Source organism: Rana temporaria, chromosome 10, assembly GCF_905171775.1.
Source record: "Rana temporaria chromosome 10, aRanTem1.1, whole genome shotgun sequence".
In the NCBI taxonomy this organism is placed as follows: domain Eukaryota; kingdom Metazoa; phylum Chordata; class Amphibia; order Anura; family Ranidae; genus Rana; species Rana temporaria.
The window spans coordinates 20,929,331-21,001,419 of NC_053498.1; the positions used below are offsets into that span (position 1 = coordinate 20,929,331).

At 45.7% G+C, this 72,089-nt stretch overlaps 1 protein-coding gene and 1 non-coding gene across 2 annotated transcripts; both read left to right on the forward strand.

Moving 5' to 3' along the window:
* The first annotated feature begins 6,353 nt into the window (after positions 1–6,353).
* XRCC1 (X-ray repair cross complementing 1) lies at positions 6,354–60,274 on the forward strand. The gene is made up of 18 exons (XM_040327358.1): positions 6,354–6,429; positions 19,306–19,470; positions 21,542–21,634; positions 23,720–23,827; positions 26,710–26,868; positions 28,500–28,574; positions 31,194–31,305; positions 33,753–33,865; positions 34,986–35,109; positions 35,232–35,463; positions 37,455–37,571; positions 41,926–42,013; positions 44,926–45,100; positions 46,090–46,147; positions 47,586–47,722; positions 49,676–49,766; positions 49,892–49,967; positions 59,885–60,274. The coding sequence occupies exons 2-18, from the start codon at positions 19,420–19,422 to the stop codon at positions 59,996–59,998; spliced, it is 1,923 nt and encodes a 640-aa protein (XP_040183292.1). The 5' UTR covers positions 6,354–6,429; positions 19,306–19,419; the 3' UTR covers positions 59,999–60,274.
* LOC120916646 lies at positions 24,971–25,109 on the forward strand. The gene has a single exon (XR_005744056.1). It is a non-coding gene; the product is annotated as a small nucleolar RNA SNORA16B/SNORA16A family (small nucleolar RNA).
* Positions 60,275–72,089: the final 11,815 nt, after the last annotated feature.

Consider the following 72,089-nt stretch of genomic DNA (forward strand, 5'->3'; position numbering starts at 1 on the left):
AAAAAATATCCCAAGCTTTGAACATTTCACAGAGCTCTGTTCAATCCATCATCCGAAAATGGAAAGAGTATGGCACAACTGCAAACCTACCAAGACTAGGGTGACCACGTGTCCCGGATTGCCCGGGACAGTCCCCCATTTTGCATGTCTGTCCCGGGCACATTCATTCCAGGACTATACAGTGTCCCGGAATGAAACTGACACAGCCACCCCCCCCCCCCCCAGGGCAATCTGATGCCCCCAAAAAAGGCCGCCACATCACCGCTTTACTCACTAACAGTACTTGTCCTGGCCGGGAATGCCTGAAGTAGCACAATCCCGGCCCCCTGCTTGTGATTGGAGAAATCATAAATCCCGCCTCTAGTGTCCAATCTAGGGTTGTCCCGATACCACTTTTTTAGGACCGAGTACAAGTACCGATACTTTTTTCAAGTACTCGCCGATACCGAATACCGATACTTTTTTTTAAATGTGTCCCCAAATGCAACCATGTCCACCCACAAATGCAGCCATGCCCCCCCATATATGCAGCCATGTCCCCCCCATATCCAGCCATGTCCCCCCCATATGCAGCCATGTCCCCCCCATATGCAGCCATGCCCCCCCCATATGCAGCCATGTCCCCCCCATATCCAGCCATGTCCCCCCATATGCACCCATGTCCCCCCCATATCCAGTCATGTCCCCCCCATATCCAGCCATGTCCCCCCCCATATGCAGCCATGTCCCCCCCCATATCCAGCCATGTCCCCCCCATATGCAGCCATGTCCCCCCCATATGCAGCCATGCCCCCCCCATATGCAGCCATGTCCCCCCCATATCCAGCCATGTCCCCCCATATGCACCCATGTCCCCCCCCATATCCAGTCATGTCCCCCCCATATCCAGCCATGCCCCCCCATATATGCAGCCATGTCCCCCCCATATCCAGCCATGTCCCCCCCATATGCAGCCATGTCCCCCCCATATGCAGCCATGCCCCCCCCATATGCAGCCATGTCCCCCCCATATCCAGCCATGTCCCCCCCATATGCAGCCATGTCTCCCCCATATCCAGCCATGTCCCCCCCCATATGCAGCCATGTCCCCCCCCATATCCAGCCATGTCCCCCCCCATATGCAGCCATGTCCCCCCCCCATATGCAGCCATGTCCCCCCCATATCCAGCCATGTCTCCCCCATATGCAGCCATGTCCCCCCCATATCCAGCCATGTCTCCCCCATTTGCAGCCATGTCCCCCCTATATGCAGCCATGTCCTCCCCATATCCAGCCATGTCCCCCCATATGAAGCCATGTCCCCCCCCATATGCAGCTATGTCCCCCCCCCCATATCCAGCCATGCCCCCCCCCCATATCCAGCCATGCCCCCCCCCCCCATATATGCAGCCATGTCCCCCTTACCGTACATGCTGCCGCATCCCCGCTTGGTTAATACGGGCGGGGAACATTACAGCTTTGAATAGCTGTAGTCTTTCGCGCCGCGCTGCGTATAGACACTCCCCCTTGCTCGGGATTGGACAGTTCACCCGAGCCAAGGGGAGTGTCTATACGTGGCGGGAAAGACTACAGCTATTCAAATGAATGCTGTAATGTTCCCCGCCCGCATTAACCAAGTGGCGGCGGCAGCGGGGATGCGGCGGGATGCGTCGGCGGCGGGGGGGGAGTATTCTATTTCGGTATCGTGGGTATTTGCGGGAGTACGAGTACGAGTGGTGGCTGCAGCATGTTGTGGGGATGCTTTTCTTCAGCAGGGACAGGGAAGCTGGTCAGAGTTGATGGTAAGATGGATGGAGCCAAATACAGGGCAATCTTACAAGAAAACCTGTTAGAGCCCTTTTACACTGAGGCGCTTCTAAACTGCCCATAAAACACTGAGCGCTTTTGCGGTGCTTTTCAGGCATTTGCGTTGTGCTTTTTAAAGGACACGTGACTCAAAAACGTCTCCAAAAAACATTTTGAGGCGCGTTTGAAACGATTTTCAGTCACTTTTCAGTTGCTTTACAGGCGCTTCCCATTCATTTTATTGAAAAGGGATGTTTTTGAGGTGCTTTTTTTAGCTCTGAAAACATGCTGCATGCCAGATTTTTTTTTCACTGCACTGCCAGCGCACCCCCCCAGTGTGAAAGCATTTATTGATTTTAGTGGGAAGCATTTTTTTATAGAGCTTTTCAGACGCTTATTTTTTAACACCAAATCGCTTGACAAACTGCTCAGTGTGAAAGGGCTCTTAGAGTCTGCAAAAGACTTGAGACTGGGGCAGTGACATCCATAGTGAGCGCAGGAGCGCCGCCCCCTCTCTCCCCTGCGCCGTCACTCAACTTAGTGTACAATACATAGAGATTCAGGGGCAGAGCCTCAAAGAAATTACGCCGGCGTATCTCTTGATACGCCGCCTAATTTAAAATTTTGCGCGTCGTATCTTTGTTTTGGTATCCACAAAACAAGCTACGACGGCATCTGGGTTAGATCCGACAGGCGTACGCCTTAGTACGCCGTCGGATCTTAGATGCAATTGTCCGGCGTCCGCTAGGTGGTGTTTCCGTCGTATTCCGCGTCGAGTATGCAAATTAGCTATTTCCGACGATCCACGAACGTACGAGCGGCCGTCGCATTTTTTTTACGTCGTTTCTGTTCGGCTTTTTCCGGCATATAGTTAAAGCTGCTTATGGTGGCGTACTCAATTATGGCCGTTGTTCCCGCGTATAATTTTGAAAATTTTACGTCGTTTGCGTAAGTCATCCGTGAATGGGGCTGGACGCCATTTACATTCACGTTGAAAACAATGACGTCCTTGCGACGTCATTTGGAGCAATGCACCCTGGGAGTTTTTACGGACAGTGCATGCGCAGTTCGTTTGGCGTGGGGACGCGCTTCATTTAAATGAAACACGCCCCCTACCCGCCGAATTTGAATTACGCGGCCTTACGCGGCGAGAGATACGCTACGCTGCCGTAACTTATGGCGCGGATTCGTTGAGGATTCAAACCAACTCAAAGTAAGTTACTGCGGCGTAGCGTATCTTACATACGCTGCGCCCAGCGCAGATGTATGTGGATCTGCCCCTCAGAGTTAACCAGGGGACGCAGGGGGTGTGTGTTCCCTGGTTAACACTGACACTCGTCTCAGCCAATCAGGTTCACCGGGTCAGGTTACTGGTAACCTGATTGGCTGAAGCAACATCGAGGGAGAGACTCGGGAGAAGACATCGAGGGAGGATGGCTGACCCGAGAAAGGTAAGTGCTGGGGGACGGGGGGAAGCAATGTGGCGGTTTTTGAGGGGGCAAACTGACGGCAATTGATGGGCACAGTGGTGACAATTGACGGGCACAGTAGTGACAATTGATGGCACGGTGACTGCGTTTGATGACATGGCACAGTGGCTGCGTTTGATGGCAAAGTGACGACAATTGATGGCACAGTGGCGACAATTGATGGCATGGCAAAGTGGCGACAATTGATGGCATGGCACAGTGGTGACAATTGCTGGGCACAGTGGCTGCGTTTGATAGCACAATGGTGACAATTGATGGGCACAGTGGCGACAATTGATGGGCACAGTGGCGACAATTTATGGGCACAGTGGCTGCATTTGATGGGCAAAGTGGCTGCGTTTGATGGGCACTGTGGTGGCAATTGATGGGCACAGTGGCTGCGTTTGATGGGCACAGTGAGGCTGCAATTGATGATTTTTTTTTTCGTTTGTTTGCGCCCCCCCCAAAAAATTTGAGCACCAGCCGCCACTGGACTGGGGCGGGGGTTCACCATCCAGCAGGACAAGGACCCTAAACATACAGCCAGATCCACAATGGAATGGTTTAGATCAAAGCATGTGTAGCGTATACAAGTCACTCATTCTATCATTCAAAGCATATTTATGTGTTAGAATGTAAAAGAAAAAGATATGAACGATGCGCTTATTCACTAATGTGCCATAAAGTAATATACTCAAAGAATGAATATGATAAGTATCAAAACATACAAATAAATACATGTGAATAAAAGTCCAACTAAAGCCCAATGGTAGGTATCAGTTTATATAAAGGTAAAAATCATCAACAAAACATCAATCCAAACATTGACTGTTACATTTATGAATTGGCCGCTCACCTCCAACAATGACCCATGGGTCAAACAAGGCTCATCACCTCCCAACCCGCCCGGATTCTGCGGGAACTTCGCGCACAGACTGCATCCTCCCGCAGTCCCGCGAAGGGGTTAACTTTCCCGCACAGGAAGGAGAAGAAAAAGTTCTGACGGGAGACATGCGAGGAGAACTGACAGGCTGTGCACTAGGGTTGCCACCTTTTCTTCAAGCCAAACCCGAACACTTTAGCGGCACAGGGCACGTTTTTTTTCGTAGTATACGCAATCGGATAATAAAAGACCTGGGGCACCTCTGGGTGCCTCAAGGACAGTGGTAATGCAGCGCGCTGCGGCAAACAGTGGGTGTGGCCAAACTGCTCTTGCTGACATCATGGCTCCCCCTCAGTGATGCCAAACCTGCCCCCAGACAGCGGCCCGCATCTCCCGAATGGCAACAGATTTTTGTGTGACTACCTCAGTTACTTGGGGAGCCACAACCCAGTCTAAATAATGTGTCTGGGTTTAAGGCAGACTGAAACCCGGACACAAGAGATCCCAAACCCGAACTGTACGGGTGAATCCTGGACAGGTGGCAACCCTACCCCCCCCCCCCCCCCGCTAAACAACTCGGAACGTTCCCCCCCCCCCCGCTCAACAAAAATGTCCCGCAGTGGATTTTTAAAATGTTGGGAGGTATGGGGGTGTCCCTGAATGGTAGGTTTGGAAATGTGGTCACCCTAGTACAGTGTCATACCTCCCAACATTTAATAAATCCAATGCAGGACATCTTGTTGAGCGGGGGGGATCAAAGTTGTTAGCCGGGGGGGGGGCGGGGATCAGAGTTGTTGAGCAGGGGGGGGGGGCGGGGATCAGAGTTTTTGAGCAGGGGGGGGGGGGCCGGGGATCAGAGTTGTTGAGCGGGGGGGGGGGGTTTCTCCTACCTGTGCAAATACCTCTGTTCCGAATCCCCGCCAGCGCCATCCACCTGCAGCGCCCACTTCCACCTGCACCACCATCATTTTTATTATTATAATACAGGATTTATATAGCGCCAACAGTTTGCGCAGCGCTTTACGTCAGGGAAGACAGTACAATTACAATACAAATCAATACAGGAGGGATCAGAGGGCCCTGCTCGTTAGAGCTTACAATCTAGAATCATCCAGCATGGTCCGTATATTCCCGCACTGTGATTGGGCGTATAGCGGTCATGTGCGGAGGGCGGGACTTCTAGACGTTCGCAGACAGGCCAGCCCCACGACGCACATGACGCCAATACGCCCAATCACAGACCAGGCACCGGACACCAAACATGGCGGGGGTAATCAAACATGTTTTCCGGGAATCTAGTCTAGTCCGCGGGACCCCGGGACACACTTAGGCCTGGTACACACGATAGGATTTATCCGCGGATACAGATAAATCCTTTGAGGATTTTAATCCGATGGAGTGTACACACCATCGGATTGAAATCCGCGCCGAATTCCCATCGCGGTGACGTGTCGCGCCGTCGCCGCGTCATCATTGCGACGCTGTCATATAAGGATTTCCACGCATGCGTCGAATCATTACGACGCATGCGAGGGATGGGTTCGGACGGATCGATCCGGTGAGTCTGTACAGATCACCGGATCGATCCGCTGGTTCCGATTCCAGCGGATAGATTTGTAGACATGTCTACAAATTTTTATCTGCTGGAATTCGGAAATATCCGCGGATAAATATCCGCTGGAACGTACACACCAGGGGATCTATCCGCTGAAACCGATCCGCTGAGATTTTTCATCGGATGGATCCTCTCGTGTGTACGGGGCCTTAGAATTCCGGGAGGATCCCGCGGAATCCAGGATGGTTGGGGGGTATGCAGTGTAGCATGACTGCGCAATTGTCACTCAAAGTGTGACAGCGCTGAGAGCTGAAAACTTGTCCTGGGCAGGAAGGGGGGAAAGTGTCCAGTATTGAAATGGTTAACATAATTATAATACTAATAATAATATATTAATGTGAATATAATGATCAAAAAATTATTTAAAAATACAATAAAAAAAATGCATCAAACATAATGTAATCTATTTTTATCGTTTTACTTTTTGTGTCTTACACTGTGCAATGCACACACACACATTCTTCCTCTCACCTGTTTTATGAAGGGAGTACAAACATGGCGCCCGCTGACACAGGGTGGACAAAAATGGCTGCAGAGGGGGAAAAAAAAAGACACCTTTCCTTAGTAACTTCCGGGTGCCTTAACATGGCGGTGCCGCAGCTTCCTGTGCGCACTAGGGATCACTTCCGGGGCGGGAGGTTTGTTCGCGGCATCTTCCCGGGAAACGTGTACGGATGGTATGTTCCGGTGTGTGTGAGGAGAGGGTGTAATAAAGAGGACCTGTCTAGGGGGGTTAGAGGGAGCGGAGTATGACTGAAGTGTGACCTTCCCTCACACAGTGTGTAGAGGAGGGTTATCCTCCGGCTCCTATGGACATTCCCTGTGTTGTGTGCTGCTTCTATACATACTTAAGGGGGGGAATCCCATAGGGGGGAGGGGAGGGAGTACTGACACCCCAGACATGATCAGAACGTCTTTATTGGATTTTATGGCGATGTTCACGCCGTGTCGCCGACGTGTGTTTTTGCACAACATGCACAGGGCAGCCCGTTCGCTTGTCAAACGCGCCAAAGTAGCTCATGTACCTTTTTTGGGTGTTGAGATTTGTGCGTTCTGCACCCGCGTGTACGTTGTGCTTTTTGTGTTTGTTCTGCCTTACCAATGAACGGCAGCGCAAGGCACATTTATCGCGCGTTTTGTAAACGCAGGCGAAAAAAATGTGCGTGCTTTTACAGAGATTCACAAAATCCACATCCTGGGGTATTGCATACACACACACACACGGGGCGTCTCCTCCTGGCGCTTGGAAACGCGTTGGGGGCGTGTTAATCGCCTGGGCGCTAATTCATTTCATTGGCCAGAATAGTCATTTATTATGGCGGGTGAAATGAATTGATGGATGTGTCCGGTGTTTAGATGCATCAAGAATTTGGTTACCCCAAAACGCTGTCGCTCCTGGACGTGGGGGGGATGGGATATTTTACCATTTTGGACTATTTTAGGCTCGGTGCGCACTTATGTTACTTGGGACGCATAAAGCTGCAGGACAAGTCGCTCCGCATTGATTTCGATGGAAGCCGTTCACCTCTATGCAACTTCAATTATAGTTCCCTGCACTACTTTAGTGCGACTTGAGCGCCATAGACTGCAATGTAAACTCCCGAAAAGTCGCGTCTTATCCTGTTCCCTCCCGCGCTATAGCTGAACGACGGCCACAGCACGGGCTTACTTTGCTGGGAGGGCATCTATTGGCATCGTCCTGTGATCGCGTCTCCCGGGCGGCGAGCTCTGTGATCACCGAGCCTGAAGGACTCAGCTGATCGGGGTCAAGGGCCAATCACAGTGCCCCTCTACCACGTGATCAGCTGTGTCCAATGACAGCTGATCACAGATGTCAACACAAGCCGATTATCATTTTTTTTGTCAGCGTGAGGAGAGAAGAAAGTCAGTGCCTCCAATCGATGCCTCCCAATCAGCGCCACCTATTAGTGCTGCCAATCAGTGCCTCCCCACCAGTGCTGCCAATCAGTGCCTCTTCATCTACGCCACCTATCAGTGCCTCCCCATCAGTTCCACCTATCAGTGCCTCCCCACCAGTGCTGCCAATCAGTGCCACCTATCAGTGCAGCCCCATCAGCGCCATCTATCAGTGCCTCTTCATCTGCGCCACCTATCAGTGCCTCCCCACCAATGCTGCCAATCAGTGCCACCTATCAGTGCATCCCCATCAGCTCCATCTATAAGTGCCTCTTCATCTGCGCCACCTATCAGTGCCTCCCCACCAGTTCCACCTATCAGTGCCTCCCCACCAGTGCTGCCAATCAGTGCCACCTATCAGTGCATCCCCATCAGCTCCATCTATAAGTGCCTCTTAATCTGCGCCACCTATCAGTGCCTCCCCACCAGTGCCGCCAATCGGTTCCACCTATCGGCGCATCCCCACCAGTGCTGCCAATCGGTGCCTCTTCATCAGTGCCTCCCCGCCAGTGCTGACCATCAGCGCCACCTATCAGACCTGCCAATCTGTGCCTCTTCGTGAGAGCCCATCAGCGCCACCTATCAGTGCAGCCTCATCAGCGTACATCAGTGAAGGAGAAAAATTACCTGTTTGCAAACTATGACATTTTTATTTTTTTTCAACATTTTTGTCTTTTTATTTGTGTAGCAAAAAATTAAAAACCCAGAGGTGATTGAATACCACTAAAAGAAATCCCTATTTGTGGTAGATTTCATATGGGTACAGTGTAGCATTACTGCGCAATTGTCATTCAAAGTGTGACAGAGCTGAAAGCTGAGAATTGGCCTGGGCAGGAAGGGGGTGAAAATTCCCAGTAGGCAAGTGGTTAAGGTTATCCACTTGACCTCCGTGAGGTTTACCCCCCCTTCATGACCAGGTGATACGGCACTATGCTACTTTAAGTGACAATTGTGCGACGCTGTACCCAAATAATTGTACGCCGTCCCCCCCGCAAATAGAGCTTTCTTTTGGTGGTATTTGATCACCTCTGCGTTTTTTTTATATTTTGCGCTATGTTCATTGCCCGGCACCCGCTGATTGGCTTCTGCTGCGACTAATCACAGCAGAAGCAGTGCGCCCCCTACCCAGCGGTGCAGAATCACGTGTGTCTATATATATATATATATATATATATATATATATATATATATTAGAGGTCGACCGATATGGGTTTTTCTCTGGCCGATACCGATGCCGATATTTCAAAATCGGGGCGGCCGATGGCCGATATTTTAGGCCGATTTTTGCGGCCGATATTTTAGGCCGATTTTTTTTTTCTTTCCCATTATTTTAGAAAACCTAGGTTGGGGAGGAGGTTATTGTTTAGGGTGGAAAGGTGGAGTGCAGCCTATCAGTGTCCATCAGTGCCCACCAATGCAGCTCACCAGTGTAGCCTATCAGTGTCCATCAGTGCCACCTCATTAGTGTCCACCAGTTCAGCCTGTCAGTGCAACCTCATCAGTGCCTACCAGTTCAGCCCATTAGTGTCCATCAGTACCACCTCATTAGTGCCCACCAGTGCAGCCCATCAGTGCCACCTCATAATTATTAAAAAAGAAAAAAAATACAATCTTAGTCATTTTAAGGAGGGGGGTACAGAGAGGTGGTTGTGGAGGAGGGAGGTACAGAGAGGTGGTTGTGGAGGAGGGAGGTACAGAGAGGTGGTTGTGGCGGAGGGAGGTACAGAGGTGGCTGTAAAGCTACCTCTCTGTACCCCCTCCTCTACAGCCACCTCTCTGTACCCGCCTCCTCCACAGCCACCTCTCTCTGTACCCGCCTCCTCCACAGCCATGTGTTGTGGAGAGGGATGGGTGGGGATGCATTGTGCCCCTTAACTTAAAATAAGGGTCACGCTGATGGGCACATTTTATGTTAAGGGGCACTCTGATGGGCACAACAAAACGTGCTCCTTAACATAAAATTTGCCCATCAGAGTGCCCCTTAACATGCAATATGCCCATCAGCGAACACATTAAAAATATACCCATCAGCGTGCCCCTTAACATAAAAGTTTTGTTGTGCCCATCAGAGTGCCCCTTGACATAAAATTTGCCCATCACAGTGTCCCTTAATAACATAAAATGTGCCCATGAGCACATTTATTGTTATTAAGGGACACTCTGATGGGCAAATTTTATGTTAAGGGGCACTCTGATGGGTATATTTTTAATGTGTATGCTGATGGGCATATTTTATGTTAAGGGGCAATCTGATGGGCACAACAAAATGTGTCCATCAGTGTGCCTCTTAAAACAATATGCTCATCAGTGCGCACATTAAAAATATACCCATCAGAGTGCCCCTTAACATAAAAAAGTGCCCATCAGCGTGACCTTGCCCAGCAGTGTTAGTGTTGACAAAAAATAAATGCCCATAGTGATCTACATCAATGAACGAATATGCCACATACCTAGCTCGAATGCAGGGGATGCTGCAAAATAAGAAGCCGGGAAGGAGTAGCAGGGGGCGGGGCGCGCACTGGGCGTCACGCCTCTACTCGCAACGGAGAGCCAGTAGAAGACCCGGGAACCAGGAGCAGCAGGGGGTGGGACACGCAAGGGTGACGTGAGAGACAGGCGTGGCCCCCTACTCGCAATGTGAGCACGGAGTGGACCGCGAGCTGCAGGGGAAGGACCGTGACGTCACGCCCCTACTCGCCGCCGTACGTAGACTTCCAGGACCTGCGGTGAGTAGCAGAGGCCAATGCGGATGGAGGATTCATGGCGGGGGCGGGGGCACTGGTGACTGGTCAGTACATGACTGGAAGGCAAGGGACCTCAAGGCCTGGATATTGTAGCGGCGAATCGGCCGATTTTTTCACGATAATCGGCCGATGCCGATTTCACAAAAACGGCCAAATATCGGCCGATATATCGGCCGACCGATATATCGGTCGACCTCTAATATATATATATAGCCGCCCTGTAGCAGTCATCAAGTGGTTATCAATGCGTCGCTTCTGCAACAGTCAAATCCAAAGTTGCATCAAAGTCGCAATGTAATTTGCACCACATTTGAGTTGCACAAGTGTGAATGGAGCCTTACTACTATAACTGGAAAGTGCAAAATCTGGTGCAGCTGTGCATGGGAGCCAATCAGCTTCTAACTTCAGCTTGTTCAATCAAGTTTTGATAAGGAAATCTGGAAGCTGATTGGCTTCTATACACAGCTGCACCAGATTTTGCACTCATCAGTTTTAGTAAATCAACCCCCTAGTGAGATACTCCCAAAGGAAAACCACATCTAAAGGGATGGAGACCCTGACACTTTCCTCTTCAGGGCCCTGCAAGTGCAGCAGCTAATATAAAATCATTACCATACAGGTTCACTGAGAAACAGCTATTTCTTCAGAATAACAAAAGGAAGCAATCTTTAATAAAAGAAGGTCCAGAGCTAGAATTATTGCTCTCACTATAACATTTGTGGCGATATCTCACGTGTGGTGTGAACATTGTTTACATATGTGTGCGCAACCTACGTATGCGCTCGCTTTTGCGCACCAAGGGATGGGGGTGCTTTAAAAAAAAAAATTGTATTTATTTTATTTTTCCACCATCCCTTTAGTTTTTATTTTTTTTTATTTATTTTTTATCACTTTTATTCATATCACAAGAAAATGTAAACATCCCTTGTAATAGAAATAAGGATGGCAGGTCCTCACTATAGAGAGATCTGAGGTCAAATCTCTTCTCTACTTTTAAGAGCAAAAGATAAAAAATAAAAAAACATTTATTTTTTATTTTTTTTTCAAATATGTTTATTGGGTTTTTAAAACATGTAAGAGTATACAAAGCGATCTTGTTACAATGTATGCAATAAGTCGAATAAGTGACATTACATTTAAGAACATAAAACAAGGATCAATATTTAAAGTTAGTGATCCATCGTAGTCACAACAAAGCAGTCAAGATAAAATTCGAGTATTTAGGGGGGAAAGGAAGGGGTAGGGGAAGGCAAGGTAGAGGGAGGGTTGAGGAAACCATCCTATTATAAGCGGTGTGATTCAAATTGACAAAGTTATAGAAAATAGGAACAACAGAGGAGATTAATCAGATTCCGGGACTCATCAGGAATCCAACAAAGTACGGTATTCAGAAGAATCCGCAAAGTGGTGCCAGCATGCCCATTTATCTCGGAAATTCCTAGAAGAATCTCTAGAATGGGATATCAATTCCTCCATATATGCAATGTGATCCACTTTGCGTATCCACTCTGAAATTTTTGGAGGGGTTGCTTGCGACCATTTAACTGGAATACACAGCTTTGCCGCGTTGATAAGAAACACAATAATAGATTTCTTGTAGACTGAATTGGGTAGAGAGGAGAGGTGTAATAGGTACTGTCCAGCTGTAAAGTCTGGGGTGTAGGTGGTAATGGACACAATGAGATCATGGACTGATTTCCAAAAAGTCGTGATAGCTGAACATTCCCACCATATATGGAGGAGAGTGCCAGCCTCTAGTCCGCATCGCCAGCACAAGGGAGAGACGTTTGGGCTAAATTTATTAATAATGTAAGGGGTTTTATACCACCTTGAGTATATTTTGTAACTGTTTTCCTGTATCAGGACGTTTAGTGAGCCCTTGTGTAGGCGATGGAAGACCGAAGTCCACTGGTCATTAGAGATTGTTATACGTAGATCCCTTTCCCATTTCTTGTTGGTGTTGTCTGATTGTGGGTCTGATGTTGAGCTCAATACACAATACATGAGGGAAATTAAATGGCCTTGGGGAGCCTTTCCTATGCAGACGGATTCAAAGGTTGTCTTAGGCCTGTGCCAAATGTTAGTGAAACCGAATTTTTTCAAAAAAAGAGTGATTAGTTCAAAGTTATGAGGAGAGACAGTAAGATTCGGGAATTTAGCGGAGAAATGAACCAGAGAAATGAGATTCCCTTTTTCAAAGAAGGCTTCAGCCCTGCAAGTCGTGTCTGAATCCAAGTCGGGGGAGGTAATGATATGGTGTTTCCGGGATATTTCAGGGTTAAAGGATATTGGGGTAATAGGTCCATATATTGAAGAGATTTTAAATTTTTTACAGAGAGACCTGAAAATTTTCAATGAAGTTCCCGTAATGGGATGTGTGTTTGCAAGGTGCGGAACCTTCCTAGGATCAATCCATGGAAGGTTTTTCAGAGGGATTGGTGGAGAGATTAAAGATTCCTCCAGTTGGATCCAGTCCTTGGAGCCACTGTGTAGGTGCCAATTAATAATTCTGGACATATGACAGGCCCAATAATAAGTTTTAAAATCTGGTAGACCAATTCCACCCAAAGATTTCGGGATAGTAAGCTTGTCCCATTTGATACGGGGTTGCTCGCGCACAAGTGTGTCATTAGAGGCAGTTTGATCTCGCTCGGTGCGGGAAGGAAGAAACTACATCAGGCTCATATAAACGATTTAACTAATAAAATCAATAGCCTGGAACTTATACATAAACATTCTTTGGCACTACAAACGCTTGAGGAGCTTTCGAGACTCAGGCTAGAACTGTCTAATGTCCTAGACAAAAGGGTCAAACGCAGTTTTGATATGTCTCGAAAATTTTTCTATGAGCATGGAAATAAGACGGGGAAATTACTAGCTGACACCTTGCACTCAAAATCCAAAAAATTTGAGAACATATTTGCCATTACTGACCCTAAAGGTAAAAAATATTCCTCTTCTGAAGATATCGCAGACCAATTCCGAATCTTCTACTCCAAACTCTATAACTTGACTCCTGAATTTGGCCCTAAAAATACGCCTTCAAGAAAAGATCTAATTTCTGAGTTCTTGAAAAATTACTGCCCTAATACCTTATCCTCGGACACAGCGAAAAGTATAGATAAGCCTCTGGAAGCAGGAGAAGCTTTAACTGCACTCGGTCAATTAAAGACTGGAAAAAGTCCTGGCCCAGACGGTTTTTCGGTTAATTACTACGGATCTTTCAAAGATGTCTTGATCCCACAATTTCTTAACGCGTTTAATTCTAGCCCTTTCCCGTCCCCACTTCCTAATGATCTCTTAGAAGCCCACATTGTCATGATTCCTAAGCCTAACAAGGATAAAACCCTTGTTTCCAATTACAGACCCATTTCCCTCTTAAATAACGACATCAAATTATATGCTAAAATCATAGCTAATCGCTTACTTCCCTTATTACCTCGAATAATATCCCTCGACCAAACGGGCTTTACGCCGGGAAGAGAGGCTAAGGACAACACCATAAAGGCTATACATGTTCAACACTGGCTCATCAAATCAAAATCTCCGGGTTTTTTCTTATCCCTCGATGCGGAGAAGGCCTTCGACAGGATAGCCTGGGACTATATGTTAGATGTCCTTAAATCCCTGGGCATACAAGATCGAATGTTGGGATTCATTAACCTCTTATATTCATACCCTACGGCTAGAATCAAAGTTAATGGTGTCCTGTCGGAGGCCTTCTCCCTGTCGAATGGCACTCGTCAGGGTTGCCCTCTGTCACCCATAATTTTTATACTTATCCTGGAGCCTTTCTTATGTAGACTACGAGAGAATGTGGATATTAGTGGAGTTAAGATTAATAACACAACTTATAAATTAGCGGCTTTCGCAGACGACATTCTACTATTTCTTACCAACCCAATAATTGCAATTCCGAACCTACTTAAAGATTTCTCCATGTTTAGAACCATCTCAAATTTCAAAATAAACTTCTCCAAATCTAAGGCCTTAAATATTTCCCTTTCCACTGACACGGTAAACCAATGCAAACTTAATTTTCCATTTACCTGGGAGAATGAATCTATACCTTATTTGGGAATCCACTTACCGTCCAACATGGATAATTTGTACACTATCAACTTTGTTCCCCTGCTGAACACCATAAAAAAAGATTTGCTTGAATGGAACAAAGGCATTTTCTCGTGGTTTGGGAGGGCTAACGTCATAAAAATGTGTATCTTGCCTAAAGTCTTGTATCTCTTCCAGACCATTCCTATTACGATCCCTGCCACATTCTTCAAATCTCTAAACCGTGTCTGCTTGAAATTTATCTGGAATGAAAAAAACATTTTGATCTTTTACGTTAAACAACATCCTCCGCTTCTGAAAGTGATCCGGTGGCTAATGAGCCGCTTGGACCGCTTTCGTGAGAGAGCTAATCACCGACTGAAAAAATAAATAAATACAGAGGTTAAGGCTGATATCCTTCGCCATAACCCTGGTAAACCACTTGCAAGACGCAATATATATATGTATATAGGTATTGCAGTCGGCAAGTGGTTATACTGCTGACACCATAGATAGGTCGGTGACTTGGGGAGATTTTACACACACTCCTGGTGGCTGCACCTGCTGGAAGAGTGTGGTGTAAATCTGACAAACCAACTATTGACTGTCAGCAATCCAGCAGGCCTCAGATCACCCCCAAATGTGTTGGTCTGCTCCCATCGGTAGGCCTGAGACCAGTGTGGTGGATGCCATTGTCCGCTGATCTCCCCTTCCTGCTAATGACCCCCGAAACGATAAGTATAATGTCACTTCTGGGTCCTGGTGTCACTTTCCCCAGCAATGGCCAGGAAAGAAGTTAAAGGCGTTGTAAAGGTACAATTTTTTTCCCCTAAATAGCTTCCTTTACCTTAGTGCAGTCCTCCTTCACTTACCTCATCCTTCCATTTTGCTTTTAAATGTCCTTATTTCTTCTGAGAAATCCTCACTTTCTGTTCTTCTGTCTAACTCCACACAGTAATGCGAGTCTTTCTCCCTGGTGTGGAGTGCCGTGCTCGCCCCCTCCCTTGGACTACAGGAGAGTCAGGACGCCCACTAACACACAGCTCCTTTCTCTATCTGCAACGTAGAGAGCGTCCTAACTCTCCTGTAGTCCAAGGGAGGGGGCGAGCACGACACTCCACACCAGGGAGAAAGAACAGGAAGTGAGGATTTCTCAGAAGAAATAAGGACATTTAAAAGCAAAATGGAAGGATGAGGTAAGTGAAGGAGGACTGCACTAAGGTAAAGCAAGCTATTTAGGGGGGAAAAAAATTGTACCTTAAAGCGGATGTCCGCTGAAAAAAAAAATATTAAAAGTCAGCAGCTACAAATACTGCAGCTGCTGACTTTTAATATATCGGCACACTTACCTGTCCTGGAGTCCAGCGCCGTCCGCAGCAGAAGACGAGTGATCGCTCGTCACTCTGCTGCCCCCGCCATCACTGCCCGATTCCCTACGGCGCATGCGCGAGTTGCGCTGCGCCTGCTGATTGGCTCCCACTGTGCTCTGGGAGCCAAGTGTTCCCAGCACACAATGGGGGGGGGGGGGCATACTACCCGCAGACTGTGCCCGGAAGTGGGTGCAAATACCTGTTTAGACAGGTATCTGCACCCCCCTCCCTCCTGAAAGGTGTCAAATGTGACACCTGAGGGGGGAGGGTTCCGATCAGCGGGAGTTCCACTTTAGGGTGGAGCTCCGCTTTAAGACCCCTTTGACACTGAAGCGTTTTTACAGCGTTTTAGCGTTAAAAACGCTCTCCATGCATCTCAATGGACCCTTTCACACTGAGTCCTGCAAGCATCATCTTTGGAGCAGCTTTTGGGCGCTGAAAAAAACGCTCCAAAACCCCCCCCCCTCCATTGAAATGAATTGAAAGCGATGTAAAAACGCCTTACCCTTTCACACCGAGGCACTGCAAAAACGCCCTAAAACGTTAGGGTCTTAGCAGTGCTTTGCAAGCACATTGGGATTGCAGATGAGGCTTCGCTCGAATAACGCTCGAAAAAACCCCCAGTGTGAAAAGGGCCTTACAACTCCTTTAATGGAGTGTGATCTGCCCTCCATTCATTTCATTGGAGGACAAGTAAGACCCCCTGATGGCTCCATAAAGAGATATAAAGGAAAAATAACTGCACTGTGAAGTGTTGATTCCTAAAAAAGCAGCAACTCTGCTGTGAGATGTATAGAGCTGCACTCCCTAAACTAATATGGTGGAAATATATGACCGATATAAAGCAATATGCTAATAACATGTAAACCAGTGATGAGCAACCCGTATGTAGTGATACTGATAATAGTACACGAAAAATTCTCCTGCGCTCTGGTGTTTTCCCGCTAAAGGGCAACGTGATCCAATTTCAAGGCAAAGTCTAGAATCTTGCAGCCCCCCTCAGAATCATGGGAATTCATACAACTAAAAAAGAAAAAGAAGGGCGCACCGACCTAGTGTGTTACCGTTTAAAAAGATTTTATTAAATAAATTAAAACAATGATCTTACTCACAAAAGGAGTCGTGAAGAGCGCTTATCAAGCAATCAAACTGGTACACAGCATCGCCAAAAGAACCTGGTGACAACACGGATCAGATGGTATGGAGCCGGCAATATGGCTAACACGTTTCAGAGGCGAACCTCCTTCATCAGAGCCTAGGTGGTCCCTAGTTCTACTGCAATGCGGGCATTTACGAAAGGCAAATCCACTTTTCACTACAAGTGCACTTTAAATTGCACTGAAAGTGCACTTGGAAGTGCAATCGCTGTAAATCCGAGGGGTAGATCTGAAATGAGGGGAAGCTCTGCTGATTTTATCATCCAATCACGTGCAAGCTAAAATGCTGTTTTTTATTTTTCTTGCATGTCCCCCTCAGATCTACAGCGACTACACTTCCAAGTGCACTTTCAGTGCATTTTCAAGTGCTCTTGTAGTGCAATGTGGATTTTCCAATGTGTTTATCCACCACCACATAGATATCACACTTACCAGCTTGCACAAGCTAAATCGCTTGTGGCTAAAACTAGAGCTGGAAGATTAATCATTAAAATAAAATCGGAATCTCGATTCAAACCCCCCCCTCACGATCTCCTTGCAGCATTTCCTCAGTTCATTCATGTAACAAGTACAGAGTTCTCTGCTCCCTCAACTGTCAAAAAGACAAACAAAAAAAAACGGGCAGTCTGCCAAGTTTTTCACAACTTTGTCAGTGCTGGGAGATGAGTATAAACATTGTAACATTTCATTCTTTTTAGAAGATCAAAGAAATGAACTCCAGTCTGTAAATGAGGGAAGTTTAACCATTTAAAGACTAAACCTTTTTTTCTGGCACTTGCTGCTCACAAGTTAAAATCGTTGTTTTTTGCTAGAAAATTACTTGGAACCCCCAAACATTATATATACAGTAAAACCTTGGTTTGAGAGTAACTTGTTTTGAGAGCGTTTTGTAAGACAAGCAAAATGTTTTAATACATGTTGCCTTGATATACAAGCAATGTCTTGATATTAGGCTGGTTTCACACTGAAGCGGCAGCCGCGGTGACGGTATAGCCGCGCTATTTGTAGCGCGGCTATACCATCGTGTTTACCGCGATATTCGGCCGCTAGCGGTGAGGTTTTAACCCCCGCTAGCGGCCGAAAAAGGGTTAATACCGCCCGCGTTACCGCATTACAGCGGTATTACCGCGCTTTCCCATTGATTTCAATGGAAAGGCGCGGTATAGGAGCGGTGAATACACCGCTCCTATACCGCGGTAAAGATGCGGCTAGCAGGACTTTTGGAGCGTTCCTGCTAGCGCATCGCTTCAATGTGAAAGCCTTCGGGCTTTCACATTGAAGAGTACAGGGCATGATTTTTCATGCGGTATAGCGGCGCTATTTTTAGCGCTGTACCGCATGAAAAACGTCCCAATGTGAAAGGGGCCTTAGAGTAGCGTCATGTCACATCTGAGTATAAAAAATAAGAGAGGCCCCTCTAAGTGTAGTAATATGGTTACAGTGAAGGTACAACATTTAGCAACTTATTGCTACACTTAGAGGTGACTCTCTTCTCTTTTATACTCTGTAAAAAAAATGCTTTGATATACAAGTGCTTTGGATTACAAGCATGTTTCTGGAATGAATTATGCTTGCAAATCAAGGTTTTACTGTGTGTGTGTGTATGTATATGTGTGTATATATATTTATTTTAGCAGAGACCTTAGGGAATAAAATGGCGACTGTTGCAATATTTTATGTCACACTGTATTTGCGCAGCGGTCTTTCAAACGCATCTTTTTTTGTAAAAAATTCACTTCAATGAATAATAAAAAAAAAAAAGACAGTACAGGTGTCCTAATTTATTTGTACAATGTGAAAGATGTTACGCCGCGAGAATCATGATTTTTATTCCAAGCAAAAATATTGTGATTCTCATTTTAGCCAGAGTCGTTCAGCTTTAGCCAATACCCAGCCAGGGGAGGAGTGGGAGTTCCCTTTGAACCCAGACCATCCTAGCTGACCTCCATATGTAATGTTGAACCTCCATGATTGAAAGAACTAAAATCCAATGAAAAAAGGGGGCGGGCCAGGAACAGGCTGGGGGGGGACGGGGGACGGACGGACATCTTCCAGCCAGGAAATGAGAATGAGGTGGGCTCTATCTGACTTGCTGCAACTTCTAATGCACATTGTGAGAAAGCTCACAGTGTGCACAGAAATCAGGGTAGGCTATTTCAGTTCAGGAGAGTAGCCGCTACAAGGGACAGCAGGAGTTCAGCTTTTAAATGCTTTTCTTGAAAGCCCTTTAATTCTTTGCAATGGAATAAAAAAAGTAGCAAATGTAATATACAATTGAAGGTTGATCCTGAAGTTCTTTGTATTGTGTGTTGCAGTGGGTATGCGTTGTCACCTGTTGACACAGGCAGGCGGATTGGAAGGCGGAGCGCATTCTGTGTGCAGCTGAAGCAGTATTCGGTGTTCTTTGGGAGAGCCGATATCACCGGACAATGCCTGAGATCAAACTGAAGCACGTGGTCTCCTGCAGCAGTGCAGACACCGTGAGTATCCTTCTGAAATGTCATTTGGAGATCTAAAGTGGACCCCCCCCCCCCCCCCAATCCTCATACCTAACATGCCCAGGTTCATGCAGTTTGGTATGCTGACCCCTTTCATACCTATTAAAAAAAAACAAATTCCATTAAAGTCAATGAATGCTTTCACACTGGGGCAATGTGCTGGCAGGTCGGTGAAAAAAAGCCCCTCTCCATTGAAATTAATGGAAAGCTCTTCAAAAGCACTAGATCCTATAACAAGGCTTACCTGTAGGTACCTTGAATATCTCCTAATCTTGCAAAGTTTAGGAGATATTCAGTATATGCTCACTGAAGAAACGGGGCTGCTGGTGGCGTTTCTTCAGTAGCTGTGCCGTGACCGGTGGCTCCTGTGCGCATGAGTGACATCATTGCGGCTCCAGCCAATCACAGCACCGGAGCCGCGAACCTGGAAGCAACTCCGATGGAAGATGACCGCGCTGTACTCGGAGGACCGACGCTGATCCACGGCATCGTTCCAAGGTCGGTATTTCATATTGTCTTTTTTTTTTTTTAGGTTTACAACATCTTTAAAGGGGAGGTTCACCCTAAAAACGACTTTCCCTTATTACACTGGCCCCCCACATTACAATACAATTATGCCTATTATGTTTTTTTTGATGCTGTACATACCTTGGTACAGCTAATTCACCCGTGGCTTCCGGGTTGCGAGTCCCGCGGGAGTGGGCGTTCCTAACATGCTGTTGATTGACGTGATGACCAAAAACGAGCTCCCCCCCCCCCGTCGCGTAAGCTGCGGCACGATTGCCGAAAGGAGCCGAACGGCGGTGTGCAGGCGCAGTATAGCGCCGACTCGCCGTTCGGCTCCTTTCGCCAATCGTGATGCAGCTTACGCGACGGGGGGAGCTCGTTTTTGGTCATCACGTCAATCACCAGCATGTTAGGAACGCCCACTCCCGCGGGACTCGCAACCCGGAAGCCACGGGTGAATTAGCTGTACCTAGGTATGTACAGCATAAAAAAAACCATAATAGGCATAATTGTATTGTAATGTGGGGGGCCAATGTAATAATAGAAAGTTGTTTTTAGGGTGAACCTCCCCTTTAAAGTGGATGTAAACTCTCCATACACCCAGTGAAGTGAACAGTCTCAGAGGATACACAGAGATGAAACAAATCTCCCTACATAGGTTTTACATGTATATCTACTGTCTTCACATTTATATACTGTTTAGAAAGTTCAGATCGTGTTAGGAAATGTTTATCTTCTTGTTTAACACAGAGTGTGATGTTTGGGCATACAGCCAAGATAGCTAAAATTGCTGAAAGGCACACACCCCTCTCATCATAGGCAGAGACTCTCATAGGTGTTTTGTAACTAGGCCAGCTGCCTGCTAATCTATTTATAGCAACCTCCCCTGACAGAAATGTCAGGCTGCTTTTATCTGATGTGTCCGAGAATTTACCAGGAGTTATCAGGCTGATAACAGAGGAATGGGTCAGGAGAGAGCTATGGGACTTAGCCCATTGAAGAGAGATAACAAAACACTGCAGATATATGTGCCCAGCAGAAAATTTCATGAATTGGGTTTAATTCTAAAATAATCTTTTTTTCTCTTCCGTTCATGGACGGACACAGCAGCAATTGACCTTAGGGTTTATCATCCTTCCTTTTAGGAGAGACCAACTCTCCTGGAAGGAAGCGGATATAACCCTAAGGTCAAAGGCTGCTGTGTCCGTCCATGAACTCAGAGAAATGGATTTTACGGTGAGTACAAAAATCCTGTCCTGTCTGTCCATGAACGGAAGAGAAAATAGGATTTTTGTACTCACCGTAAAATCCATTTCTTTGAGTTCATGGACGGACACAGTAGCCTTTGACCTTAGGGTTATATCCGCTTCCTTCCAGGAGAGTTAGTCTCTCCTGAAAGGAAGGATGATAAACCCTAAGGTCAATTGCTGCTGTGTCTGTCCATGAACTCAGAGAAATTGATTTTACGGTGAGTACAAAAATCATATTTTTTTTTTTTCTTTCAAGAATAGCAAAGTAAAATTTGTATTCTCTGTCTGCATTTTAGACTCATACGGCAGATAACTTGCTAAAACCGGACACATATCGCAAGTGGAAAGCCAAACAAGTCGGAGAGAAGCAGATCTCTGTCATTCTACAGGTGAGAAACAAACTAAAAAGTTTGAAGTGTTCAATCAAAAGGTTCCGACGCACAGTCCTTCGTTTTTAGAAAATGGATCCATGGCCCCCTTTTTTCATTTAATAAATTCTTTATAACATTGGTAAAGATGCAAATCATATAGGTAAGGGTACAAAATATCAAGGAAAAATGAAAAAAAGTGCGCTTATCTAATACATTCAAAATCAGCTGCAAACTCAAAATGTTTATACAAACAAAAATGACATAGAAAAAGGTGAAGTTGCGCTAAAACAAAATAAGGATGAATATGACTTATCAGGCCATATAATGGTGAACACTACAAAGTCCAAATAAGAAAATTCTTCTCAAACAGAATATGTATAGATAGTGTTAAAGTTCTGTGAATAATTAAATTCCATATGAAAATCACATCAGTGAAAAGGATCTGGATCGCTGCTCCCTGAAAATGCTGACCCTTACCGAATAATAAGATCCAAATGGATCAAACCGAGCAGGTAGCCAAACACCTGGGCTGCACAGGAGATCAGAGTCTTGATGTAGTCTTCCCAGCAGTCCGTCAGCAGAGCCCTGGATCTAAATAGATCAGAAACCGCAAGGGGAATGTAGGCAGCAAATGGAAAGGATCTTCTCACAAGACAGTCCTCGGACTCACCAGGCAAACAACGGTCATGGAGAAGAAAAGCTCACAATAGTGTGATAACGTTTTGGAACATTTATTGAATAAACGTAGCACACTTACAGATATGGCGATAAAAACAGCATAAAAGAATCCGGCCGGTAATAGAACGTGTAGTCCTCAATCGCGGTGACGTCAGTACGTCTCCTCCCGACGTTTCGTCTAATCAGACTTGCTCACGGGTTGGGTACAAAATATCAAGAGTACAACACGCTTGACTTTATGAATAAAAGAAATGACAAAACGTATATCAACGCCTATAACGTATAAGGCGGTAGGGTGGGTGTTTCGCCCCGCCCACCAGGGCTTAGTCATAGAGATGATGCGCCCCAATGACTAAGCCCTGGTGGGCAGGGTGAATTGTGTCACCGAAATGTGTCGGGGGAGGGGGTTGTGTTGGAGCAGGGCTGGCTTAGGCCGTTAAATACACCTACGTTGGCCAGGCGCTGGGCGAGCAGCGTCTCGTACTTCCATTCATAGGTGTGGAAAGCCTATTGCATTAGGGTGTGCACCCCAAACACATATGAGTGTCGCAGTATGACCGTGTCATTATGGCAGTGGACGGTGTAAGTAGTTTTTATTTTTATTATTTTATTTCTTCATTATTTTTTACAACTTTATTTATTTACAATTCTTTTATGAGCCCTGTTGGGGGGGGGGATCTGCGCTACACAGGGTAATTAGCACACCTGGCATACCCTGTGCGCACACCTGGCATACCCTGTGCGCACACCTGGCATACCCTGTGCGCACACCTGGCATACACTGTGCACACACCTGGCATACACTGTGCACACACCTATGCTTCCACTGCTCTGCAATAGTGCATTGTAAGCCCATGCTGATATGGTGAAGCACCCCCAGGTGGTGGCAGGGCTTGTCCATGACAGTCGGGGCTCACAGAAAATTCAACCAGCGTCATTAAACTCAGAACTTCATGTAAATTTAAATTTTTAAATAACATATTTTTGTTTTCATTACCCTATTTCAGACCCGGTGAGATCATTACCAGGTGTCTGTGCTTCTCTGGGCAATGCAAGCAGATAATTGCTAGTAGGAGGGATTGGCAAGGTGCTGTACATATCGTTTTGAGAACATCATATCACCCTGCCTCAGTACGCCTCTCAAGAGCCCTCAGCCCTGATGAAATCAGTGGATTGGCTCTTGAGAGGAGCTAACTTCAAAATTCCTTGATGTCAATCTAGAGGAGTGGGTGTTCCTATGCGGGTAACATTTGCATGTAGACCACCCCAGGTAATACCCACATGTGATTCGAAAATCCAACAAATGGAAGGGGTGGCCCAGGGAGAGCCAGGCTGACTTGTTTTCTCCATTTTGATTCTAAAACATACATGTGATTTCATATATTTGATAATTAAGTTGTACCATGCTTTCTCATCTTTGTGTAGTTTGAAAAGGAAGAGCAAATCCACAGTATTGACATAGGAAATGAAGGCTCTGCCTTTGTGGAAGTTTTGGTTGGCCACTCGACTTCTGTGAGTGAACAGGAATATGAGGTGAGTTATATTATGGGGTAAATTTGGACTTTTGTAGTTTTGTATAGGGTGGGGAAATGTGTCTGTGTCTTATTTTTTTGTTGTTTTTGCTGCTGCTTTCAGTTTTTTGTCAGATGTAGATTCACCAAAATTCTGGGGTATGTGACTAGAGGGATCACCAGCAGGAGGAGGTCCTGTTTCCTCTTTATAGGTCTTTTATATCACTAGAGCAGTCAACACCAGCAAGAGGAAGGAGGTCCTGATTTCTCTATATCAGTGTTGGCGAACCATGGCACCCCAGATGTTTTGGAACTACATTTCCCATGATGCTCAACTACACTGCAGAGTGCATGAGCATCATGGGAAATGTAGTTCCAAAACATCTGGGGTGCCAAGGTTCGCCATCACTGCTCTATATAGATCTTTATATCACTAGAGGGATCACCAGCAGGAGGAAGGAGGTCCCGATTCCTCTATATAGATCTTTATATCACTAGAGGGATCACCAGCAGAAGGAAGGAGGTGCCGATTCCTCTATATAGATCTTTATATCACTAGAGGGATCACCAGCAGAAGGAAGGAGGTGCCGATTCCTCTATATAGATCTTTATATCACTAGAGGGATCACCAGCAGGAGGAAGGAGGTCCCGATTCCTCTATATAGATCTTTATATCACTAGAGGGATCACCAGCAGAAGGAAGGAGGTGCCGATTCCTCTATATTTTTAGTTCTTGAGGAGAAGGTTGATTCCTATATATTTATCTTTACTCATTACTGGAGGGATCCCAATCAGGAGGAAGGGCAGTGTTTTCAACATAAAGCCAAGATCAAGGACATTACCTCAATCTAGCTCAAAGATCAAAAGTTTAAAGCTAATCTTGGAAAGTATTATTTTGCCAAGAGAGTAGTTGATGCTTGGAACAGACTTTCAGCAGAGGTGGTGAACCAGTCAACAGAAGGTGAATTTAACCATATTATTTGAGACGAACACAGATCTATCTTCAGACAAAAAGATTAAAAAAAAAAGGGGATAAACTCGATTGGACTGCTTGGTCGTTTTCTGCCGCCACTCTTTTATGTTTCTATGAGGATGTTGGATGCTGTGACAACTAAATAAGGATTTCTTCTCACTTTCCATTGTGTCACTTAGAAGTAAGTCGAAATGAGGCCCTGATCGAAGCCGTGTTAGTGCCTATGTAACTAGCGCGGTCATACAGAGGCCTAGAGTACACTTCTCCCACGACGGTCGCTGCTCCTGCTGTACTGTGCGGGAGGATAGCAACATTCAGGGGAGAGACACGCTCCTATAGTCATACACACTGCAGTGTATACAGGAGGACTGAGCTCTTCTATGTAATACAGGGGCCTGCCTAACAAGCCACCCACCATGTGATATAGTCACTGTATATGCTGTGCAATGTGTACAGGAGGACTGAGCTCTTCCATGTAATACAGGGGCCTTCCTAACAAGCCAGTGCCACCCACCATGTGATATAGTCACTATATATGCTGTGCAATGTATACAGAAGAACTGAGCTCTTCCATGTAATACAGGGGCCAGCCTAAAGCCATCCACCATGTGATATAGTCACTGTATATGCTGTGCAATGTATACAGGAGGACTGAGAGCTCTTCTATGTAATACAGGGGCCTGCCTAAAAAGCCACCCACCATGTGATATAGTCACTATATATGCTGTGCAATGTATACAGGAGGACTGAGCTCTTCCATGTAATACAGGGGCCTGCCTAACAAGCCACCCACCATGTGATATAGTCACTGTATATGCTGTGCAATGTATACAGGAGGACTGAGCTCTTCCATGTAATACAGGGGCCAGCCTAAAGCCATCCACCATGTTATATAGTCACTATACACTGTGCAATGTATACAGGATGGCTGAACTTTTCCCTTCCATGTAATATGGGGTGCCTGCCTAACAAAGCACCTACCATGTTATATAGTCACTATACACACTGCAATGTGGAAAAAAAAAAAAAGAAGTAAGTCGAAATAAAAAAGCTGACTATGGATACACTTTATCTCAGCAAGCAGGTGCGGGGGTGTTGTATGAAAACTTGAAGTACAGCAGATAATAGGGTGCCATTGGGCTGGGTCAGTCAGATGCTCAAATTAAAGCGGAGGTTCACCCTAATAACATGTATATCTGACCAACTTCCTTACATTCGTAACAAGTACAATCCTTTTTTTTTTTTTTTTATGCTTTACGTACCTTGTTATCCATCTTTTCAATCTACTTCTCCCCGCGGGAGTAGGTGTTTCTATGCCTAGGGGGATTGTCATCTGGGAGGTCGCCCAGATGACTGACGTCTGTTCCCCCCGGCAGTTAAGGCCCCGCCCCCCGTATTGCGTAGGCGTGTACGAGTTATGGGGTTTCCGAAAGAAGCCGAACATGGAGAGCGCAGGCTACGTATAGAGCCGACTCACATCTCTGCATGTTCGGCTTCTTTCGGAAACCCCGCAACTCGTGCGAGCCTACGCAATACGGGGGGGGGGGGGCGGGGCCTTAACCGCCAGGGGGAACAGACGTCAGTCATCTGGGCGACCTCCCAGATGACAATCCCCCTAGGCATAGAAACGCCTACTCCCGCGGAGAGAAGTAGATCGAAAAGATGGATTACATGGGACGTAAAGCATAAAAAAAAAAAAATTGCGGACTGTACTTGTTACGAATGTAAGGAAGTTGGTCAGATATACATGTTATTAGGGTGAACCTCCGCTTTAAGTAAAAACCTATTTTATAAAAAGTTGATATCTATCAAGTTTTGGAGTTATATGAATTCCCCTTCTTCATGGCTAATGTAGGCAAAAAAACAAACAAACACTGGATACATCATACAGAATATCGGAATGTGCAGTAATGCTTTCACTTTCTGAGCAGGTGATCCTGGGAATGTCCTCATTCATGTCACCAAGCGAGAGCAAAAATGGAACCAACCTGAATCGCACAAGGATGTTTGGGCCAGACAAACTGGCAAAGGCGACAGCTGAGAAGAAGTGGGATAGAGTGAAGATAGCGTGCACTCAGCCGTACACAAAGGTGAGCTTTACCAAAGTGCTCTTATTTCTTTTTTATATATATATATATATATATATATATATATATATATATAAACTGGTGTTTGCTTTCCAAAGTGGGGTCATTTTGTGGGCGTTTCCATTGTCCTGGTGCTCCAGGGCCTTCTAAAGTGCAGGTGGTAGTTAAGAAATGATGTGTAATTTATGGGCCAGATCCACATACATGTAGATCGGCGCAGCGTATCGGAGATACACTACGCCGCCGTACCTTACCTGGCGCATTTTCGAATCCTCAGCGAGTTCGCGCTGTAAGTTACGGCGGCGTAGTGTATTTCTGGCGACGGATTCGAAATTGGGCGGGTTGGGTTTCATTTAAATGAAGCGCGTCCCCGCGCAGGGAAAAAAATGCGCATGCGTCGTCCGAAAATTTCCCGACGTGCATTGCGCTAAATGACGTCGCTTAGACGGAATTTTTTTAACTTAGACATGATTTACGCCCATCCCTATTCACAGACGACTTACGCAAAAAAAAAATTCGGTACTGCGACATTATGGCGGACACTTCGGACACTTTTGACACATTTTTGGGACCATTGCCATTTTTATAGCGATCAGTGCTATAAAAATGCATTGGATTACAGAGCGAGGACCGGGAGCTGTGTGTGTATCACACAGCTCCCGGTCCTGTCAGGGAGAGAAATGCTGATCTTCTGTTCATACAATGTATGAACAGCGATCAGTCATTTCCCCATGTCAGTCCACCCCTCCCCCTACAGTTAGAACACACTCAGGGAACATACTTAACCCCTTACTCACCCCCTAGTGTTAACCCCTTCACTACCAGTGGCATTTTTATAGTAATCCAATGCATTTTTATAGCACTGATCACTATAAAAATGACAATGGTCCCAAAAATTTGTCAGAAGTGTCCGCCATAATGTCGCAGTACCGAAAAATAATCGCTGATCGCCGCCATTACTAGTAATAAAAAATATTAATATAAATACCATAAAAATACCCCCTATTTTGTAAACGCTTGTTGCGATTTTTTTTTTGTTTTTTTAAGAAAAATATGTAGAAGAATATGTATCGGCCTAAACTGAGGAAAAATATATTTTTTTTATATATATTTTTGGGGGATATTTATTATAGCAAAATGTAAAAAAAAAATATTTATTTTTCAAAATTGCTCTATTTTTGTTTATAGCGCAAAAACTAAAAACCGCAGAGGTGATCAAATACCACCCAAAGAAAGCTCTATTTGTGGGGAAAATAGGACGCCAATTTTGTTTGGGAGCCACGTCGCACGACCGCGCAATTGTCAGTTAAAGCGACGCAGTGTCGAATCGCAAAAAGTGCTCTGGTCTTTGACCAGCAATATGGTCCGGAGGTTAAGTGGTTAAGAGAACCGCAGGGGGTCGAGTGGTAATTTAGTGTGTGTTCCACAGCCAGAAGTTCAGGAAAGTGCTGAGAGAGGGAGACCAGCGCGGGGCAATTTCAGAAAGGTAAAGAAATATTTTAAGACGTTATTTAAAAACTTTTTATTTGGAAGTGCAGCCAGAAAAGTTGATCAAAAAGGAAAGGCAATGAGGGTTTAATATTATTTTACAAATGTGATCATGTTAACTCCTTTATTTCTCTATTTTCCATTAGAATCTGGCGTATGGACTGTCATTTATTCGCTTTAACTCCCCACCGGACAAAGATGACCCAACTCCCCCTTCTCCGGTATGAAGATCAATTGGTATTATGTGTGTGGTCTTAAAGGGGTTGTAAAGGTAAAACATGTTTTCCCTAAATAGCTTCCTTTACCTTAGTGCAGTCCTCCTTCACTTACCTCATTCTTCCATTTTGCTTTTAAATGTCCTTATTTCTTCTGAGAAATCCTCACTTCCTGTTCTTCCGTCTGTAACTCCACACAGTAATGCGAGGCTTTCTCCCTGGTGTGGAGAAAGCCCTTTTGATGGGGGCGAGCAGGAGAGTCAGGACGCTATCTACTTTGCAGATAGAGAAAGGAGCTGTGTGTTAGTGGGTGTCCTGACTCTCCTGTTCGCCCCCTCAAGTGGCTTTCTCCACACCAGGGAGAAAGCCTCGCATTACTGTGTGGAGTTACAGACAGAAGAACAGGAAGTGAGGATTTCTCAGAAGAAATAAGGACATTTTAAAAGCAAAATGGAAGGATGAGGTAAGTGAAGGAGGACTGCACTAAGGTAAAGGAAGCTATTTAGGGAAACATTTTTTTTACCTTTACAACCCCTTTTAAAGTGATTGAAAAAAATGATGCTCCTGTTTTCTTAACTACTTACAGACCGCCCGCCGTCGTTTGTCGGCACTTTAAAGAGAAATATCGTTGTTATGGCAGCATATAGCTGCCATAACCCCAGTATCCTCTTCCTCAGCGGGGGGCCTGCTTTCAGATAAAAGTGGTCTTTGAGGCGGATTCACAGCGAGATCACTTTTATCGAGGGCCCCTCTCTCCCGCCACGCTCTGGTGGTCTCCGCTGCTTACTGGAGCCGCTGGTAGCGGCGGAGACTATCGCGTCCTCTCCCCTCACACGCTGGCTGTCCCAGTGAAGGGAAGATGGCCCCCACTTGGCTCCATAGCATTGACTGGCGGAAGCAACGTCAAAAGTCACTTCCGCCCAATGTTCTTAAAGGGAATTTTTTTTTTTTTTTAAATGACTTTTATTTATTTATTTTTACTGCATTTTAGTGTAAATATGAAATCTGAGGTCTTTTTGATCTCATATTTAAGGGGTCCTGTCATGCTTTTTTTTATTTTACAAGGGATGTTTAGATTCCTTGTAATAGGAATAAAAGTGACCCCAATTTAATTTATTTTTTTAAAGGACAGTTTAAAATAAATAAGAAAAATGTTTAAATTTAAATCGCCCCTTCCCGACAAGCTCGCCTGTCTTACCGACCTGATGAAGGTAAACTGACATGTCATGGCAAATGCAGCAGAGCCCTGATTGGCTCAGTGTGCTGCCCATCTCTCTCCTAATGTGAGCCTTGCAGGGGGCTTGCATCAAGGCTCATACAGTATCTCACAAAAGTGAGTACACCCCTCACATTTTTGTAAATATTTTATCATATCTTTTCATGTGACAACACTGAAGAAATGACACTTTGCTACAATGTTGTGTAGTGAGTGTACAGCTTGTGTAACAGTGTAAATTTGCTGTCCCCTCAAAATAACTCAACACACAGCCATTAATGTCTAAACCGCTGGCAACACAAGTGAGTACGCCCCTATACACCGCACACTGCATCAAAGCTGCAAACAGTTTGCTGAAGACAAGCAGACTAAGAATGTGGATTACTAGAACCATGTCCTGTGGTCTGATTAGACCAAGATAAACTTATTTGGTTCTGATGGTGTGAAGTGTGTGTGGCGGCAACCAGGTGAGGAGAACAAGGACAAGTGTGTCTCTACAGTCAAGCATGGTGGTGGGAGTGTCATGGTCTGGGGCTGCATGAGTGCTGCTGGCACTGCGGAGCTACAGTTCATTGAGGGAACCATGAATGCCAACATGTAGTGTGACATACTGAAGCAGAGCATGATCCCCTCCCTTCAGAGACTGGGTCGCAGGGCAGTATTCCAACATGATAACCTCAAACACACCTCCAAGACAACCACTGCCTTGCTGAAGAAGCTGAGGGTAAAGGTGATGGACTGGCCAAGCATGTCTCCAGACCTAAACCCTATTGATCATCTGTGGAACATCTTCAAACAGAAGGTGGAGGAGCGCAAGGTCTCTAACATCCACCAGCTCTGTGATGTCGTCATGGAGGAGTGGAAGAGGACTCCAGTGGCAACCTGTGAAGCTCTGGTGATCTCCATGCCCAAGAGGGTTAAGGCAGTGCTGGAAAATAATGGTGGCCACCCAAAATATTGACACTTTGGGCCAATATGGACATTTTCACTTAGGGGTGTACTCACTTTTGTTGCCAGCGGTTTAGACATGAATGGCTATGTGTTGAGTTATTTTGAGGGGACAGCAAATTTACACCGTTATACAAGCTGCACACTCACTACACAACATTGTAGCAAAGTGTCATTTCTTCAGTGTTGTCACATGAAAAGATAGAATAAAATATTTACACAAATGTGAGGGGTGTACTCACTTTTGTGAGATACTGTACCAGTTTTGTGCTAAAATACATTAATTAATACATTGCTTGGGTTCAATCATATTTTTTGCTCTGAGTTCAGCTTAAATGTATAAAGATAGAAATGCGTGTTTGGGTTCCTGCTTTACTTTTGTAACATGCACTAGAAAAAATGTCAGCTGGCATCTTGTTAATGTTGGCAAAATTGTGTTCTAATGTTTACTTTATCTTCAGAAAGTCACCAAATTGGGCCAGTTTAAGGTGAAAGAGGAGGAGAGCGCATCTATGCGTCCTGGGAGTCTCTTTTTCAGTCGCCCCAGCAAGCCAGAAGATACCCTTCCAAAAGGTAACCCCCTTTATTGTATCTGATATTTAAAAATTTACTCGAGGATCCCTCTTTTTTCTTCCATAAAATCTTAAAAATAAATTGCCCAAAAAATGAAACGAGAAAAGCTGGAAAAAACATTCTGTAAATGTCTGGGATGTCACACTTCCTTCCCCCCAAGCATTGCAGCTGCCTCAGGAGGAAGGATCTGAGTAGCTTATAATATACAGTATCTCTGGGACAGATTCACAAAGAATTGCGGCGACGTATCGTAGATACGTTACACCGCCTCAAGTTTTCATCGCAAGTGCCTGATTCACCAAGCACTTGCGATGAAATCCTCCGCCGGCGGCCCCCGGCGCAAGGCGGGCCAATTTAAATGGGTGTGTGCCATTTAAATTAGGCGCACTCCCGCGCCGGACCTACTGTGCACGCTCTGTTTCGTAATTCCCGTCGTGCTTTGCGCGCCGTGACGTAATTTTTTCGAACGGCGACACGCGTAGCGTAATTCCGTATTCCCGGACGGCTTACGCAAACGACGTTATTTTTTAAATTTCGACGCGGGAACGACGGCCATACTTTAGACAGCAATACGTGTGCTGTGTAAAGTTAGGGCACTAAAAAAGCCGACTAACTTTGCGACGGGAACCTAGACTAGCGGCGACGTAGCGAACGCGAAAATCCGTCGGGAATCGCCGTAACTCCTAATTTGCATACCCGACGCTGGTTTACGACGCAAACTCCCCCCAGCGGCGGCCGCGGTATTGCATCCTAAGATCCGACAGTGTAAAACAATTACACCTGTCGGATCTTCTGGCTATCTATGCGTAACTGATTCTATGAATCGGTCGCATAGATAGAAACAGAGATACGACGGCGCATCAGGAGAAACGCCGTCGTATCTCTTATGTGAATCTGGCCCTCTGTTCTAATTATGCCTTGCAACACTGTCAGTAAAGCCCCATACACTATATTAAATTTTCTGCAGATTTTTGTCTTCAGATTTGCCAAAACCATATAATACAAGGTCAAACCTTTAAGGCCCCGTTCACACGGTCGGACCAAACCGATGAGAATGAACCGAAGTTCATTTTCATCGGACCAAACCGACCGTGTGTATAGGCCATCGGTCTGTTTTCCTTCGGTCCAAAATTTTAAAACATGCTTCAAAACCGAACCGATGAACCGCTGCCCCATCGGACCAAAATGATGGTTAGTACAGAAAAGCATTGGTTCACAACCCGCGCATGCTCAGAATCAAGTCGACGCATGCTTGGAAGCATTGAACTTTGTTTTATTCAGCACGTCGTGTGTTTGACGTCACCGCGTTCTGACCCAATCGGATTTTGGACTGAGGGTGTGTACACCTATCAGGCCGTACGGCCACTTCAGAGGTGAACCGATGAAAACGGTCTGACGGACCAGTCACTTCGGTTTCAATTTGTATGCAATCAGGCAGAGCCTTGCACCACAGATGAAAATCTTCAGAAAATCTAATAGTGTATATGGGGCTTAACACTGCCCCCTCACCAGACTGGCAATGCTGCTGTCCTAAGGTGTCTGCTTCACTACTTCATCCAGAATGCAGACACCCTAGGACAGGAAGTATGGGCCAGATTCACGTAGATACGTTACACCGCCGCAAGTTTTCATCGCAAGTGCCTGATTCACCGAGCACTTGCGTAATTCAAAGGGGCGTGTGCCATTTAAATTAGGCGCGTTCCCGCGCCGGACCTACTGTGCATGCTCCGTTTTGAAATTCCCGCCGTGCTTTGCGTGAAGTGACGTCATTTTTTCGAACGGCGACGTGCGTAGCGTACTTTCGTATTCCCGGACGTCTTACGCAAGAATTTTTTTTTTGGAAATTCGACGCAGGAAAGACGGCTATACTTTAACATGGGCTGTGTAAAGTTAGGGCAGGTAAAACGACGACTAAAATTGCGACGGGAAATTAGACTAGCGATGACGTACCGAACGCGAAAAACCGTTGTGGATCGCCGTAAAACCTCATTTGCATACCCGACGCTGGAATACGACGCAAACTCCACCCAGCGGCGGCCGCGGTATTGCATCCTAAGATCCGACAGTGTAAAACAATTACACCTGTCGGATCTTAGGGATATCTATGCGGAACTGATTCTATGAATCAGTCGCAAACATACTCTGAGAGATACGACGGAGTATCTGAGATACTCCCTCGTATCTCTGCTGTGAATCATGGCCAGTAACATAGGGCCAATCACCCAATGAAATAAAGCCTAAAAAGAGAAGTCTTCTGGGACCTGTGATGTTTCCCAGAAGGCTTAAGGTGGGAAGGGGGGCGGGGTTCCTCTTTAAGCTCAATTCACATTGGCCTGTAACTTTTGTGAATAATAATGACGGATTTTTTTTTTTTTTTTGTGGAACATTATTTAATTGTGATGGGGATGATTTGGTTGATGTATTTTCTCCCTGTACTTGTCCCATAGCACCACCACCCTCACAAAGCTACGCCTCTGTGGCATTACAGGGAACCAGCTCCACTGATGTCAGCAGTGAAAAGCCGGTCACCAAAACTTCACCCAGCAATGCCACACCAAAGGTAATGTATTTTTTATTTATCTATTTTTTCTATAATTCTATGCATTAAATTTATGTTGAAGTGGAGCTGCAATTACAAATCTACTATACATACCTATTTTTTCACATATTAATTACTCACTGATTCTTAGCGCGGTTATTTTCTTTTTCTTTCCATTACTACTTTGTTTATATGACATAGGTTAACCACAGCTTTATTTGTTTATATATGTATATATATTTTTTTTTTATTCAATTTGTGTGTCACTTTACGTAGATTAGCGCAATTTATACCACTTTTTTTACTATACGCCTGTGTCTCAGTTATTTTTTCTGATACCCCATGTCCTATACTTAACCAATTGCCTAATTTTTTTATATTTTTTCCGCACAAATAGAGCGTTCTTTTGGGGGTATTTCATCACCGCTGGGGTTTTTATTTTTTGCAAAAAAAACCCCAGATCATTTAATTAAAAAAATGTTTCTCCTTCACTACTGAAGCTCCACTGATGAGGCGGCACCAATATGCAGCACTGATGGGCGGATTGCACTGACTTGCATCACTGATAGGCACAGAATGGCATCACTGATGGGTACAGATTGGTGTCACTGATGGGCACAGAATGGCAATACTGCTGGGCACTGTTGGGGCTGCACTGATTACAAGTACCCTGAATATCTGTACAGGTCTCCCCCCCCCCCCCCCCTACTGCTGCTGAAATTACTAATAATGCTTTGTATAATCCTGTTTGTTTTCTAATCCTGGGTGCCCCGTCTGTTTCATAAAAAAAAATACCGTCTATACCTGACTTCAGAGCAGCGCTCATGTGTCTGGCCCGCTTCCCCCCCCCCCCCCCAACTGACGTCAGTGGGGGATTTTCACCCCCCCGCTTCAGCTGTCAGATCGGGAGAGCCGGCCGGTCGGTAATCCGGTATAGACTGCATTTTTTTTTTATAAAACACAGACACGGGCACACAGGGTTAGGAAACAAACAGGATTCTGCAAAACAATGACAGTGGCTTAACAACCACTTTAAGGTTAAAAATCATTTACCTTTTAAGCCACTTTAGATTACTGTACATGAGAAAGCAGTCTTTTTTTTTTTTCCCCTCTTTAGTAATGCTTAAAATTTCTGTTACAGGAACCCTCATCTGGAAAACGCAAATTTGAGTTCAGCAAGGAGTCCCCTGGCCGTCCTCTTGCCAAGGTGTCTCCATCTAGTTCCAAAGAGAACAGCTCACAGCCAGCACCCAAGAAAGTTAAAGGTACTGTCTGGTTAATGTATAGAAGTTTTATAGAACTTGTCTATCAGTGTTACCTGACCTTGTGTACTGAACTACCGTCCATGACCTTTACCCATAAACCTCTTCTGTTGGTGCTGTTTCAGCTGAACCCCAAGCTCCTCCTCCTGTAAAGAAGACCCCACCCCCTGAAAAACCCGCCAAAAAGAAGAACTCCCCCTCCAGTTCTCAGCCAGTGGAGCTGAATCGGATCTTACAGGGAACAGTTTTTGTGTTGAGCGGTTTCCAGAACCCTTTCCGGTCGGATCTCAGGGATAAAGCTCTGGAGATGGGTGCCAAGTACCGACCGGACTGGACCTCGGACAGCACTCACCTCATGTATGTACTGTGACAGAGACTGCTATTTATCACCTTGCACTGATTGCGTTGCTTAGAAAGCTATATTCATTAAAGGGGTTGTAAAGGTACAATTTTTTTTTTCCTGAATAGCTTCCTTTACTAAGTAGTGCAGTCCTCCTTCACTTACCTCATCCTTCCATTTTGCTTTTAAATGTCCTTATTTCTTCTGAGAAATCCTCACTTCCTGTTCTTCTGTCTGTAACTCCACACAGTAATGCAAGGCTTTCTTCCTGGTGTGGAGTGTCGTGCTCACCCCCCTCCCCTGGACTACAGGAGAGTCAGGACGCCTACTAACACACAGCTCCTTTCTCTATCTGCAACGTAGAGAGCGTCCCGACTTTCCTGTAGTCCAAGGGAGGGGGCGAGCACAACACTCCATTAAGCCTCTGCGATGCGCATTGTAAATGGTCCTGTAGTCTTCTGGGACCTGTGATGGGTCCCAGAAGGCTTCAGGGGGAAGGAGGGGGCTGAACTTCTGCTCAGATGGCCCAGGTACCCGCTCCCCCCATAACGGTCCAAATGTGGCGGAGAGAGGGGGGGGGGATCCAGACAAGGAGAACCTCCCCTTTTGGGTGAAGTTACGCATTAAAGCGGTTCTCCACCCTAAAGTGAACTCCCGCTGATCGGAACCCTCCCCCCCTCCGGTGTCACATTTGACACCTTTCAGGGGGAGGGGGGTGCAGATACCTGTCTAAAGACAAGTATTTGCACCCACTTCCGGCCCGGCATTCACAGGCAAAAGACGGGCATTGCGTCGCATCCCGTCAAAACCCCCACCCCGTTGTGTGCTGGGAACACTCGGCTCCCAGCACACAGCGGGAGCCAATCGGCGGGCGCAACTCGCGCATGCGCCGTAGGGAACCGGGCAGTGAAGCCGGAGCGGTTCCCTCAGCTTGGATGGCGGGGGGAGCAGCAGGGTGACGAGCGATCGCTCGTCCTCTGCTGCGGACGTCCCTGGACTCCAGGACAGGTAAGTGTCCTAATATTAAAAGTCAGCAGCTGCAGTATTTGTAGCTGCTGGCTTTTAATATTTTTTTTTTGGCGGAACATCCTCTTTAAGTAACATGGCAGCATAATGCTCTGGTCTTTGTTCTGTAAATTCTGCTTACCTCTAATGATGACACAGCCACCAGTTAAAATAAGATCATCCCAGATAAAGTATTGGAGATATATATATATATATATATACTGTATTTTCTCATAGTGTGTGCAAAGCATTGTGTAGGTGTGACACATACAAGTAATTGCCTTTTTTATCCCAGTTACAATATTTTCATGTCCCTTTCTCCCCAAAGACAATTGCCATCTTTGTTCAGGCATCATCCAGGGTCACCATCTGATGTGGGCTCATAGATGACCCAGGTATACAGATGCTTGGGCTTGCACAGTAGGCTCTGTCATTGGAAGAAATGGTTCGCCTTCCTTGCACTGGTGACATCATTCTGACTGAAGCTCAAGGATTGCTTTTTAATAGTTAGGCTTCATTTCCACTGACGTTTTTACAGCCACTTTTCTGTCCATGTTATTCTATGGCATCATGCCCACATAGGGGTTTTTGAGCTGCAAATGGCATAGGCGTTTTTGAGCTGTAAAAAAAAAACGCAGGACCAGGGCGTTCTGAAGCTCCAGAGTAGAGCTGTAAAAACGTCAGACGTTAAACGCGCGAAAACGCTCAAAAACGCTACCGTGGCTTTTTTTTTTTTTTTACAAAATAAACATGGACAGGCGTTTTTAAGCTGTAAAAAAGGCTAACACAAGTGGCTGTAAAAACGCCAGTGGAAATGAAGCCTAAAAGATGCCATTGCTCTTATTGCCACATGTAAGCAATTTATTTGGGCAAACATGTAATTTGCCATTCAATCTGCATTAGTTAACACATCAATGAGACACAAGATGACTGCTAATAATTTGTGATACGTGTCAGTACTTGTACAGCTAATATATATATATGTTTTTTTATTAATTTCTAGATGTGCCTTTGCCAATACCCCAAAATACAGCCAGGTAAAATCAGCAGGAGGAATCATTGTGAGGAAAGAATGGGTCATGGACTGTTACCGGGCAAAGCAACGTTTACCTTGTAAAAAGTAAGTCTGGCTCCTTTTTGTTAGATGGACTTTGGAACTAAAGTGTATTATTCGCATGTTCTACCTTCCCTTGTTCCCCTCTCCCTCTGATCAACATACAATTAAAATGTTTAAAGTGGTTGTAAAGACAGAAGGGGGCAGATCCACAAAGCGAGTACGCCGGCGTATCTACTTATACGCCGGCGTACTTTCAAATTTCCCGCGTCGTATCTTTGTTTTGAATCCTCAAAACAAGATACGACGGCATCTGGGTTAGATCCGACAGGCGTACCTCTTCGTACGCCTTCGGATCTAAGATGCAATTTTTCGGCATCCGCTGGGTGGCGTTCACATCGTTTTCCGCGTCGAGTATGCAAATTAGCTATTTCCGACGATCCACGAACGTACGAGCGGCCGTCGCATTCTTTTACGTCGTCTCTAGTCGGCTTTTTCTGGTGTATAGTTAAACCTGCTATGTTAAGTATGGCCGTCGTTCCCGCGTTTAATTTGAATTTTTTTTTTTGTTTGCGTAAGTCGTCCGTGAATCGCGGGATGGACGTAATTTACGTCTAAGTCAAAACAATGACGTCCTTGCGACGTCATTTCACGCAATGCACGGTGGGAAATATAGGGAAGGCGCATGCGCAGTTCGTTCGGCACGGGGACGCGCTTCATTTAAATGAAACATGCCCCCTATCTGCCCAACTTGAATTCCGCGCCCTTATGCCGCGAGAGATAGACTACGCAGCCGTAACTTACGGCGCAAAATCTTTAAGGATTCGAACCAAAGAGAAGTAAGGTACGGCGTAGCGTATCTCAGATACGATGCGCCGGGGCAGATCTTTGTGGATCTGCCCCCATGTCTTTTACCTTAAAGTGGTTGTAAACCTGAACCCCCCCCCTCTGGCGGCGACATCTCTCCCGGGGGTTACTTCCGAGTATCGCTGCTCCAGCGCTGTGATTGGCCGGAACCGCGATCACATTACTGTGTGCGGATCCGCCGGTAACGGCACACGGACTGAAGCAACGGCACATGGTGCCATTGCTTCAGTTTTTCCCAGTGGGCATGTGCCAATTTAATCGGCACATACAGGGGATATCTCCTAAACCGTGTAGGTTTAGGAGATTATCCTGGGTAGATACAGGTAAGCCTTATTATAGGCTTACCTGTAGCATAACGTGGTTGTAGAAGGTTTACAACCTCTTTAACCACTTCCCTACGGCCGTACGACTATTGACGGCCGCAGGGTGGTTCTAAATCTCTGAGCCGCCGTCAATTGACGGCAGCTCATTTCCGCGTTCCCCGCGCGCGCTCCCGAGCGCGCAGCGGGGAACTTCTGTGCTGGCCGTGTCCCTTGAACACAGCCAGTCACAGATCGCCGTGAACGGCCAATCGGAGCGGCCGTTTCCTAGGCGATCTGTGCGGCCAATGAGAGATGATCTCATATGTTTACATATGAGATCATCTCTCATTCCCGGCTCTCGCAGACAGCGGTGCTGTCAGGGGAGAGAGGAGACGGATCTGTGTCTCTTGTACATAGAGACACAGATCAGTCACCCCCCCCAGTCACCCCCCTCCCCCCACAGTTAGAACACTAATTAGGGAACACACATTTAACCCCTTCCTCACCCCCTAGTGTTAACCCCTTCCCTGCCAGTCACATTTATACAGTAATTAGTGCATATTTATAGCACTGATTGCAGTATAAATGTGAATGGCGCCAAAAATGTGTCAAAGTGTCCGATGTATCCTCCATAATGTCGCAGTCGCAATAAAAATCGCAGATCACCGCCATTACTAGTAAAAAAAAAAATAATAAAAAAATAATAATTCTGTCCCTTATTTTGTAGGCGCTATAACTTTTGCGCAAACCAGTCGCTTATTGCGTTTTTTTTTTTTTTTTTTACTAAAAATATGTAGAATATGCATCGGCCTAGACTGAGGATAAAAAATGTTTTTTTAAAAAAAATTGAGCCATTTATTACAGCAACAATTAAAAAAAAAAAAAAAATTTTTTTTCAAAATTGTCGCTCTATTTTTGTTTATAGCGCAAAAAATAAAAACCGCAGAGGTGATCAAATACCACCAAAAGAAAGCTTTATTTGTGGGAAAAAAGGGACGTCAATTTTGTTTGGGAGCCACATCGCACGACCGCGCAATTGTCAGTTAAAGCGACGCAGTGCCGAATCGCAAAAAGTCCTCTGGTCAGGAAGGGGGTTTAAGTGCCCAGTAAGGAAGTGGTTAAAGTGGATGTAAACCCTCACATATACCCAATGAAGTGAACAGCCTCAGATGATACGCAGAGATAAAACAAATCTCCCTACATAAGTTTTGCTTTTGTACATCTGCTGTCTTCAGCTTTATAGACTGTTAAGAAAGTGCAGGTAGTGTTAGAATTTTCACTTCCTCATTCAGCACTATGAGAGAAGTCTTGGATTACACTGGGAGACAGCTGATTGGAGGAAAGGCACCCCCCCTCCCCCCCTCCAGATAGGCAGAGACTTTCAGAGCTGTCCTGTGAGTAAAGCAGCTTTCTGCTAATCTATTTATAGCACCCACCCTGACACAAAATTCAGGCTGATTTTATCTTGTGTGTCAGAACTTGTCAGAAGTTATCAGGCTGATAACAGAAGAATGGAGCAAAAGAAAGCTATGGGATTTAAATAATAAAAAATAAAAAAACCACTGCAGATATATGTGCCCAGCTCAAATTTCATGAATCTGGTTCACATCCACTTTTAACCACTTTAAGACCAGGCTTTTTTGGTTTACAAATTTAAACCAGTATTTTTTGCTAGAAACTGACTTCTAAGCCCCAAAACATTATCCTCTTTTTTTTTTTTTTGCAGAGACCCTAGGGAATAAAATAGGCGACTCTTTAAATGCCTTTACAGGTTACATGTTTAGAGTTACAGAGGAGGTCTAGCGCTAGAATTATTGCTCTCGCTCTAACACCTCACATGTGTGGTGCGAATAACGTTTACATATGCATGCGCAACTTAGGTATACGTTGACTTCTGTGAATGTGGTGTATTTCCGCGCCAAAATAAAATCAATAATCACAAAGTGAAATAATTACTTATAGTGAAAAGCAGCTCCTCCGTAACAAAATATAGGAATATTGTGCAATGTGATCGGGATGTGGAAGAGGGCGCTAGTGAATACTATCCCAAATGATTGGGATTCCCTCAGTGGGACAAGCCCAATGGGGTACCTGAATGGATTGTATTAGATAAGATTAAACACTCCGGTGAAGAAAAACCATGTAAGGGTTAAATCTCTCCTACATATAGTGCAGTGATTTACCGTACAAATTAGTGACAATTGGTGGTGCAACACCTCAGTGTTGAAGGATAAATGTAAAAATTATTGTGTGACCAATAAGTGGAAAAATTATGAGTTAAACAATAGAAATTAAATAGGTCTCATGAGTGACACCTAAAACCAATAAAAAGTCAATTAGAAAGCACAGTCCATATGTGATTGCCTCCACAAAGTGAATTCAGTCCGAGGAATCATGCAAATAAATCTTGAGTGATACTGCACTGCAGCCACCACCATCTACTGGAACTTCACCCGATGTGCTATGGACAAGGGATATGCTTACCAGAAAGCGTGGCCCCCTTTAATAAAAAGTGGGTCGTTAGGGCTGAGCAGGTCTGAGTGCCTGCACACTATACACCACCCTTCAGACTGCTGCGATCATATGATCAAATGATGTTCAGGATTCCAACCACAAAAATAAACAGGAGATCGCTATAGTGCATTAACGTTTTAATGTAAAATCATGACAATATAAAAGGCTGATTGGCCCCTTACTTGTGAGGGTGCCTGCCTGGCACTAGGACTGCATGCGTCTTTTAAATGGGACCTGGTGGATGTCTCGCAGGTTCCTGGGTGTAGACAGTGTATTCGTTGTTGCAGAGCGATAGCGATAGCGCGGGATCAGCTGGTGAGCGGGGATGCCAGACACGAAACATATGTCGGAGGCTTGTCTGGCATCCCCGCTCACCAGCTGATCCCGCGGCAAGGTCGAGCCATGCTTTGTGTATTTTGTAGACCAGGGGTCCTCAAACTACGGCCCTCCAGTTGTTCAGAAACTACAATTCCCATCATGCCTAGTCATGTCTGTGAATGTCAGAGTTTTGCAACGCCTCATGGGACTTGTAGTTCAGCAACAGCTGGAGGGCCATAGTTTGAAGATCCTTGTTCTAGATACACAGAGCCAGCTTGGGAGCGTGCATGCACAAGGGCTCCCTTAGCAATCGACTTGCTGTGGGGTCCCTTGTCAAGACCTCCCTTATACATTAATAGACATGAAAATCCCCAATATGAGAGGCGCAGAGAATATTTAATGTACTGTTCTCATTTCAGATATTTGATGGCTGGTGCTGAAAGCAGCACTGAAGATGACAGCGAGGACGACTCTCCACCCCGACCAAAAGCCTCAGCACACAGACCAGTACGTATCCCCCATTCTTGCTGACAATTTGCTTTATGTCCAGTACACACATGCATGTTTTTGTTTTTTTTATCCTTGGCTTTTAAAGCTCAACTCCAGCTTTTTATACACTTTACATAGTTTGTTGTCCCTCGCTGGATGTGCTCTATAAACTGCATGTAGCTGAGGCCACATACCGCACTTTTCCTGGCTTGGAGCCGAGACCTTCCTGTCCTTCCTGTCCGAGACCTTCCTGTCCTTTCCTTCCTGTCCGAGACCTGGAACACAATGAAGTCTGTGCGATGCTCAGCCATTCATAGAAAGCAATTGTATTCTAGCAATAAATACAAAGCTTCCTCTGATTGGCTGAGTCAGAGAGGAATCAGAGGAAGCTTTGTATTCATTGCTATTGTAGCATCTGTGTACTTTTCAGTACAGGTGCCATGTTAAATTTAGCTGGGGGATGAGAGAGTTACCTTGCTCTCATCCGTATTGATCTGTTAAATTGGGTTTCTGTCAGCTCTGGGCTGTCCTGTGGTGTCAGAGTTGTTCCAAAGATATCTTCCCATCTTTGGACGGCAGGTGGCGCCAGAGGGGTCCAGGCGGAGCGCCTTTCTCCAGCAGCCAATTAGAGGAGTGTTTCCCTCGCGGGGCATTCTGGGGAGGGGGGTTATTTCTGTGACAGACGCCATTTTTGTGGGTTCTTCGCCCGTTCCAGGTATACCGCGCACCCCTAAAGTGGCCCCCAATTCTGTGGAAAAAACGTTTTTTTGTTTTTTTGTACTTACAGTTTTGGTGTCTTGCGCGGCGTCCATCGGCTGCCTCGTCGGGTCCGCCGTCCTTCTGCGGCTTCGGGTGTCCTCTTCGGCGGGTCCCGCATCCGTCTTTGTCGGGTGTCCTCTTCGGCGGGTCGGGTGTCCTCTTCGGCGGGTCCGATGTCCTTCTGCGGCGTCCTCCCCGCTCGTTTCCCGCCACGAGTTTGAATACTGTGCCGGCATATACCGAGCGCAGTACACTCGTGAATCTTCGGGCAGGTTCGGCAACTGTCGCGCTGACGTCCTGTACGCTCAGGACGTCAGTGCGAGAGGCGCCGAGACTGCCCGAAGATTCACGAGTGTACTGCGCTCGGTATATGCCGGCGCAGTATTCAAACTCGTGGCGGGAAAGCGGGTATCGGCGTATATCGCGCACCCACGATTTTGCCCTGATTTTCAGGGCAAAATAGTGTGCGGTATACGCCGATAAATACGGTAATTATGCCGTCCCAAATCTAACCACCTCCTGAGGGGGTAGTGCTACACTATAATGAGCGCCACTCAGACTTCATTGTGTTCTGAGTATAAGACAGGAAGGTCTCGGCTCCAACCCGGTGCGGTGTGTGGCCTCAGCTACATACAGTTTATACCGCACATCCAACAGCCTCACATGTTAGTGAGCTTGGCCCAAACAAGCTATGCAAAGTGTATGAGAAGCTGGAGTTCAGCCTTTAAAAAGCGAAGGATAAAAAAAAAAAACGCGCCTGTGTGTACTGGACATAAAGCAAATTGTGTATCGGGTATGAGACAGGAAGGTCTCGGCTCACACAGGAACACAGTGCGGTGTGCTGTGTTTTGGGCCTTGGCTACATACAGTTTATACCACACATGTTAGTGAGGGACTTGGTTTGTTTGGGCCCCTTTCCTGCCCAGGCCAATTTTCAGCTTTCAGCACTGTCGCGCTTTGAATGACAGTTTCGCGGTCGTGCGACGTGGCTCCCAAACAAAAAAAAGAGCGACAATTTTGAAAAAAACAACAATGTTTTTTTACCTTTTGCTATAATTAATATCCCAATTTTATTTTTTTAAAAAGCTATTTTTTTTTCTCAGTTTAGGTCGATACGTATTCTTCTACATATTTTTGGTAAAAAAAAATCCCAATAAGCGTTTATTGGTTTGCACAAAAGTTATAGCGTCTACAAAATAGGGGATAGATTTATTAATTTTTTTTTTTTTTTTTTACTAGTAATGACGGTTATCTGAGTTTTTTTTTTGTCAGGACTGCGATATTGCGGCGGACAGATCGCACACTTTTTGACACTATTTTGGGACCATTCACATTTATACAGCGAACAGTGCTATAAATATGCACTTATTACCGTGTAAATGTGACTGGCAGGGAAGGGGTTAACAGTAGGGTGCTATCAAGGGGTTAAATGAGTTCCCTAGGGAGTGATTCTAACTGCAGGGGGAGGGGACTGACTGGGGGAGGTGTCCTTATGTACAAGGGACACACCATCGGTCTCCTCTCCCTGACAGGAAGTGAATCTCTGTGTTTACACACAGAGATCTACGTCCCTGGCTCTGTGACGGGCAATCGCGGGGGGCCCGGCAGACATCGCGGGCACGCGCATTGGGTTCCCAATGATGTGGCGAGTGCGCGCCCCACACTGCGGGAATCGCAGGACGTCATATGACGCCCGCCGGGGGGACGGAGAGTTACTGCGGCCGTCGTATGACAATACGCTGGGCGGGAAGTGGTTTATACAGGGTAAACACATAACAAAGGATCCCCAGAGCACTAAGGAGCTTTCTAAAGACCTAGCAGAAGCTTTTCTTTAGAACCTTTTTGTCCCTGTTTGAATGGCCCTATATAGGAGAAGGGGGACACTGGCTTGACATGTTGTGTGTAAATTCTTGCGTAAGGTCTCTAAAAACAAAATAGTCATGAAATGTTTCATAGATACCCGACTACTAAAATAAGGAAAATATATACAAATCCAGTTCTAAACATTATTAAGATTCTTGCATAAGCCCCATCATGATTGGGTCTCTTTGAAGTCACCAAGGGAAACGGAATGTATTTTTAAGATGTTGGCGGTGGAAGCTGATATAATGAGCGGTCGTCCTAATTCATCCTTCATGTTGTCTTCCTATCTTGTTTTTTTCTGATATCAGAATCCAGACAACAGCCGAACAAACCATAAGACTCAGGGGTCCAGTCCGGCTAAGGCCCAGCCAGCTAAAATAGTGATCAAAGAGGAGGATAGCGAGGAAGATGAGGCGGAGGAGAAACCCAAGAGACTAACAGAGGAGGATTTGTTTGGAGCATCTACAGATGAGGAGGATATGGGTGAGACTTCTTATTTACCACATCCTGTGTCTCCGTGTGCCCCCATTTCCCCCCGCCGTGCGATCGCGTCGGGCCGCGCCAACCAGTAATTGAGGCCGCGGCTTTGCGGCCTTCTGCAGGCCTAAGCTTCCTTTTGTGTTCTGGCGCCATCTTGTGGTGGCCGTTGGCATGACAGACAAGTAAACCAGCAATTCTAATGGAGCTTCCCCAGTGTTTTCACTGCCATCTCCTTCCCTCTAATTAGAACCCCTAAACATTATATATATTTTTTATTCTAACACCCTAGAGAATAAAATGGCGATCGTTGAAATACTTTCTGTCACACCGTATTTGCGCAGCGGTCTTACAAGCGCACTTTTTTGGGGAAAATACACTTTTTTTTATTTAAAAAAAATAAGACAACAGTAAAGTTAGCTCAATTTTTTTTTAGATTGTGAAAGATAATGTTGTAAAGTAAATTGATACCCAACATGTCACGCTTCAAAATTGTGCTCGCTCGTGGAATGGCGACAAACTTTTACCCTTTAAAATCTCCATAGGCGATGTTTAAAAAATTCTACAGATTGCATGTTTTGAGTTACAGAGGAGGTCTAGACCTAGGGCTAGAATAGGGCTTATTTTTAATATGGGGGCGCTACTCACGTATGCGTTCGCTTCTGCACGTGAGCTCGGCGGGACGGGGTGCGTTCCTGGCTCCTAACTTTTTTAGCTGGCTCCTAGATTCCAAGCAAATTTGTCAAACTCTGATATATATAATGTGTGTGTGTGGAGATCCGCCCTGTAGCAGTAAATCTGCTATATGGCGGTCCGGAAGCAGTTAATGAATGACTTTGAAAATTCCTCTTTATACTGGGTGCGTAAATAACTTGGCAGTTGGGTATTTGGGGTACTGGCCTTGAAAATGTCTATTTCCATCCTAGACGTTGGCCTTAGAGATCATGTTAACTAAATTCTGTACAAGTTGTTGATACTTCTGTCGGCCATTACAGGTGGGGGACGCCGTGCTGAAGAGGACTCGGGTGGTGATACAGAGGACGAGCTGAGGAAGTAAGTAGAGCGTCCCTTGCTGGACAGTATTGGCACTATAGGAAACATTTTGGGTTTTATGTCTTTACACCCCCCCGCCACACTCCGGTGCTTCTATCCACTCACCGCTGCGATCAGTGAGTCGGAGAACAGATCCGCCGGCCCGGATGTTTACAGATCCGTCAAAGTCTCTATGATCGTTGGAGGCCAGGTGCGATGTTATGACGTCATGCCCGGGCTCTGCATTCAAACAAATGGCGCCGCCTCGACTGGGAAGCCAAGATCGTTTTTTTTTATTTTAGGCTTCCCAGCCTAGAGGTGAGATGTGGGGGTCTTATTGACCCCATATCTCACTGTAAAGAGGACCTGTCATGCCATATTCCTATTACAAGGGATGTTTACATTCCTTGTAATAGGAATAAAAGTGATCAAAAAAACTTTAAAGTGCCAAACTAAGAAAAGAAAAATGAACAATAAGATTTAAATTTAAAGTCCCCCTGTCCCCGTGAGCTTGCACGCAGAAGTGAACGCATACATAAGTCCCACCTACATATGAAAACGGTGTTTAAACCACACATGTGAGGTATCGCCGTGATCGTTAGAGCGAGAGCAATAATCCTAGCCCTAGACCTCCTCTAACTCAAAACATGTAACCATTAAAAATGTTTAAAGCGTCACCTGTGGGGATTTTTAAGTACCGAAGCTTGGCGCCATTCCACAAGCGTGTGCAATTTTGAAGCGTGGCATGTTGGGTATCTATTAACTCAGCGTAACTTCATCTTTCACATTATGCATTTAATGTCTTGTTTCTTTTTTTTAAAAGCATACCTAAGGTGATTGTAGCCGTATTAGTTTCTAATGTGACAGAGAAAATTGAGTACCGTCCATGATACTTTTTTTTATTTGCACCAACATATAATTTTTCATGGACGAGCTTTCGGGGCGTGTCCCCTTCTTCAAGGTCCAAGCAGTACACTGCTTGGACCTTGAAAAAGGGGACATACCCCGAAAGCTCATCCATGAAAAATTATATGTTGGTGCAAATAAAAAAAGTATCATGGACAGTACTCGATTTTCTCTTTTTAGCATGAAACCGTTTCCTCCCCCCCAAAAAACGTGTTTCGAAACAGTGCGAAATAAAAAGTTGCAACAACCGCCATTGTATTCACTAGGGTCTCTGCTGTGAACTATGGCCAACTTGTGATCATTTTATGGGCAGCCAAATGTAAAAGACCTCCAATCCATCACGCTTGGTTCTGGGAAAAGATGTAAATGGGCACAAGATTGTTTACATCCGTCTGTCCATATACTTGCATGGAACTTCCAATCGGGTCTGTTGGAACAACTGAGAGGCGGAGCTAATCCTAAGGCCTGTGTGAAAGGGGTCATGGTATCCTGGAAATGGTGTTTTTTTTATTTTATTTTATTTCACCCACCTGTGATGTCTGATTCCATTTAGGATGGAGGAGGAGAAGGTGAAGAGAGAAAAGAAGAGCCCAGCTCCAGAAAAGGACGATCCATATGCTGGGTCTACAGATGAGAACACGGATGTGGAGGAGGAGCCAGAAGTGGACCTGCCCATTCCGGATCTTCCAGGTTGGTACAACATGGACAGTAGAGACACGTAACTGACTATTCTACACATTCATTTGTTTCACAGAAAAATCCTAAAACACAGACATGTTTGCTATTGGCCTAAAGACTAACTTCGGTTCTCTTAAAATTGATTTAGACCCCTTTCACACTGGGGCGTTTTTCGGGCGTTATTCGAGCGTTTTTCAGGCGAAGCCTCATCTGCAATCTCAATGTGAAAGCCTGAGAGCTTTCAGAGCCCTTTCACACTGTCAGCGCCCGAAAAAATGCTTGTAAAGCACCGCTAAGACCCTAACGTTTTAGGGCGTTTTTTGCAGTGCCTCAGTGTGAAAGGACAAGGCGTTTTTACAGCGCTTTTAATTCATTTCAATGGAGAGGGGTGTTTTTTCAGCGCCCAAAAGCTGCTCCAAAGATGCTGCTTGCAGGACTCCGAGTGAAAGGGTCCATTGAGATGCATGGAGAGCGATTTATGAGCGTTTTAATAGCGCTATTTTAAACGCTAAAACGCTCTCCATTGAGATGCATGGAGAGCGTTTTATGAGCGTTTTAATAGCACTATTTTAAACGCTAAAACGCTTCAGCGTGAAAGGGGTCCAACGAAATATAATTGCAGCATGTCTCATTTTGTAATTTAAAGCTGAACTCCTGGCAAAGGGCTAAACACAGTTGCCAAAGGATTTGTGTTTCTGTCCATCTAGTCCTGAGATTTATATGGCGTCCTCACACAGCACAGCCTGCTAGATGACACTGCTTACTGTAAATGAATGCAGTGTGTGTCCCATCCCCCTCCCCCAGTCTGCTGACTGGACAGTGAATGAACAGCAGCAGGCTGATGGGCTCATCTTTCTGCTCCCTCCTCCCATCAGCACTTTCCTTCTCAGCACATTTGCATTCATCACACCTGTATGGGTTCCATTTCTGCATTAAATGTTCTTATTTCTTCTGAGAAATCCTCACTTCCTGTTCTTTTGTCTGTAACTCCACACAGTAATGCAAGGCTTTCTCCCTGGTGTGGGGTGTCGTGCTCGCCCCCTCCCTTGGACTACAGGAGAGTCAGGACTAGGGTTGTCCCGATACCACTTTTTTAGGACCGAGTACAAGTACCGATACTTTTTTTTCAAGTAGTCGCCGATACCGAATACCGATACTTTTTTTAAATGTGTCCCCAAATGCAGCCATGTCCCCCCCATATGCAGCCATGTCCCCCACATATGCAGCCATGTCCCCCACATATGCAGCCATGTCCCTCTAGCCATGTCCCTCACATATGCAGCCATGTCCCTCACATATGCAGCCATGTCCCTCTAGCCATGTCCCTCACATATGCAGCCATGTCCCTCTAGCCATGTCCCTCACATATGCAGCCATGTCCCTCACATATGCAGCCATGTCCCTCTAGCCATGTCCCTCACATATGCAGCCATGTCCCTCACATATGCAGCAATGTCCCTCTAGCCATGTCCCTTGATGCGGCGGCGCGATGCAGCGGCGGGGGAAGTATTCTATTTAGGTATTGGGGGTATTTGCGCGAGTACGAGTACTCCCGCAAATACTCGGTATCGGTCCCGATACCGATACTGGTATCGGTATCTGGACAACCCTAGTCAGGACGCCCACTAACACACAGCTCCTTTCTCTATCTGCAACATAGAGAGCGTCCTGACTCTCCTGCTCCCCCTCAAGGGATAAAGTGTACTTTTTTTTTTTTTAAGGAGCCTGGAAAGCATTGCACCAGCAATACTTTCCAGGCTCCTAAAAAAAACTATTTTTATTACCTGCAAAAAATGTGCATTTAAAAAAAATCGAAATAAAAGATCCTTTATTGTTTTAACCCCTTTGCTCTGTGTTAAAAAACAAATTCTGCTTCAATGTTCTGACCCCTCCTTGCTGTGACACTGAAAGGTCACTAATATCATTTATTTATTTTTATTTCCACTTTTTTTTTTTGTAATACAGATCTGTTTACTGGTAAACGTTTTTTCTTATATGGAGAATTTTCGAAGTCTGAGCGTAGGACGCTCCAGCGGTACATTGTGGCTTTTAATGGGTAAGTAGTGTTCATTTAATAGAGTATTATTAAAGCTACTAATTGAACCTAGATAGTATTTATGGTTTCGGCCAAATACATGTGGCCTTCCTTGTAATCCCATTTGTGCTATATTGTCTGTACAGGGAACTGGAAGAATACATGAATGACAAGGTCCAGTATGTGATAACGGCTCAGGAATGGGACGACAGCTTTGAAGATGTGAGTCCTTCTTACCCAGTGTGTTATTTTGTCATTTAGAATGCTCAACACTGAAACCTCCCCACCACTTCACCTTCATGCCAAACCTTCCTCCCCACAGCCTCGCCACCGCAGCTGATCCCCTATCCCCCCCCAACCACCACACCTTCACACAAACCCTAATGCCGCGTACACACGACCGTTTAATATGTCATGGAAAAAAACAAAGTTTCTCTTCCGTTCATGGACGGACACAGCAGCCTTTGACCTTAGGGTATTATATCCACTCCTGGAAGGAAGTGGATATAATACCCTAAGGTCAAAGGCTGCTGTGTCCGTCCATGAACTGAGAGAAATGCATTTTACGGTGAGTACAAAAATCCTATTTTTTCTCAACGTGATTCCTCTCAAGCCTGCCTTGCATACATACGATCATGATAAAAAATGCTCTAGCAAAGCGCGGTGGCCTACAACACGTAAGACGGCACTATAAAGGGGAAGTTCCATTCGAATGGCACCACCCTTTGGCTGATTATGCTAATTTCCCATCTTATAACTTGCTTCTGAGCATGCACGGTTTTTCCCCTGTCGTTAAAGCCTACACACGACCGTTTTTCACGACGTGAAAAACGACTAGAAAAAATAGAGCCTGTTCTAAATTTGTAATGCCCATTTTTCTCGACGAGAAAAATGCTCTGGAGCCTACACGCGGCTGTTTTTAACGACCAATTTAAAAAATTGCATTTTTCTGAAAAACGGTTGTGTGTACGCTGCATAACTCTCACCACCGCAACTAACCCCATCCTTCTTTTTTTTTTTTTTTTCCACACCACCCCTTTACACAAACCCTAATGCCTCGTTTCCACTGAGCGGATCGGTTCAGGTCGCTTAGAATGAAACGGGTTAGAATGGTCCGGTCTATTCTGCTGAGCATTTCCACTGCAAATCAGACCATCCGGGACCATGCAAGGTTTAGAAAAAAAGCCTAGCACGTCCACCAATCAGTGAGATGTATTTGTAGGTCCGCCCTAATGGAACCGTTCCATTCTCTATGGCCCCACATCTGAAGCAGGACCCAGAATGGTCCGGTACGGTTCGCTTTTATGGCACGCTTTCATAATGGAAACACCCAAAAAAGCGTACCGAACCGATCCGCTCAGTGCAAACGAGGCATAACTCTCACTTCACCACTGCTCCTGACCCACAATCCTATCCCTTTGCTCTCGCCACCGGTCCCACTGACCAAACGACTGCCTCTGCACTGACACGTGCCTCAGAGCCCACTCCCACTTTATCAATCTGCATCTCTGGGGTCCCCACCATTGCAGTGACACCCATTTATTGAACAGGCAAACATTTGGTATAGTTGAAATAAGTAATTATTTTCCGTGCTATGTTAAAAAGGTATGGCTGCTGCCTACCCCAAAAGGTTGAATTGGTAAGATGGTTATATAGGGGGAGGGGGTAAATTGGCACTGCCCACAGTCTAGTAGATATTGGTATTGGAAAAGCGAATACAATTACTAAACAAAATCAGTGATTATGTTGAGAAAGTTAAAAAAGAAAACCCTCTAGTGAAGTGCACTGCCTCTTAAAATCATAAACCACACAAACAATATCAATATCGTATGCAAATCCCGTAAATGATGAATTGCACATATGCCATCCTGTAATAAAGTGCTATATGTGCTTGTAGTGCAAACAAATGTCGGAGGTCCAGGATGCTGTGGCCAATCGGAAGGCTAATGGTTTGTCACCCCATTTCTGTTTAACCACCCTGGCGGTATGTCAGATTTTCTTTATCGTACATCACGGGACACAGAGCGGCATATTCATTACTATATGGGTTATATGGAGTACCTTCAGGTGATGGACACTGGCAATCTCAAAAACAGGAAGTGCCCCTCCCTATATAACCCCCTCCCATAGGAGGAGTACCTCAGTTTTTACGCCAGTGTCTTAGGTGTTGGTCATGGTTTAGCTTGCCTCCACATCCTTGGGATTAAGGTGGGCTAACCGGTTCTGTCCAAAGGCCTCAGTGCTAAAGTGGTCAGCAACCGGACCCCAAACCATTGGGGTATAGCCCATAATGCTTTCTGTCACAGAGAGCTGGACTCTGGGCCCAGAACTTAGAAACCTTTGGGGGCCTAATGTTTCTGTTGCCAGGGTGCTATATGGGCCCAGGACAGTGGATCCTTCATAGGAACCCAGGGCCTGAAGGTCTAGACGCCCCACGGAGATGGGGGAAGATTGGACCTCTTGCTGTGCAAAGTCCTGCGGCATGGAGCAGGTAAGTGAAGGGGAAACTTGCGGAACTTGGTTCGCAGCAGGTTTTGTCTGGGGGAAGGTCACAGCGGGACATGCCTATGGTTTATGCGCTGCATCTGGCAAGGTGAGTCACATATCTTAAGATAGGATGACTCTATATGTGTATAATCCCCATAATTGTGACCTCCCTGGTAGTATTGCAACTGTGCTAGAAAGCATTGAAAAAGGGCCTGTGTGTTTAGTGACAATTCTCTCTAAGAGAAGCCCCTGGGAATCTACTGAGGTTTCTTATGAAAGGGAGTGAATGCTCCTACCTGCAAGCCTGCTCAGAGAGGTCCAGGCGGTTGCTGCAGAAAAATAAATGCCGCTCTGTGGATCCTGGCCTGGACGGCAGGATCAGCCTCTGACCTCCTCGTGTGGGCCTCCCCCCCCCCCCCCCCCCCCGCCGGCGGGCGCGCGCGCGTCCCCGTGATATGGGCGCAATTTCGCGCCGTTTTTCTGAAGGGGAAGGGCGGGCCTGTAGGTAAAAGGAAGGGGCGGCCCTTCCAAAAGAGTTCCCAGCTCAGTGATGTGTTGGAACTGAGAGAGGAAGGACCAGAGCGGCAGAGTGGGGCGCCGAGGACACACAGTGGCCAAAGAAAAGTATTAGTCTTCAAAAAGACTGTCTTTCACCCTAAAGATAGGGTTTCTTTTTTCTTTTTCTTTTCAGCAGTTTTTATTGGCAAATACTACTAAAGGGGGACAGAATGGTTTTTCTTTCTTTGGTTTAAAAAAAAAAAAAAAAAAAAAAAAAAAAGAAACAAACCAAGATTAATAAGGAAAGGCATTTTTTTTTCCCCCAGAAAGGGTTTGTGGGCAACAACTATTTATTTTCCCAAACACCATTAAGTAGCGGGCGTACCTCGGTATTGTACCATGGCATCTGGTTCGGAGGGTACAAAAGGTGGGGATTCCCCCAGAGGGTCCGGGGTCTCGGACAAAGTCTTACCGCTACTTTCCCCAGAAGGAGCCTTGGTGAGACCATCGGGATCTGGGGCTGGAGCTGGCACGGGTCAGTCCAACCCTAGGGTGGTCACGGACGAGGTACTGTCCACCTCTCTAAAGGAGATGGAAAAAAGAATGGAAAAAATGATAGCCAAGGCTATGCGGGGCAGAAAACGGAATAGATCTCCGTCGCCCGAGCGTGAACCCTCAGATGAGGAGGTCCCTTCCGCAGAGGAATGGGAAGACCTCTTGGACAAGGACCAAGTAGGTTCAGGGATCGAGGATCCGGGTACGGAGGAGTCTGGCGCAGCCTCCCAAGGGGAGAGCTGGTGGGTTCAAGTTTTAACAGACTTGGTCCATAGGACGTTCAAATTGCCAGTACCAGATCTCCAAGTATCAACGGTCTCAGCTTTGGGCTCACTAAGAGCGCCTCAAACCAATGCGGTTTTTCCGATCCATCCTCTACTAGAGGAAGTTATGTTCCAAGATTGGGCCAAGCCAGATAGAATCTTTGTACCACCAAAGAGATTCTCTGCCTTATATCCTATGGAAGAGAAATTTTCCAAGATATGGGCAGCCCCGGCTGTAGACGCAGCCATCTCATGTGTTAACAAGTCTTTAACATGCCCTGTAGAAAACATACAGGTGTTCAAGGATCCGGTTGATAAACGCTTGGAAACGCTACTTAAAACCTCCTTCACTACTGCAAGGGCAGTAGTGCAGCCAGCTGTGGCTGCAATTGGGGTTGCGCAAGCATTATCGGATCAAGCTAAGCAGATGCTTAAACTTATTCCTGCCCAGCAGGCAGAAGAATTTTCGGACGTCCCTAGGGCCATACGATTTACGGTAGATGCGATTAAGGATTCGATCCAGCAAGCGTCACGTCTATCATTATCCCTTATCCATATGAGAAGACTCTTATGGTTAAAGAGCTGGGAGGCAGAGCCCCCATGCAAGAAGCTCCTGGTAGGGTTCCCCTTCCATGGAGGACGACTCTTCGGAGAAGACCTGGATAAATACATTCAGACCATTTCAAGCGGAAAAAGTACTCTTTTGCCCACCAAGAAGAAGTTTCGGGGGCCTGCGTTTAAACGACAGTACTCCCCTGGGCAGGGGCCCTCCAATACCAAACAGTATCGACGGCCTCCTGCAAGATCAAATTTTAACAAGTCGCAGGGACAGGCCAGCGCAGGCAAGAAGCAGTGGTTTCGCAAGCCAGCAAAGCCAGCCCCCAAGCCGGCCTTATGAAGGGGCGCCCCCACCCTCGAAGGTGGGGGGAAGACTGCGTCTCTTTACAGAGGTTTGGGAGGCCAGCATTCCCGACAAATGGGTACGGTCCTCCGTGGCTACAGGCTACAAACTAGACTTCCTAAAGTTTCCTCCTCCTCATTTTCAGGAGTCAAGAGTACCAAACGATCCGAAGAAGGAAGCCGCATTAATAGCGGCATTGAATCATCTACTCTCTCAGGAGGTAATAGTAGAGGTACCAGTCCAAGAACAGGGGCTAGGTTTCTACTCCAACCTATTCATTATCCCAAAGCCCAACGGCGATGTCAGGCCAATTTTGGACTTAAAAATGGTAAATGCATACCTAAAGGTCCGCTCATTTCGGATGGAATCCGTGCGGTCAGCAGTTGCCGCACTTCAGAAGGACGATTTTATGGCATCCATAGACATAAAGGATGCTTACCTTCATGTTCCAGTTTACCAGCCACATCAAAGATTTCTACGCTTCTCGGTGGCTCTACGTCATTTCCAATTCATGGCGCTTCCCTTCGGGTTGGCTACGGCCCCCCGGGTGTTCACGAAGGTCCTAGCTCCAATCCTAGCCAATCTAAGGATTCAAGGGGTCACAATCCTAGCATACCTGGACGACCTCCTAGTCATAGATCACTCGTCTCCTGGCTTGAAACAAGCAGTGGCCCTCACAGTTCAGTACCTCGAGAGGTTCGGCTGGGTCCTAAATCGAGAAAAATCAGCATTCCAGCCCACAAGGCAGTTGGAATATCTCGGCATGAGATTAGACACAGAACAACAGAGGGTGTTTCTGCCTCTGATAAAAGTCAAAGCCATCAAGGAATTAATTCTACTGGTTCTAAGCAAGAAGGAACCAACTGTTCGCCTATGTATGCGGTTACTAGGCAAGATGGTGGCCACATTCGAGGCGGTACCGTACGCCCAGAGCCACACTCGCATCCTGCAGGCAGCCATCCTGTCAGCCTGGAGCAGGAGGCCACAGGCCTTAGATATCCCTTTGCCGCTCTCATCAAGAGTCCGACAAAGTCTGGGTTGGTGGTTAGACCCTCAGAATCTACTGAAGGGGAAGTCTTTCAGCCCAGTGGCTTGGAAGATAGTGACCACAGACGCCAGCCTAACAGGCTGGGGAGCAATTTTGGATGGTTGCACTCGCCAAGGCACTTGGGCAAAGTCAGAGAAGCAGTTGCCCATCAACATCTTGGAGCTCAGAGCTGCTCGACTAGCCCTCAGGGCTTGGACGTCCAAGTTGCAGGGGTTCCCGGTGAGAATTCAATCGGACAATGCCACGGCAGTGGCATACATAAATCACCAAGGGGGAACCAAGAGTCAAGCCGCTCAGAGAGAGGTGAGCTTGATTCTCCTATGGGCAGAAGCTCATGTGCCCTGCATATCGGCGATATTCATTCCAGGAGTGGACAACCTTCAGGCGGACTTTTTAAGTCGCCAGACTCTGTTGCCGGGGGAATGGTCTCTACATCCACAGGTCTTTCAGACACTCTGCCAGAGATGGGGAGTGCCGGACGTGGACGTCATGGCATCAAGACTCAACAAGAAGCTAGACAGGTTCATATTCCGCTCAAGGGATCCGATGGCCTGCGGAACCGATGCGCTGGTTTGCCCTTGGCATCAGTTCAGACTACTTTATGTATTTCCCCCGCTCCAGTTACTACCCCGCCTGCTGCGCAGGATCAGGGTGGAGCACATACCAGTCATCCTGGTAGCTCCAGCATGGCCCAGAAGGGCATGGTATTCACTAATCCTAAAGATGGTAGTGGGAGACCCTTGGACTCTTCCTCTACGGCCAGACCTGCTATCGCAAGGTCCGATCCTCCACCCTGCCTTACGGCATCTAAATTTGACGGCCTGGAAGCTGAATCCCTGATTCTCAGGGGTAGAGGTCTGTCTCAGAAAGTAATCTCTACCCTAATCAGAGCCAGGAAACCGGTCTCTAGGGTGATTTATTACAGGGTCTGGAAGGCCTATGTAGGCTGGTGTGAGTCCAAGCGATGGCTTTCTCGCAAGTTTACCATCGATAGAGTATTAAGTTTTCTCCAGCTAGGAGTGGATAAAGGACTGCATTAAGCACAATCAAAGGACAGATTTCAGCTTTGTCAGTGTGGTTTCAGCGGCCGCTGGCCACCCACTCGCTAGTTAAGACCTTCCTTCAAGGGGTCTTACGTATTAATCCTCCAGTTAAATCCCCGCTTTGTCCGTGGGATCTAAATCTTGTTCTGTCAAGTTTACAGAAACAACCTTTTGAGCCGTTGGCTGAAATTCCTTTGGTTTTACTGACAAGGAAGTTAGTATTTTTGGTCGCCATAGTTTCCGCCAGAAGAGTATCGGAACTGGCAGCCTTATCCTGTAAGGAACCATATCTTATTTTGCATAAGGACAGGGTCGTTCTCCGCCCTCATCCTTCCTTCCTACCAAAGGTTATATCCAGTTTTCATCTAAACCAGGATTTGGTATTACCATCCTTCTTTCCTAAACCTACTTCCAGAAAGGAAGGGTTGCTGCATACCTTGGATATTGTCAGGGCCATGAAGGCCTATCTTAAAGCTACAGAGAAGATCCGGAAAACAGATGTGTTGTTCATTTTACCGGATGGGCCCAAGAAGGGGCAGGCAGCTGCAAAATCCACCATCTCGAGGTGGATTAAACAGTTAATCACTCAGGCCTACGGCTTGAAAGGGTTGCCTCCTCCGTTATCATTAAAGGCTCATTCTACTAGGGCCATGGGCGCCTCCTGGGCAGCACACCACCAGATCTCTATGGCTCAAGTTGCAAGGCGGCAACCTGGTCTTCTGTCCACACGTTTACAAAATTCTACCAGTTGGACGTAAGAAGGAATACGGATACAGCCTTTGGGCAGGCAGTGCTGCAGGCTGCAGTTTGAGACCCTCGGATTCCGGGGGGCTCCCTTTTGAGTTAAATTTAAAAATTTATTTTTTCTCAACTAAGTTGGATTTATTATGATTTGAGTATATCTCTAAATTAAATCCTTTTGTCTTAGGAAGATGTTCTCCCTCCCCTCATTGTAAGCATTGCTTTGGGACATCCCATATAGTAATGAATATGCCGCTCTGTGTCCCGTGATGTACGAGAAAGAAAAAGAGATTTTTAATACAGCTTACCTGTAAAATCTTTTTCTTGGAGTACATCACGGGACACAGAGCTCCCACCCCTCTTTTGGGGACCATTTTGGGAGGCATACTGCTTGCTACAAAACTGAGGTACTCCTCCTATGGGAGGGGGTTATATAGGGAGGGGCACTTCCTGTTTTTGAGATTGCCAGTGTCCATCACCTGAAGGTACTCCATATAACCCACATAGTAATGAATATGCCGCTCTGTGTCCCGTGATGTACTCCAAGAAAAAGATTTTACAGGTAAGCTGTATTAAAAATCTATTTTTTGCGTCTCAAAGCGGTACAATTGTTTTGCATAGAAATTTGGCGTTTTATATTTTAGGCCTGTAATTCTTAGTAATAACTCACTTAAATCTGTCCAAACCAGAGTCTAGTAGACATCCCGGGTGTGATAAAGTTTGAAACACAAAAATCATAAATTATAATAAATAACTATAAATAATTATAAAAAATATTAATAAAATGATTTTCCCCCACTATTCACCATCGCTCAATTCTGCAGGTGTTCTTATTTACTATCGCTGTTTTTATAGCTGGTCTCAAACCACTTTTGACATAAACGGACACTTTTCGGTTGCTATGTATAATCTCAAGTTTCCAGGCAGAATGAACAGTGGGCCAGATTCAGATAGATCAGCGGATCTTTAGATCCGCGTAACCTATCTGATTTACGTTACGCCGCCGCAAGTTTTTGAGGCAAGTGCTTTATTCAGAAAGCACTTGCCTCTAAAGTTGCGGTAGCGTATCGTTAATTTCCCCAGCGGAATTCAAATTCCGTGGCTAGGGGGCGTCCCCGCGCCGATCGAACAGCGCATGCGTCGTCTGCAAATTTTTCCAGCGTGCATTGCTCCAAATGACGTCGCAAGGACGTCATTGGTTTCGACGTTAACGTAAATTACGTCCGGCCGTATTCGCAAACGACTTACGCAAACAACGTAAAAAATTCAAAACTCGCGCGAGAACGACGGCCATACTTAACATAGGATACGCCGCACTTACCCCTCCTATAGCAGGGGTAACTTTCCGCCGGAAAAAGACGAACGCAAGCGACGTAAAAAAAAAAGCGCCGGGGGGTCGTTCGTTTCTGAATCGGCGTAAATGCTCATTTGCATATTCGACGTGTAAAAGATACGGAAGCGCCACCTAGCGGCCAGCCTGGAATTGCAGCCTAAGATCCGACGGTGTAAGTCACTTACACTTGTCGGATCTTCGGCATATCTATGCGTAACCTGATTCTATGAATCAGGCGCATAGATACGACCGACGGAACTCAGAGATACGACGGCGTATCAGGAGATACGCCGTCGTATCTTCTTTCTGAATGCGGCCCACTGTGTGTGTGTGTATATATGTATATGTATATGTATATGTGTATATATATATATATATATATATATATATATATATATATATATATATATATATATATATATATATACATACATATACATATACATATACATATACATATACATATATATATATATATATATATATATATATATATATATTATATAAACTGCATGCAGGGCACTGGACAAAACACTGGGGACAAAAGGGATGTGAAATGATTTCACACAGTAATGTAATCTAGAAGAGTATAGTGTACTGTATGTGTTATGAACTTTGTAATTTTTGAATTTGCCGCCAGGCTCCGCCCCCTTGCTTCGCAACGCTCGCAGGGAACGGAGCCTGGCACACAGAGGCATCGGGGGGGACATCGCAGGATCCTGGGGACACGGTAAGTATACTACACCAGGGTCCTGCAATGCAATCCCGAGTGTGGCTCGGGGTTACCGCTAATGGGACTGAAATGTAACCCCGAGCCACACTCGAATACCGCCAGGGAGAATAAATCGCATGCGATTTTTTTTTTTTTTTTTTTTTTGCAGTGCGATTTGAGCCTATTCATTTTGGTATGGGCTCAAATTGCACCACAAAGGTATCAGTAATTGGTTTCAGCGCGTACTTGAGCACAAGTATTGGTGCTTGTAGGTGACAAACAGGTATTGGTACAACCCTAGTATGTTAGTGTCATTTAAAGCAGTGGTCATCAACCCTGTCCTGCAGGGCCCACTAACAGGCCAGGTTTTATGTATTACCTTGGGGAGAAGCAGTCTAGAATACTTCAGTCACTGAGGAGCAAATGATATCAGCTGTGATGTATTTCAGTTATCTTGCAAACCTGGCCTGTTAGTGGGCCCTGCAGGATAGGGTTGATGACCACTCATTTAGAGTGCTCACTAATGGCTTTCACTAACTTCTTCTGCTTCCTTTCCAGGCTCTCAACGATAACTGTAATTTGTCATTTGTCCGTCCACGCTGGATCTACACCTGCAACGAGCGACAGAAATGTGTCCCCCACCAGCCATATGTTGTGGTGCCCCTGGCATAGCGAACGTGGAGCTTTTGTATAGATACAAGTTCGCCTACGGTATTGGCGGCACACTGTACTTTATGGTCAATTGTAGGTCACCCAAGCTAAGCCGTGTCCTGCTGACCCGACACTTAATGGACAGACGTGATCCTCCCTTTACATACCCATATGTGGCTATTGAATGGGCGCAGTACGTATGGTTTACAGGCCTCAATTTGTTTCTTTATTTAAAATGGAATTCCAGTTAAAAATAAGAATCACCTCAAGCTTCTTATAAATATTGATACACTTTCATATTATGCAGTACTTCCAAATCATTTCCTAGACTTTTCAATTTACCTGTTGCTCTTGTGAGCTGCCAGTATTGATCAAGAGGTCAGTTCATGGCCATCAACGTTCTATTGTTGTCATTGATTTGCAGTCCAGGTTCGTTTTGTCAGCCCTCCGCATCTTCCCCGTCTAGTTATATCTGCAGGATGATGATGCTGCACGTTGGATGCTTCTTTATATGCACAACGTTCTCATTCATGAGGAAGCTCTGACAGTGCAAGACCGACCCCTACACCTCCTCCCGGCTTCACTCTTGCATAGACAGTGGGGTTGATTTACCAAAACTGGAGAGTGCAAAATCTGGTGCAGCTCTGCATAGAAACCAATCAGCTTCCAGCATTTATTGTCAAAGCTTAACTGAACAAGCTGAAGTTAAAAGCTGATTGGCTACCATGCACCATGCTTCAACCAGATTTTGCACTCTCCAGCTTTAGTAAATCTACATTATAATATATCGGAGAGGCACTAGGACTTCAACACTTATTTGTTCCAGAACACAAAAGGACCATAATTGTTCGTTGAGCTGACTTACTGTAGTGAGGCTCCCCGTTGTTGAGTAGCCAGTAAAGTAACTCTAAGTATGTACCGTATTTATCGGGGTATTGCTCGCCCCGGCATATAGCGCGCACCCCTAATGTGGACCCGCAATTCCTGTAAAAAAAACATTTTAGTACTTACAGTTTTGGTGTCTTGCGCGGCGTCCATGTCGGGTCCGTCTGCGGCTTCGGTGGTGTCCTCTCGGCGTCTCCCCGTCGAATCGCCGCTTCCCGCGCTCAGTTTGAACGACTCCGCCGACATATACCGAGTGCAGTACACTCGGCTATATTCGGCCAGGCTCGGGATCGCTCGTGCTCACGCTCTGTGACGTTTATGCGTGAGCACGAGCGAAGCCGAGCCTGGCCGAGTGTACTGTGCTCGGTATATGTCGGCGCAGGCATTCAAACTAGGCGCGGGTATCGGCGTATATATCGCGCGCCCACGATTTCCCCCCTATTTTAAGGAGGAAAAAGTGCGCGCTATATGCCCGACCCGATGGTGAAAGAGTCCAGAATGCTTTAATTGTTCATACAATGATCGCATCCAACATGTTGCAGGGGGTCAAACACGCTCCCCTTTTTTCGTGGCTCAGAAATTGTTATTGTGCTTTAATGGATCCAGATAAGCAGATACAAAAATAGATCTGTTGTATTCGGCTTGGAAAGGTTTCACAGGGGCGGATTTTGTCAGTGTTACTAAACCCACAACAGTAAAATCAGTGTGTATCTGCAGTGAATCATGCTTGTTATACTCGCTGTGGAACCTAAGGGGTTACTCCTCTGCGTTGTGTAAAAAGGCTGTTTGATCCACCCTTTGTTTCACTGTCCCCTAATCATTTCCTGGTAACACAGAGTCTATGGAGTCAGGCTGCACGTGCTCAATTTGGTATGTATTGCAAGAATGGGGGGTACATGTGATCAACACAGGGCCAATCAGCACTGTCCAGTCGGGGGGTCCTGCAGTCTCATAGGACAGTCAGAAAACTCCTCCTACAAGCTTTAACTAGTGCTTGGCTGGACAGTGATAGAAGTCACAAGATGCTATATACTGCTGATGAGAAATTGTATTTAGCAGTTTATATTTACTAAAATACATTTCCTTGTTCTGTGTGAGACCAGATATAGTGAATGCAGAGTCCTGGGTTTAGGAACAGGTTATCTGCTTATTGGAGTCATCTCAGCGCAGAGGTAGGGAGTATTGGTGTGTTTACAGCTATTTGCGTTTTGGGGGGTCTGGTAAATAGTGAACCTTCTGTTTGCCTTGAAAGGTTCACTTTTAAAATGGTTGTAACCCCTTGCATATACCCAGTTAAGTGATTGGCCTCAGGTGATACACAGAGTTGTACCTGTTTATATGCAGTATTCTCTTCTCTACATCTGTCCAATGTCCAGAATTTTGAAAGCTTGTCTGAGATGTCAAAAAAAAAGGGGGCGGAGAACTGAAAATACACTGCAGAGCTCAGTGATTGGAGGGAAGAGACCCCCCCCCTCCCTCTTAACACAGCTGAGGCTGCCAATCAGCTGGAGCTTCCTCCCCTGTCACCTTCTTTCTCTTGGTGTCAGGAAAACTGGTCAGGAGTGATTCATGCTGGAAGCAGCAGACAGAAATGCCTGTGCTCTGGGTTGAGACAAGTACACGCTGTAGATAGATATGCTTTGTTTATATTTCATGTCTGAGGTTTACAACCACTTTAAGGAGACCCGTACTGAGAAGATCCATCTCCACAAGGTGAGATTTGTGACATTACCGCCCTGTCTCTCCATCTCCTCCAACCAGAGAACATTTTGCATTCATTGAAAATAAAATGTAATGCATATTCTGAATGGCACCCCTTGTGGTTACTATGCAGCAGGGCAGCCTCTCAGCACGGGACCTGGAAGACGGCGAGGATCGCTGTAGTAGTGAAGGTCACTGCAGAGATTTCTCTTCCGTTGATGGACGGACACAGCAGCATTGACCTTAGGGTTATATACCTTTCCTTCTAGGAGACACTAGTCTCTCCTAGAAAAAAAGGTACATAACCCTAAGGTCAATGCTGCTGCGTCTGTCCATGAACGGAAGAGAATGAATTTTACGGTGAGTACAAAAATCCTATTTTTCTGCTTCCACAGGGATCACCAGGTATGGAGTTCTATATACTTACATAGGTCCAAGCCATACATTTATTTCAGTGCAACAATCATGTAGAACTGCATTGCACTGGAATTCTTTTTGTCTGGTATTTATTTAGGTAAATATCTGGACTATTACCTGTGGTATGGTGCTTGAAAAGGTTTGTAAAGGTTTTTTTTTTTTTTTTTTTCTAAATAGGTTCCTTTAAGCTAGTGCATTATTGGTTCCCTTACCTTTTCCTTCCATTTCCCTTCTAAATGTTGTCTGAATTTCTCACTTCCGGTTCCTCCTCAGTAAGCTATTCTGGATGACTAACCCCCAGCCAGATGATGGGGGCAAGCTTACTGAGGAGAAACAGGAAGTGAGAAATTCAGACAACATTTAGAAGGGAAATCGAAGGAAACGGTAAGTGAACCAACAATGCTCTAGCTCGGGGATATGCAATTAGCGGACCTCCAGCTGTTGCAGAACTACAATTCCCATGAGGCATAGCAAGACTCTGACAGCCACAAGCATGACACCCAGAGGCATGATGGGACTTGTAGTTTTGCAACCGCTGGAGGTCCGCTAATTGCCTATCCCTGCTCTAGCTTAAAGGGGTTGTAAAGGTGCAATTTTTTGTTTCCTTAAATAGCTTCCTTTACCTTAGTGCAGTCCTCCTTCACTTACCTCATCCTTCCATTTTGCTTTTAAATGTCCTTATTTCTTCTGAGAAATCCTCACTTCCTGTTCTTCTGTCTGTAACTCCACACAGTAATGCGAGGCTTTCTCCCTGGTGTGGAGTGTCGTGCTCGCCCCCTCCCTTGGACTACAGGAGAGTCAGGACGCTCTCTACGTTGCAGATAGAGAAAGGAGCTGTGTGTTAGTGGGCGTCCTGACTCTCCTGTAGTCAAAGGGAGGGGGCGAGCACGACACTCCACACCAGGGATAAAGCCTTGCATTACTGTGTGGAGTTACAGACAGAAGAACAGGAAGTGAGGATTTCTCAGAAGAAATAAGGACATTTAAAAGCAAAATGGAAGGATGAGGTAAGTGAAGGAGGACTGCACTAAGGTAAAGGAAGCCATTTAGGGGGGGAAAAATTACCTTTACAACCCCTTTTAAAGAAACCGATTTAGAAAATAAAAAACAAACCCTTCAATCTTCGATCTCTAGTTCGATCACAAACCAAGGAAACTGTGGCGATCCTTTGGTGTGTAGAACCCACCAGCCCTGAATCCAGACATTGGATAACGGCACTAATGGATAGTAACACCAATAGGGAAATTGTAGAGTTTTAGTGTTTTTTTTATCTACACCTCCAAATTAAGAATGAACGACACCACATCACAGCAAAGCATGTTACCACACTGCAACAACATAGCTCTAATGGTGTATATATAATATTTATATAAGAGTTGCTATAAAAACAAGTCCTTATTTGTACCTTTCACTTGCAATCCTGACCTTATTAGATTTGGCCCCCGGTCCCACCGAAACTCTATCATCTCTATCAGTGTCTTAAAGGTTCTTGCTGCTTATATCAACCAATCAGGTTCTTTCACTTTTTGTTTCCAATATAGTTTGTCAGAATACAGCCAGGCAATGGCAGCAGGAAGTAACGATTGGGGCCCATTGTTTTCTAACTTGATTGGTTCATTCCTTGGTCCCCAATTTGTTCCCCCACCACTATGTGTGACAGTGTACTTCAGAGGCTGAGGTGCTGCAGATCAGGATCTATACTTGTATAGGTGGTTTTGTGCGTATTAGAAATTTGTGTGTAATACTCTCTTCTGTGTGTGAAGGTTTGATAGCATTTCCAGTTCTGTTTGTGTGTTTGATATGTAGCAAAATAATATTTTTAATCTGTAAAGAATGAATTTGTAGACTGTAAAAATAAATATCTTTTTGTCTGTTTATTCTGGAGCGTTTGTATGAAACAATGGTTTATGATGATGTAATCCGTACGGGGTTTGCCTTTTGGGAATGGTTGACAGGCGACTCGGAGGCGATATGTTGCTTCGTCCCCTCCTGTTAGCCCATACCATCTTGCCATGACCGTGTTCATTGCACAGCCTTATTCACTTGAGTGGAGTGTGTCCCCCCATACATCGGGGTCCCCCTTACAATCATTGTCCTCCTCAGATTCCCCCCTCACTTTAGGGACCCCACCAGGGTTCCCTCTATACTTCAAGGCAATATCAGTCTCCCCATACATCAGCCCAAAGCAGGGTATTCCTACCAGAGCCAAAGATCAAGGCCCAGATTCTGAAAGGACTTACGACGGCGTAGCGTCATGTACGCCGTCGTAAGTCCGAATCCGAGCCGTCGTATCTTAGAATCGGTTACGTATAGATTTCTATTGCATCCGACCATCGTAAGTCTCGGATCGTAACTGCATATTTACGCTGGCCGCTAGGGGCGTGTACGCTGATTTACGCTTAGAAATATGTAAATCAGCTAGATACGCGAATTCACGAACGTACGCCCAGCCGCCGCAGTACAGATACGCTGTTTACGTTAGGCTTTTCCCAGCGTGAAGTTGCCCCTGCTATATGAGGTGCAGCCAATGTTAAGTATGGCCGTCGTTCCCGCGACGAAATTTTTAATTTTTACGTCATTTGCGTAAGTCGTCTGTGAATGGGGCTGGACGTCATTTACATACACGTTAAAACCAATACGTCCTTGCGGCGTACTTTGACGCAAAGCACACTGGGAGATTCCACGGACGGCGCATGCGCCGTAAGTGAAAAACGTCAATCACGTGGGTCATAGTTATTTTGCATAACATACGCCCACCTCTTCACAATTTGAATTAGGCGGGCTTACGCCGGCCGATTTACGCTACGCCGCCCAACTTACGGAGCAAGTGCTTTGAGAATACAGCACTTGCCCGTCTAAGTTGCGGAGGTGTAACGTAAATCAGATACGTTACGCCTGCTCAAAGATACGCCGCTGTACGAGAATCTGGCCCCAAGTCTTTAAGAGAGTTGATCCACAAGGTCAGGGCGAAGAGTGGACCATTGGTTCGCCTCTGTATGAGGCTATTGGGGAAGATGGTGGCCTCCTTTGAGGCTGTTCCCTACGCCCAGTTTCATTCGAGACTACTGCAAGGCAATATTCTAGTGGCCTGGAACAGGAAAAGTAAAGCTCTGGATTTACCCATGTTAGCCCTCAGAACCTGGACATACAGGTTGCAGGGTCACCCTGTTCAGGTTCAATCAGACAATGCTACTGCAGTAGCTTATATCAATCGCCAAGGAGGCACCCGGAGTCGGAATGATCAGAAGGAGGTGAATCGGATTTTGACATGGGCAGAAAAACATGTTCCTTGTCTTTCTGCAATCTTCATTCCAGGGGTAGAGAACTGGCAAGCGGACTATCTAAGTCGCCACGATGGTGTGTGGGCAACATCGTTTTTAATGATGAAGTTGGAAAAACTTTGTTTTTTGGACATGCTGAAAAATGTCTTTTTTTTTTTCATGCCGAAAAACGACCTTGTGTGCGCGGCATCAGGCCTTGGAGGACTCTAGAAGCCATAAAGTAAACTATACTTTGCAAATAAAATGTGACAAAAAAATTTCAATGAGCGCCATTTTATTCCCTATGGTCTAAACAACATGTATAATTTTTGGAGGTTATAAGTAATTTTCTAGCAAAAAAAATACTGGATTTAAACCTGTAAACAAAAAGGGCCAGAAAAAGCATGGTCGGTAAGTGGCTAATGTGTTAGGCAGCTCATTTAAAGCGGGAGTTCACCCAAAAATCAACTTTCTGCAGTTAGATCCAGCATACTGCTGACATCTGCAGTATGCTGGTCTTTTTTTTTTTTTTTTTGGTACTTATCGTTTTAGCAGTAATTCTTCTATTGCTCCGAGCGGGGATTACTTCCTGGTATAGGAGTTCCCTTCAAGACAAGCAAGTTGATTGACAGCCTTCGATAGCGCGTCACGGCTTCCAAAAATACACGAGTGACGCTCGGCAATTTACGGCACCTGCGCAGTCAGCTCTACACGGCAGGCGCAGGCGCCGTAAACAGCCAAGTGTCACCTCGGCTGTTTTCGGAGGCCGTGCCGCGCTATCGAAGGCCGTCAATCAACTTGCTTGCCTTCGGGAACGCCCATTCCCCGAAGGATTCCCCGCTCGGAGCCATAGAAGAAATACTGCTAAAACGATAAGTACCAAAATATAGTAAAAAAAGACCAGCATACTGCAGATGTCAGCAGTATGCTGGATCTAACTGCAGAAAGTTGATTTTTGGGTGAACTCCCGCTTTAAAGTCAATGGGCTCTTATGCACCGTAGTGGTCCAGAAATCAGACCTGAATCTTTGACAGTGCACCTCTGGTGGGGCAAAGTAGCATGCGGTACCTTGCAGTAAATCCTCATTTACATGGGTGTACTATAGCTTACGCCTGAGTGAGGAAAGCGTTTGCCCACATAGAGATACACACAGCTGTTTCATTTCATGTCAGTTGGGATGCAGTGGCTGTTGGCACACAGCGTCCATTTGGGGCTGTGGGCCCACTGTCAAATTGGAAACAGTGGCTGTGTCCATGCAGCAGCTGTGCTCCAACTGACACGAATGGGACTTCCTGCACAGAACACCTGTGCATTCCTGTGTGGGCAAAAACAACCCTCACGTGGGTGTACGAGGCCCAACACACAGATTTCCACAATGCGGCAGGGTAAACAGGGCCTTGGGGGTTCACAGGATAAATAGTGAAGACCAAGAGACCTAAAATGACAGTTACCTGATCCAGTCAATTGTTGCAGTATATTCATCTTGTTAATTTATAGGGGTGTACCCTTAGGCCCCGTACTCACGACCAAACATGTCTGCTGAAACTGGTCCGTGGACCAGTTTCAGCAGACATGTTTGGCCGTGTGTAGGCCCGAGCGGACCATTTTCGGGCGGATCGGACAGGTTTCCAGCGGACAACTGTTTCCTGGACTTGCTTTAAAACAGTCCGCTGGAAACCTGTCCGGCCGGACATGTACGGTCGTCTGTACATACCTACCGTACATGTCCTGCCGCCCGCCATCCCTCGCATGCGTCGAATGACTTTGACGCATGCGTGCGGACCTCTGTTCGATGGTGTCCCATCGAAGTCCCCGGGCAACAGAAGTCCCCGGGCAGACATGTCCGATGAAAACGGTCCACGGACCCTTTTTTATCGGACATGTTTGATCGTGAGTACTCGGCCTTAGATGTTCGGATCTTTGCTTTACCTGTTCATCCAACTGCCCTCTATGGGTACCTTTAGCAATGGTTCAGATACAACTAGCCAAGCGTCGGTTTACTCAAATTATTTTTTTATTCTCTTTAGTTAATGCAATGTTAGTAATATCACATGGAGAATTAATCTAACAAGAGCATACTACAGGAGGCCGTTACAAAAGAGCCTAGAAGTGTTACATCAGAATACATCTGGAAGCTTGGCTGAGTGAGACAGAACATCGAAGTCTCTAAATAACTTTAGTCCATTGGTGGCAATTTTCCATCCCAACTGCAAGAATATGAACTTTTCCAGAGTTCAGTTCCTTCTTTACCATTCTTATCAATCCTCAACATTCTTAAAACAGTTGGTCATCAATAGGCAGTGGCGCCATGAGTTTTATTTTTCCGTGGTTGTTGGTAACTCAATGGAAGCTGGTTAGGAGTACGTTCCATCATGTCATTTTATACAGTGTTCAAACAGCTTTCACCACGCGGGTCTGAGAGAGATTCTGAACCGTGCTGTCCAAGGGACTCACAAAGTGGCCACCAGTCCTACGAATATGAGGTCTGTGTGTGGTATAAAAAAAAAAAAATCAGTGTCAGCTTGTTGAGGAGGAAACTGCAATTCCAATTCAAGGATCCTGGACTTTACATCATTAGTATTATTCCACTTTAATCTTTGAAATTTGTACACCAGTTGGATCTGATGTATAGTCCTCCTTTGATGAGGCTTCTTATGGTCAGACTGGGTATTGCAATAGTCCTCCTTTGATGAGGCTTCTTATGGTCAGACTGGGTATTGCAATAGTCCTCCTTTGATGAGGCTTCTTATGGTCAGACTGGGCATTGCAATAGTCCTCCTCTGATGAGGTTTCTTATTGTCAGACTGGGTATTGCAATAGTCCTCCTCTGAGGAGGCTTCTTATGGTCAGGCTGGGTATTGCAATAGTCCTCCTTTGATGAGGCTTCTTATGGTCAGACTGGGCATTGCAATAGTCCTTCTCTGAGGCTTCTTATTGTCAGACTGGGCATTGCAATAGTCCTCCTCTGAGGAGGCTTCTTATGGTCAGACTGGGTATTGCAATAGTCTTCCTCTGAGGAGGCTTCTTATGGTCAGGCTGGGTATTGCAATAGTCCTCCTCTGATGAGGCTTCTTATGGTCAGACTGGGTATTGCAATAGTCCTCCTCTGATGAGGCTTCTTATGGTCAGACTGGGTATTGCAATAGTCCTCCTTGAGGAACTGGGTATTGCAATAGTCCTCTCTGATGAGGCTTCTTATGGTCAGACTGGGTATTGCAATAGTCCTCCTCTGAGGAGTCTTTTTATGGTCAGACTCACTAGTAGACCCATAGCTCTGGCCTAAATAATCACTTTTATAGTTTTTTTTTCAGGTGGGCTGATTTTTGCAAACAAGCCTGGGAGTATGTGAACCGAGGTAAAGTCCTGTTCTGAAAAAAAATAGGTTTTCCCAACTCTACAGTCACAATTCAAAGTCAATGGAAGACCAGAAAGTGAGGAAAGTGTAACAAGTTTGTCACGAGAGTAAATAGGCAAAATGGAAAAAACACAATATACATTATTTTACAAAAGCACGGCTTGCTAGATTTAAGGAGAATGTATACTGAAAGGGTCTCTACAAGACTAAGATCAGTTTATTGCAGAATATACACAGACACTACACTTTTCACCCTGAGGACAGAGATTCATGTACGGTTGCAAGTGCGCCTCCTTTTGATGGGAGGCCATCAGTGACTGAAAAATAACTGACTCCATCTTGACAAACATGCTTGTGTTTATTCAGTAAAGTGGGGCAAGAGGCTGTAATCTGTAGTGACCCATCAGATTTCAGCTCAGCGAAGCATGTAAGAATTTCTAATTTGGTAGCTACATGTGTACAATGTCTCTGCCATAGTGAATAAGCCCAAGCTTTGCAAATGTCTGGTAGGCTCGAGCATATTTACCGCAGTAGTTAAATGAAGGTCATCCGTATGTTCGTGTCTCTGCCACTCTTTACTAGTTCAACCCGTGTTTATGAGACTGCAATATATCCAGTATGTGCAACAAAGATTGAGCACTTTCAACTGAGCCTACCACACTGAAGCCGACACATTATAAAGCATTAGGTTTGCAAAGAAGGGTTCCATTATGGAATGGAGCATGGTGGTGACCTTGAAGCCATTTGACAAGACTGTTAAAACTAACTAGTGAGTTTTCAGAGTGGGAGTCTACCACCCATCCATGGGCTAAGGAAGGCGTGGGGGTGACATGTGGGTATACGGTCTTGTTTTCTTACAAAAGTCGAATACATAACAATCATATGGCTGATACTAGTACTCTAGTCCTAGCCTTCCCTTTTAGTAGACATGGCCACATAATTTCCAAAGTGGCTGAAGGTGCAGGCACAATTGAGTGAAGAATTTATTCTCCCCAACGGTCAATGTGCACACTCAAACCAAACGTGTGTTCTTATGGCCAGAAACCAATAGGTAGATTCACGTAGGGGCGCCTAACTTTAGGGCGGCCTAGCCTTTTTAGGCTACACCGCCGTAAATTAGTTAGGCTAAAACGAGCGGGCGTAAGGGCGCCTAATTCAAATGACTTGGAGGGGGCGTGTTGTATGGAAATGAGGCTTGACCTCACGTTTTTTGACACTGCGCATGCGCCGGGCGACTACATTTCCCAGTGCGCATTGCGGCTAAGTAGGCCGTACGGGCCTATTGATTTCGACGTGTACGTAAACGACGTAAATCCTGATTCGTGGACGACTTGCGCAAACAACGTAAAAAAATCGAACCTTGCGGCGGGAACGGCGGCCATGCTTAACATTGTTATTCCACCTCATAGGTGGAATAACTTTAGGCGGCCTGTCCCTTACGGAAACAACGTAATGCAACGGTGTAGGCCTGGCGTACGTTCGTGAATCGGCGTATCCCCTCATTTACATAATCTACGCCGGCCGCAATGGAAGCGCCATCTAGCGGACAACAGAAACATTGCAAGCTAAGATAGAACGGCGCAAGCCGGCCTATCTTAGCTTTGTTTAAGTGTATCTCTGTTTGAGAATACACTTAAACAAACGCCGGCGTAGATTCAGAGTTAGGTCGGCTTATCTACTGAGAAGCCGGCCTAACTCTTTGTGAATCTACCTACAAATGTCCAAACAACCTCTAGTGCCAGATAATGTCAAGGAAATGCGATGATCCGAAAAGCCAATAGCTATTCTCCTGAAGGTTAGCTGGCTGAGGATTCTAACCCATGTACACAGATGTGGGAATCCAGCTGAAGATTACCTCCTATCTACTACCACATTCATAAACTATCCACCTACTGTATACGTAACACAAGCAGCAATTTTATATGCCATTGGTGCCACAAGCTCTTAACAGACAGACCAATTCCAAATGAGATTATCCTTCTTCTATCTTACCACCCCGAAAGATTGACTTCAAGCCAACAAGCAAAGTTTCTTCTGAAGACTTTCATAAAAAAAGCCCTGAATTCTTTCATTGGTTGGTGCCGTTTCCCGAACACGATCAATTACCATAATACAGAGGTTTGTATACATTTACATTTTCCAACAGGAACCCGAAGCATCCTAATCCCCATGTTTTTGGTATCCAACACAACATACAAGAAGAAAAATAACACTGTAACCCACAGCAATCAAGCAGGTCTTAACTTTCATATTCTAGCAGATTGGTCTCCAAACTGCGGCCCTTTGCATGCCTGTACTTGGCACGTTGGAATTCCTCCTATTGTGGCAATTGGGCACTCTCCCACTGAAACCAACAATGGGGCACTGTTTCTTCCACTGACACCAATGATAGGGCACTATTTCTCCCACTGATACCAACGATGGGGAAATATTCCCACCACTGATACCAACAATAGGGGACGATTCCTTCCACTGACACCAATGATAGGGCGCT

Coding starts and splice junctions, on each gene's coding strand:
- XRCC1 (XM_040327358.1), top strand. CDS start 19,420: ATGCCTGAGATCAAACTGAAGCACGTGGTCTCCTGCAGCAGTGCAGAC. Junction 23,828..26,709: donor TGAGTGAACAGGAATATGAG/GTGAGTTATATT, acceptor CTTTCTGAGCAG/GTGATCCTGGGAATGTCCTC. Junction 35,110..35,231: donor AGCACCCAAGAAAGTTAAAG/GTACTGTCTGGT, acceptor GTGCTGTTTCAG/CTGAACCCCAAGCTCCTCCT.